Here is a 71058-nt window from a genome sequence, read left to right as displayed (position 1 = left end):
CGCTCAAAATGGCCAGAAAAAGAGAACTTTCATCTGAAACTCGACAGTCTATTCTTGTTCTTAGAAATGAAGGCTATTCCATGTGAGAAATTGCTAAGAAATTGAAGATTTCCTACACCGGTGTGTACTACTCCCTTCAGAGGACAGCACAAACAGGCTCTAACCAGAGTAGAAAAAGAAGTGGGAGGCCGCGTTGCACAACTGAGCAAGAAGATAAGTACATTAGAGTCTCTAGTTTGAGAAACAGACGCCTCACAGGTCCCCAACTGGCATCTTCATTAAATAGTACCCGCAAAACACCAGTGTCAACATCTACAGTGAAGAGGCGGCTGCGGGATTCTGGGCTTCAGGGCAGAGTGGCAAAGAAAAAGCCATATCTGAGACTGACCAATAAAAGAAAAAGATTAAGATGGGCAAAAGAACACAGACATTGGACAGAGGAAGACTGGAAAAAAGTGTTGTGGACGGATGAATCCAAGTTTGAGGTGTTTGGATCACAAAGAAGAACGTTTGTGAGACGCAGAACAAATGAAAAGATGCTGGAAGAATGCCTGACGCCATCTGTTAAGCATGGTGGAGGTAATGTGATGGTCTGGGGTTGCTTTGGTGCTGGTAAGGTGGGAGATTTGTACAGGGTAAAAGGGATTCTGAATAAGGAAGGCTATCACTCCATTTTGCAACGCCATGCTATACCCAGTGGACAGCGCTTGATTGGAGCCAATTTCATCCTACAACAGGACAATGACCCTAAACACACCTCCAAATTGTGCAAGAACTATTTAGAGCAGAAGCAGGCAGCTGGTATTCTATCGGTAATGGAGTGGCCAGCGCAGTCACCAGATCTGAACCCCATTGAGCTGTTGTGGGAGCAGCTTGACCGTATGGTACGCAAGAAGTGCCCATCCAACCAATCCAACTTGTGGGAGCTGCTTCTGGAAGCGTGGGGTGCAATTTCTCCAGATTACCTCAACAAATTAACAGCTAGAATGCCAAAGGTCTGCAATGCTGTAATTGCTGCAGATGGAGGATTCTTTGACGAAAGCAAAGTTTGATGTAAAAAAAATCTTATTTCAAATACAAATCATTATTTCTAACCTTGTCAATGTCTTGACTCTATTTTCTATTCATTTCACAACATATGGTGGTGAATAAGTGTGACTTTTCATGGAAAACACAAAATTGTTTGGGTGATCCCAAACTTTTGAACGGTAGTGTGTCAGTAAACGTTGTATCCAGATTAACTGATTCAACCTTCTGGCGTGTAGTTTTTGTCAGACATTGCATTGTGCATTTCAACCAAGCAACTCCACTTTGGTCTCATCTGCCCAGAGGAATGTTTCAGGAGTCTTGTGGTTCATTCAGGTGCAAGTTTGCAAACCAAAACAACACTGCAATGTCCTTTGGGTTTTATACGGACCTGTCTTTTGCTAATCCCAGAGTAATGATAGCTTTAACTATGTTGAGAGAAGCAGGTAGATCCCCGAATGTATTTAGTGATTTAGTTTTCTTAAGCATTGCACATACAGATGTTGGGTTGACACCCACCACTGGGTAGATGATGTAAATGATCTCTGTGGAGTAATGGATTTCGTATCGGTATAGAACTGTTTCTGAGCAATTTCTTCTGAGATCATCACAGATCCCTTGTCCTTTGCATGCTGACAACACAAGTCTGAATGCTCTAGACCAAAATGTCAAAGTTCCCACTTTAATATCACGGTAGCAAAGTTTGTAAAATGAAATTGGACGCAGCAAGGTTTCACCAGTTCCCCTATGTGATGTTCAATATTACGGGAATACACCTTTAAGGACACAGGGAATTATGGGATAGAAAACAGAGCAGCCACGGGGAGCGGGAAGGTAGACGAGAGTCAGTCGGAGTATGTGCACGTTATGCATGGAGCGAAATAAACATGCCGACATTCCACGGCTAATTCAGAAACGGTGTTATCATCTGAGAGTGAAAAGTAGGTCATTACAATGGCAACGAGGATGGGATGTTCAGTATTAGGGGAATACACCTTTAAGGACACAGGGAATTATGGGATAGAAAACAGAGCAGCCACGGGGAGCGGGAAGGTAGACGAGAGTCAGTCGGATTATGTGCACGTTATGCATAGAGCGAAATAAACATGCCGAAGTTCCACGGCTAATTCAGAAACGGTGTTATCATCTGTGAGTGAAAAGTAGGTCATTACACCCTACATGTTGGTTTATTTTTGGTTGACCCAGTAATGACAAAGGGAAACTTAATGTGCTGAGTGATACATCTACCCTAGGGACTTTGGGGAAACGGGGTGCACTTTGCCATTACGATCCAGTCTGTGGTGAGAAAAGTATGATGTTACTCCACATGAGTTTGTCCATAAGATTAATGACCTTAAAAAGAGGTCTTAGTTTTACTCTTGCAGCCATACCCATTTGTACTCCGTTATTATGTCAACTGTCAGTGTTTCACTTAATGACAAAACACAGGATGGACGCCTTTTCAAGTTTCAAATCAACAGTCGCTAATGTATTTATTTGTCACCGAGTAAGATTGGCAAGTAACTGGTCCAAGTTGTAGATAGTGCCTTAACAATTATATAACAATTACTTTATAAAAAAGGAAAACCAAAATATGCTAGGTCATGTGAAGACGACAAAGAATTATGATAAGTTAACGTTGCTTTAATCTATTTACAAAAAAAAAAAAATACAAAAAGGCATAAAAAGTCCTTGGTGTTATTTACAATTGTACACAGAGGGAGAGGACTCTTCCTGCTGTAAGAAAAAACAGAGAGGAGAGAATACCATCAGTATATGTCGGGCACTTCATCACTTCAGTGCATCTTACCAATTGTATTAACAGGTTTGCACAAACACTGCGACTCAACCTTACTTTTTACAGATTAAGTATTCAATAGGACCTATTATAGTATCCACACAATGTGTCAAGAACAAAAAAAAGAAGACATACCACTATTCCCTGAAGATCATTCAAAATATATGAAATGGATTTGGTTGCAAAATTATAAAAACTTGGGTAGCACTTTATTTTAGGCGGTAATTTCTTAAGATATAAGGTTGAAATTACCTTGTAATTTTCTATTAATAAGGTGGTAGTTTTTACAGGTAATTTTACAACTAACCCTAACCCTAATCCAAATTACAAGGTAATTTCAACCTTATTTCTAAGAAATTACGTGATAATTACCAACTTATTACTAGGAAATTATTAGGGAATTTCTGACCCCCTAAAATAAAGTGTAACCAAAACTTGTAGTTATTCCCAAACAAATGTATTTGTAGCACCAGCTTATCCAGCTTTCTCACCTATAAACGATTGAACAGCGTGTTTTGAATGTCCTCATACACCTGGGTGTAGATCTCCTCTTTAGACTTCAAACCGTCCAGATACTCTGCAACAAAAATCAGTGATCAAAATGTGTTTCTTGGAATTGCAACTTCAAACTAAACAGAATTATTAACAGAATCACTTGGGGGGCACACAATAAATTATAATAATACATTTTATTTGTGGGCGCCTTTCTCAAACTCAAGGGCACCTCACAGAACAGTTAAAAAACAAGTAGCACTGTATCAGACAGCATAAAATCAAAACTAAGCAGGGTAGACAATAAAAAAAATGATACTGATTGACTTTGTGGCAAAACATGGAACTGAACTCAGAGGAATGTGGTTACCAAAAACACAAATGGGTATACAATTTTGAAACTTACTGATATTCAGACAGCTATCCTCCATTTGTTTTCGGTGCTTCAGGTACATGGGCCACACATGACCATCAAACAGGCCAGGAGGGTCTGGGACAGTGTACTGTCTTGTACTACACACAAAAATGGTGCCCAGTTAGAAAATTTGTGTATAATGATCATAACTTACTGCACTGTGCCCTTGCCCACCACTTATTGTGAGGAAATCAGTAATACAACCAACAATCAAGGTCTTGGGGCACATCCCATTGCCAGGAATTGGTGGAAAAGAAACAACAACACACAAACATACATACACAAGAACTGTGAAATAATAAAAATAAAAAAAAGCATTTGAATGCATTTATATGGGCTTTCTCACCTTCTCCTCCTCTTGCACTCCTCATATGGAATGGAGATGTAATAGCAATTGCTATATACATCCATCAGAGGCCTAGAGGGAGAATACAAAGGAAAAAAGTCAGGAACAAGGTCATCAGTTCTACATCAACTCTGCTGGCTCCCCCAACTATAGTCAGGTTAGTTACATAAGCCGGTATTGCTGTACAGCTTGCGTGGCACTGAGCCCCACTGTGCAGATAGTATACAAGTCAATCAGCAGCTCAGTTCAAGTACGCCATTGAGAGCCTCTTTCAACTGAAACCCTTATCTCTCATAGCAGGACCTGCCCAGCACTGCCTGCTACAGCTGTACAGGGGAAAATCTATGTGCATGTATTAATAGAAAGTACATAAGACTAACACGTGACACTTAATGTACGCCACGCCTCCATGTTTGTTGTCATGTGTTTCTCAGAAAGTGGCTCCAATTGAGACAGCCTGTTCCTCTTCCCATGACTACGTACACAAATAAGTAAAAAAAAAAAAAAAGAAGAAAAAAAAAAAAAGAGAAGGTAATAGCCCATGACAAAATGCCATCCCTTTGAAGAAAAGTGGAGCATCTTGATGGCAGTTTCTTTTTTGTTCATCAATTTTATATCACAATGTACAGCAGAAAAGTAGTAACACCCTTTGAGGGCAGTGATGTAGTTGGTAGGTGTAAGGTATCAGTTTTTAATTCGGCAAGGGTTATATGTTTTGCCTTGAGTTCTCGATCAAGAAACTAAACTAGATCACTTATTGCAGTCCACTGTGAAATGACCTCAATATAGACCAACTGAAATAAATGTCTCTTGAATAAAATAAATCTAGAAGTCTAGCCTTTATAACAGTCAGTGATTGGTCAAGCCAAATGATTCCATTAAGATATTCTGTCCAGTTGAGATCCTCATAAATTCACCCAAAATCTTGCTGATGAGCTGGTATACATCCTTTTTAACACCATCCATTAACAGTTCTGGGGATCTATACTCCATGTTTATCAACCCAAATCAGTTTTACTCATCTGACCCAACTTCATCTAGTCCTATGATTAAGGAATGAAGCCAATTTACGGGTAATTGTAGAGCAGGAAGCCCTCGACGATCAGGATGTGGATCTGCTCATCAGCTTCACGCACATTTGTGACGGGAGAAACACCATGGGAACGAGCAAACTTCACCGGGTTCTCAATCCAGCCCTTGATCGTGTTTGTCATGGCCTCCATATCCAGAGCTGTAATCACTGATAGAAAAAGGTAGGATGATGGAGAAAGAGGGATAAAGAAAGAAAAGCAACAGAGAAGTAAGGGTGAATTAACTTAGCAGGTAGGTACACAATCTGATTATAAGGGGTTGTACTTCATATGGTATTTGAAGTTACTGGGACTTTAAAAATGATAACAAACTCTGTGGTGATAATATAATTAAAAAATTAATGCAATCCCAAGAGGATTTTGGTCTTATATTCTAAAGTAGCTGTATAGAAATAATGGGAGCAATGCATTATGGGAGTCTCCTACAGGGAAGTCGAGGTCTTACCATCCCACTGCCTAAAGCCGTCCTCCCCAACTTCTATCTGATCGGGTTTCTGAAATAACAGCCACCAATAAAACATTGCTGCAACCTTACAGCGATCTGAACACTTGCAGATCCCATTCACATGCTACAATGACGAGCCAAATACATGCAGTCAGCTACAAGGAAAGGGCACGTATGAAGGACAGCATGCAGATTATGGAACTGTACAGCCACTATTACCAAAACAAACAGGAAGTTAACTATGCTTTCAAATAAGAAGAAGCAAATAGCGGGGGTGGATATTGATTGAATATTGATAATTCCTGGCGGAATTAATGCCGTTAATTGATTTTACAGGAGTGGTAAGCCAAAGACCATCCTTGAAAAACACTTGTCAACTACTGCACTATTAGAGACGTTCAAGCCGTGTTGTTGCAGAAACGATAGAAAAGAGGAAAGAGTATATCCACTTGAAAACACAAGTGCTGTTAAGAGCTGAGGGCTTGGTAAAGAAATGAACGTGCACCGAGGTCAAGCCTATTGCAAACTGGAAAAACATGCATGGCAAGACTTAGAAACGGAGCCTGGGAGTAACACTGGGCATGAAATATCCTATCTACCAAATGGAGGCAAAACAAATAACCATATTGCCAACTTGCTAAACCTTACCTTGAAAAAGTCATCTTGGTGCACAACACAACAGTTAGGCAATGCCTTGATCAGCTTGTTTGTTAAAGTGGTTTTACCACCATTAGTAACCCTGGAAGAAGAAAAAAAAGAAGAAACGATTAAAATTGACAAAAAGCAGACCATTTTTTATCAGCGTACCAGCTGCTGTAAGGCTCATTATTGCATTGTCATGTTTTGATTCAGAACTTAAATAACAAGATTGACTGACTTGTATTTAAAAAAGAAAAGGTCAAATAGGACATTTTTGTTTTTATCGGGTTAAACAAAGAAATACGACATGACCAAGTCATTTCGAGGGAATCGTACTTAGTACAGTTTCAAAAACAAATCTCCCTCCTATTTTGCTCCTACGTACCGCGCTGAAATTTCAAATATCCCGCCCGAACACAACCCCCCCCCCGCCGCTAGCACGAGTCAGCCAGACTCACTGTATACATGACCCCTCGCCAAAGTCAGCGTTAATTAAAGTGAGACACACTTTATAACGAAAACGTCTGTACAACTTTAATTTCAACAAAAGACATAATGTCATCTACCGCGCGTGTTGTTTGTGTTTATTGTAAGCCAAGGCGTCGGGGACGTCATCGACCCGTTTCCGTCATTTTCCTCCGATATCAACAGATGCTCAGCGGGGAAACCATTAGACTAGAGAGAAGCTTGTAAATGTGTCCCGAAACCTGCCCAGCAACGAGGAATCTGTATGTTTCTACTTACCCGCCGATTCCTATGATGTACTTCATTGCAGCCTCTTCTTGCGAGCGCTTCTCAACGTCAGCCGGAGAAAGAGCAAAATAAAACTTGTCTCTTCTTGTCGATAAAAGCGTAAATTAAAAAAATCCAGAATAAAAACGCGACGAAAGGGAAAGTAATCTAATTTGTGATATTGGGCTATACAAGTAAAACTTCCTTGACTTAAGACGCGTGCGTCGCTGTCGGGGACCTGCGACCGCCGCTGTTTATATTCCGAGCGCCGGCTCGAGTGACGTCACGCGTATACGTAGTGCACCTCGTGGTCAACGCTGTCGGCTCGTGCCGTGTGACGCGACGTCTTATTTTATTTGAATTGTAAAGCTGCCGAGTACATTTAAGTTCAGCTTCATTCCGACCACTTTTATGACTGATCACGTCCTCGATGCAGCAAGGATGGACGTTTAAAAAAACAAAACAAAAACACGTTGCCTCCCAAGGAACGTCTCCGTTCCACTTTACCGCAGTTCAGGATAAATAACGTCCATGTGGTCCTTAAACATAAACTGTGATCTGCTCTGCATTTACTAAAATGTGCTTCTTGACTATGAGACGCATACAAGCTCACTGTTAGACAGATCCTGCAGAGATATCTTTGAATTGTCAACCGACTCAAGTCAGTTAGTCACAATTGTAAATCAAATTCAACAAACTTCCCTCTCGCCTTCTGAGCAAACACTGATTCAAATCAATACATGGATAAAGATCAATAATAATACATATAAAATAGATATGAAATAATATATAGAGAAATAAGAATAAACGGATCGAGCCTTTTAACCTATACAGCCATCCCTACACTGCATCCTACGACGAGGCTGCATAGCTCCGGCTGAATAACAAGCACATGGTTAAATTTTCCGTGGGCTCTCTTTAGGCTTTGCTGTGCTAGATAAAAGGTATTAAAGGTGTAAGGGCGTTGTTGGGGTTAGTAAGCCATACATTTAACTCAAGGGAATTAATTGAAGGGACACACTTTAATCAGGACAGCTGTTAGCTCTTCTCCCAGTGTATACTTACTTTAGCACATGTAGCAAATTCGGGGGACAACGTAACCACAGGAACTGCCGCGGCCGGGAAGCGAACCTGTATCGCCCGCACCGCAGGAGACATCGCTAACCGCCAGACTAAAGGGTCAGACGCGCCAACTAGCGGCCAGCGTGTCTACTTATCCATGCACGTTACACTACCCCCCTCCTTCGGGAAGCGCGTGCCCGCGCTTAAGCATATCAGCTCTTTCACGCCTCAGGGCGCATACGCTTCCGATGGCCTTACGGTCGCCCCGTCCCACTTCTGACACCAATGTAGCGAATTCGGGGGACAACGCAACCACAGGAACTGCCGCGGCCGGGAAGCGAACCCGTATCGCCCGCACCGCAGGACACATCGCTAACCGCCAGACTAAAGGGTCAGACCCGCCAGCCAGCGGCCAGCGTGTCTACTTATCCGTGCACGTTACACACAGAAAGCATGGCCTTGATTATTCTTGCAGGGAAATTACACCGCATGAAAGAAGAAGGGACTTCCACAGACAGGTTGTGCATTTATTATGAATGTGCATTTATTGCACGTTGCTATCATCTTTACTTTTATGTAAAGTTCATTACAGTTACTTGTGAATAAGATGTACAAAACTTCATCCCATTTGCTGTCCGGTATTGCTATCTCCCTCTTCCTCCTTCCCTCCCTCCATTCAGCTATCCGGCCCTTACTCATTCTCTTCCTTTATTTTTCTGTGTGGCTTAAATATTTGTTTTTGCTAAGAAGTGAGACTGGGAGACATTGTGTGTATGTCTGTGTCAGTGTATATATATGAGAAGCCCACATGGCCTCTCATATGTGTGTGCGTGAGTGTGTGTGTGTGTGTGTGTGTGTGTGACTTGAGGACCCTGTCACAGCTGATGTAATGGTCAGGGGTTTTCTGACAGGGTTATCGGGTGAGAGTGGAAGGGGGGCTCATGTGACCAAGGTTTAATATAGTTGTAGAGGCATCATAGTGACGGTATTAATAGACCTACTTTGATCCATGGTAAAGTAAAAATATTCATTGGGAGACTAAAATCTCAATAGCGGTGACCTCAGACTTATGCCATTGAACAGAAATACTATAAATTATGTGAACAACAAGGAAGTGCCTTATGAATAAAACACCGATATTGAAAGATTGCCGGTTGGAACAATTTATTAAGTCATATTTACAAGGCAGAAACTACCTCCACAAGCATAAGAACGTCTGAACTATATATATAATAGATAATCTCTCTCATTTGAAATGAGTGAAACATTTTTTTTTCTTTCCTGAAAAGAAGCTACATATAATGGTGGACAAATGGCAAACCGGGTGTTTGCATTGTTAGCAGTGGATTAACAATATAGATTTTGTGCTTTAATATTCTAAATGAAAATACATACTGTCAAAAGATGATTAAGGATGTACCACACCACTCATATGCCTGGAACCTTGTTTACAATGTTGGTTTGACTTAATATAATGTTGAGAATGATTTGGTAGAGAAGCCTTTGTCTACATTAGCAGAGAATTGGAAGGCCGTTCCTCGTGATGTTTTGTTTTGTTGTCTGTTTGTCATTTGGTTCGAAACAGGCCGATGAACTCTCTTCACCTGGGATGAAGATCTCCTCAGCTCCCTATTGAAGGCTAAGGCCCTGTACTGTCCGGTCCTGCCACTGTTCCCCCAGCTGGGGTAGATGCATGAGAGCTTAGGTTTGACCCACTACGGTGAAAAAACACGGAAACTCATGGAGAGAGGAAATGCTCAACCATTTATAAACATCCCTGCTGTACACATGAAGACAAGATGAGACGAGGAGAGTTAAAAGTGAATTGGCACTTCAAAAAACATGACTGCAGTCATGTATGTTATATCACAGATGCATATGCATAGCAATGCCTTACCAACAGCTACCTAAAGATGCATGAGATTAGTCATACTGACTGAGAATTAAGGACAGTGTGGGACATTTAAAGAGTGCAAATGATCTCCAAAACGTAAACAGATCTGGTTCTACGCTTAACCCTGTTTAGGGTCTTGTGATAACCAAATGCAATAGTGCAAAACAATACAAACATTAATCAGGCAATATGATTATGTAATTCTTTACAAAAATAAAAACTCTAGCCACCCTACCGCCCTCCTGCTACCATGCACTGAACAAGTATTCATTAGATAAAGAAGATTTTGGGTCAAATTAATTGATCCCCGGGAATTACCCAATCCATAATTCATGAGATCTGAAAGATTCTGAGAACTTAACATCTTCTGTCTGTACCCCAAAAAAAATGAAGCGTAGCTCAAAAACACCAGAGAACTTTTCCTCATGAAAATGCACAAAGCCTTTGAAATCACGAGATAAGAACAACACTAAGCTACATTAACCTTATCTAACTAAAACGTAATTGATAATTAAGAGAACGTTCTCTCCTTAGTGGCAATCTCATCCCCAATTACGGTCCACGGTCAAATTATGTATTCACAACGGTTTTCAAACTGATGCCAGATGTTATCCAGGCCACAAGGTTCGAGAGACTGTGCTCCCTCATTCCAGCGACAAGAAGATGGAGACATGTTATTATTATACAAGGTTCAGTATGGACGGCTGAGCGAGGACAGCATTCAGACCAAAATACTACAGAGCGGATGTGATCTGCGAGGACGACACCAAATGATCCCAGGATCAGCAGATGTAAGTAGAAACGCACACAGCAACAATCAAAAGTAGTTCAAGATCTTGGCACAGCTCTAGGGGGGGGACCTCGAAAAGCAGACAATACAGCAGTTTTGAGGCAAAAATGAAGATGAAGGCATCCAATGTTTGGCAAACGCATTCTTATCATTTACATGTGGGACTTATGCAGTAAAGCATCATGGGTATATTTTGCTGGAGGTGAGGGGGTACATCAAGACCGATATCCAATATCCACATAAGATGCTTCTGGCCCTCAGTGGCAGATCTCTCTCTACTAACTTAAACATTCATGTCATTAATTAGACATTGCACATCTCTAATTATGCCAAGCACGGATCTTAACATACAGCAGTTTATATTCGAAACCTTGTCTTTATATCTCACGTTTGCTTTCTGTGTGGCGTTTCATTCAGCAGTCAAGGAAACTCTTGGAGCCTTATCACGAGATGAAGTAATATTCTGAGGTAAGTCAATCCACAGGACCTTACATGAAGAAGTGTGATGAGTCCATGAATCTGCGACATCGTCCTTGACAGGGAGGTTTTTCTTGTGAATTAGTAGAGGGTGACAGTCGCAGCAGCGCCTTCCTTTAGCGTGCCCTCAGTTGGAAACTTAAAACCCCCTCGGGTAAGATGAGGGCTGCTGACGGGGGCTGGAGTTGGAGCATTCATTTGGATCGACGGATGACAGCTCTTGAACCTTGAACAACCTAATTGATAAAATTAGGAAGCACACTTAGATGTATTGGTCCTTTGCTCCTCTCATACACTGCAACAAGAGATCAAAATGTTAGTGGATGATAGCCCTCTGGAAAATACTTTGGAATATGATTAAACCGTCTCGGTTCCCATGTTTTCACGCATGGTGGCGTTAATTCGCCTTAAGATAATTAAATGATCCCCTTAGGTGTAAAATAGCTTTCTTGAAAAGAAGTGTCACCCCAAATTAGTACAAACTATTCAATTAATTTCTTTAATGACTTATTTTAAGAGAAATGCATGAAGAAACAAGTTTATTGCTTGTAGTTACACCATTCCCAGTAAATTCAAATTGTGAATTCCAAGAAGTGTGCATGTCCTTGACATTTTCTATTTGATCCACCAAGAAGATGGAGCAAATTGGTCAGATAAACAAATGGCTTTTTCGGTCGCCTGACTTGTGCGTAGCTCTCCATGCATGCTGCAAGCCACTGAATTGGGGTCATGATGGTAAAATGTAAGCTTCGGTAGCATTATCAGTGAATTATAATCGTTTGAAAAAATTTAAAGGAGAGCCAAGAGATTGGGGAATTTTTCTTTATCTGTTTGTACAGTAATTGAGAAGATTCCTATTTAAATGCTTCAATGCAGGCCTGATGATGTTTGTTCCTTTAACACATTTCACAATGCTCTCAGCCTCAAGAGAAGATAATTAGAGAGAGGTAAGGTCATGTGGTATCCCCTAATTAGTACAAAACTATTAAATGTATGGTGGTACTAATAGTTTCGGCAAAGTTGAAGCGATCCAAACCATAGAGCAGACAGCAAATTCCCGACCACCAAACAAACTAAACCAATAGCTGAATCTGGAAAAAGCTATGGTTTTTGTAGTACAATTTTGCTCTTCTTTAAACAAACAGTGACCTGCCTTGTTCTTCTGTATTTGGTAAAGACATATACCCCCTTGTAACGTCTCCTTTTTCCCAGGTAAGTCCTACCTGACACTAACCATAAAGATGAGCAACGACAAAAGAACTCTATCCATCCATCCATTATCCAAGCCGCTTATCCCAAGTGGGGTCGTGGGATGCTGGAGCCTATCCCAGCAGTCATTGGGCGGCAGGCGGGGAGACACCATGGACAGGCCGCCAGTCCATCACAGGGCCCACACACACACACACAGACATTCACACCTAGGGGCAATTTAGTAAGGCCGATTCACCTGACCTACATGTCTTTGGCCTGTGGGAGGAAAACAGAACGCCTGGAGGAAACCCACGCAGACACGGGAGAACATGCAAACTCCACACAGAGAATGACCTGGGACAACCCCCAAGATTGGACTACTCTGGGATTCAAACCCAGGACCTTCTTGTTGTGAGGCGACTGCACTAACCACTACACCACTGTGCCACCCACAGAAGCGCTCATAATTTGGATATTTCTGCATTCTATTTATTGTCCCAAATTACAGTGGTGATAGAAAGTATGAAAAAGGAAATTTGTTTGCACGTAAATCCTCAGGATTGGAGCTTTAATGACAAACAGTGAGTTAAAACCAACTGCCTCCCTTGTTGAACTCAAACGCTATGCTCCCCGAGTTCAACGTTTTCAAAAATATGCACATTTGACTGTGAATCTAACTGATCCGTCAGAAAGATATATCAGATTTGTCAGTTACAATGCCAATTAACATGCTTCACTCAATGACCTCTTAAACCTGACTGATGGGGCAGGCACAGGTCAGTGTGGTCATGACGTAAAAAAAATCTGACTTCAGTATCAATACCAGCCCATGGATTCAATAACAATACCAAAGCACTCTGGTATTGGAAAATATTCAAGGCTGTTGATGCAGTCTTGATCGGGTCACAAAAAGTCTGAGGAATAATGTAGATAACCCAGAAGAGGTGGAAAACTGGAATCCGATAGCTTTTTAGCGTGTTTTGCCATTTAACCTGTCATCACAACGGGTGCACGTGGAGTCTCATGGCCTCATAAGAACATTTTGACTTTGGTCACAACCACGTCATGGTTGACGGTACAAAACAAGACCAAAATAACCTATTGCACTATAATTACACTATTTTACTTTGTTTTATAATTTTGTTGTCAACCAGAATGCCACGAATAACAATATCAAAGAGGAACAAATTGAAAGACGGAAAAAAAAATTGTTTCAGATTGGATATATTTTGCTGACGTACAACTTCCTTGTCTGTCAGGATCTGAGCATGACCTTCTAGTACAGAATAATGCATGGCAAACGTGAGAGTAACTAAATGTTTTAAAAGGATTATCATTAATGGAATGATGTTTCGCATATTGACAATAGTCTAATGACGTCGAACATAACGAACGTTTGGCCGCTGTTCCCACATTTGAAAAATCGCTTGTATAGTATTTGTAACCTTTCAGAGACACTGGGATCCCTTTTTGGTAACAGTAGCCAGTACAGCACTAATGTAGATGCATGAACACACACACACACACACACACACACACACACACACACACGGATTGATCAAAGTCTGATCCTTGGAGAGTTAAACAGGTGTGCATTATATAACACAGTTTTTAAATGGTGGATACCGTAATAAAGCACAGGTTGTAGTACTTTTACTTTACTAAAATACATCCAGTTTAAAAAAAAAACCCAAAATATTTATGTTAACCTTTCAATTCATCTATTTATTACACTGCAGCATACTTATAATTCCTTGTTACTTTGAAAGTTAAACAAACTGGTGCACAAAACAAGGCGATTAGTCAATAAATTAAGGGACTTTTGATTGGTAGTGTAAAATATTGAACCCAATTGGACTAAAACTCATAGTCTTTAAACTAGAAAGGGTAGATTAAATATCAAACTTGGAAAGTTTCACTGAAATTTGAGCATATATTAGAACACACGTTACCGGTTGAATTTGAGTCAGTGACTTTAACGCTCCACCGCAACGGAACAGAATATGAAACGCCGTCCCAGGAGCCACCTTGTGGCTGTTATAGGAAGTACAACAACAATATGGACACGTTACCTTACCTTTTTTTTTACAATCCTTGATCTGCAAACATTGACTTTGGCCTAGAAAGAAGAAAAGATTGTGTTGAGAGCCTTTAAAAATATTGACTCATGTATTTGCCTCAGGTCTCTATTTGTTATAACTTAATATATCACATGTGCCAGAAGACATGGAGGCCGGCGCAATTAGTACCTCTCTGTCTTATTTGGCTCCCGTGGATTTGACTGCTGCTGCTGCTGCTCCTGCTGTCTCTGTTCCTGTTCCATTCTACACACACACACACGCACACACACACACGTTAGAAGTATAGCCCTTGGGGTGAATTAAAATGCACTCATTGCAGACAGCTGGGCAGATGTCCATTTGGTGTAGGAGCCCAACACAGTCTAATAATGGCAGTGTATACACATGGAGTTATTGTGCTATGGTTAATTTTTCCTTGTGTGAGTAGCATGTATGAGGGGATAATGCTATGAAAGAAGATGCGAAATGACTGACGTATATTACCTCGCTTTCTGGGCTTTAATCCTCTCCTCATCAAATCTGAAAATGAATAACACCGTTATATATATCCTCATCCAAGAAACAGTATCCTGTTATGCATGGCTTGTTAAAGAAAAAGAATGCAGATCATGCTTTGAAATATTCAACGTCATCAAATTACTATTTCAAAATGTCTGCTATTCAAATTTGATCCACTATCATATTTGAATGAAAAACTCACATGACAATCCTCTATTTTGTTTGTCTTGCGGCAAGACTAATTTTTCTACCACAAATTGACGTTAATTCCTAGTTCCCGAGGATTAAATGTTTCCGGGAGAGTTGAGAGATTGCTGGAATCAGTCGGTTCTAAGTAGTTCTGATGCACCTGTAGTAGATACTTACTGCACCACACACTCAGGCACCTGTACGTGCTCCATGGGGACAATCTCTGCAAGCTCATCCAAACTGTGGACGTACTGGATCTTATTCATGAACTTCACACTGCAGAGACAAACAGGCCAATAACAACCAACAGTGTCAACGCATTTGAGGTCAGACGAATGCTGTTTCTACTGGTACATACATCTGAAAAACTGTATGACAAAATGCTCTATACCTGTCTTGGAAAAGAAGTAATAAACCTGAATTATTAGAGTCCTCTGGTCACAGTTATCTCATTTCTTACTACCTTGCTGCTCTCAGGATCCAGGTTATAAAAGTGTTTCTTTCGCATTTAGATAACTTTTTTTAAATTTAATTTTGTGCTGTCACATGTTTTGCAATGGAAATGGTGTTTTCTTTTAAACGAAAGTGTTTATTCCCTGTGGTTAAGTCCCGATAACCACTTTTTGTATCCGAATGTCCAAAGGATGAAAAGGAAGTGTTTTTGAGATTTGAGCCATGCTAACCCTTAACTAAAATTGTATACTTTAAGTATATTTTTGAAGCATACCTAAGAATAAAATGTTTACTAAGCTTGGGGGAACTAAATATCTACTTATAAGTACATAAAGTACACAAATATTTATTTATTAAGTCATTTTAAAGTACAACTATCAGCCTTTGCTATTGTTACTACCTTTTGCAAAAGTATAAAGTATTCAAAAAGTTACAAATTACAAGTAATATTTAAGTACTCTATTCTCAGGTTAACCTTTTCCAAGTGCGACAAAAGTAAAATAAAAGTACACTATTTATGTTTAGTTTAAAGGAGGTACATTGAAAGTGCACTGAATTAAACTTGTTTTTCTAAGGTAAGGTTTGCACTTGGCGGTATGGCGGGCAGGTGGGCTGGCGTGACTTGTGGGAGGTGGGGGCACCTGCTGAACATGCTTGCCCTGGGGCTCTATGGTTTGTTAATCCGGCCCTGTTTTGTGTGTGTGTGTGTGTGTGTGTGTGTGTGTGTGTGTGTGAGACCTGATAAAGGGTCTGGAAATGGCCAGTACGGTGCGTATAAACCAAGTAGGATGGGCGATGATCAGGGACTTCAGGTTCTTCCTCAACCTGCAATCACGACATGCACAAAGAGGACATTCAATCAACACAGGGTTTGGGTGGTGCCAGAAAAGTGCAAGTCATTAAAGTGATAATGTTAATATATGGTCATAAGCACATGTTTAAGTGTCCTTAGTGAAAGACATTGAAAAATGTGGTATTGCTTTTTTTTGATCCACATACCATGGTTCAAACGGAGCCTTTCCTTTAATAGAGAAAACAGCAGCAAATGTAATCAGTGACTCATCTTCGCTCTCCTATCCACTGACAGCTGCTGACAAAGTCCATTTCCCCTCACTTTTCATTTATCAGGAACTCAATTAATATTACTGTCATGCACGTATTTAATGCAGGCTGTATCAACCATCACATTAACCACACTGGCTGGTATTCAGAAGGTATAAGTAGCTAGGATGTTATAATTCATTGTTGCACTTATAAGGAAACAGATTTAGTGGTCTGTTCAAGTGTTTTAAGACAAACACTGTTGAAGTATTTTAGTTTTGTCTTGATATACGTATATATATAGTATATATATATATATATATAAAATCTAGTGAGTCAAGTAAATTCTTTATGAGACAGTACAAGCCTGTTTCATGCTACTGCTTATGGCATGAAACAAGCTTGTACTGTCTCATAAAGAATTTACCTGACTCACTGGATTATTTTGCTCCTTATCTGTATTGGACAGCAGCCGGGGAGACACCCTAGACAGGCCGCCAGCCCATCACACAGGGCCCCCACACACACACACACATTCATACCTAGGGACAATTTAGTAATGTCAATTCACCTGACCTATACATGTCTTTGGACTGTGGGAGGAAACCGGAGCACCTGGAGGAAACCCACGCAGACATGAGGAGAACATGTGTGACCATTGAACTTGACCCAAATCACTGCTGTACAGTTGGGTCCATATACATGGGTTCACCCCCACCTTCTGTCAATCATCTGGTAGCACTTCTTGAGCCAGCTGATCCCAGGCATCTTACTGCGAGGTGTGGCTCCGTTCATGTAGATGATCAGATAGTCCTCGGCCACTAGCATCTCCAGGCTGCTCACCACATACCTGCAGGAGATGGAAAGTCAAGACTTTGTCATTTTGACCTCAAAGTTTGCAGTTCCATATCTGCGCACCTGCATACATAAAGTCATCGAAAAGACAGCTGCAAAAGAATTGAGAGGATGGAAAAAGCATATTAAAGGTCACCTTATCTTGAAAAACCCTGTTGGTTATTTATCCGTTGATGACAAGTGTTGGATAATCTATGACCAAACCTGGGACTAGCCCACCGTCCATCAGACAGAAGGTAAGGAGCCAGCTCTCAGCATACTCACAGGAAGAGGTTCTCCATGATGTAGTGGTAGTCTGGGCAGCTGCTGTCAGGCAGGTAACAAGCGGAGAAAACGATGATGGCATTTAGGCCCTCGCCATAGTATCCTGCCATGAGAGAGACATGTTGATGTTAGAGATGGATAAAAAGCTCATGTCTCAGGTCAAGTGAAGCTAATCTGTTTGTAACACACTGCTTGATAACCTAGAGGCATGTTCCTTTTTCACCGTTGTTGGTCTTCTGAGCTCTCTACTTATCCTAGTGATTTTAAAAATGACGATAGCACGGTAAAATCATGATAACAATACCGGGGAAATGTCCGATTAGAATCCTAATAATGCACCTGCATTATAGATTTAAAGTAGGTTCTTTCTTTGCGTAGCATTTACAATCAATAAATATGTACTACGCCTAGGAGGGTTCCTGTCTCTTTTGATTTATCTGTTTCTGAGTGGACTGACACCTACCTCCATGCGTGATGACCCGGAGGTAGGGTCGGATGACCTGCATGTCGATACGGTGCTCCTGTTCACCAATGATCACTGTCCTCCAGAGACGTCCATTACCACCCGTCCCATCCTCCTCCACCTCTCCTGAGCCATTGCTGGGCCCCGCTTTGGCTGAGGCTACCGGCGTGTCGTCTGGACAGACACACAGTTTGTTGTAGTTTTAATTCTGTGTGAAAATACACTTTTTGCACATTGCACTTTGTTGCTTTCTGAGAATATAGAAATTGCCAAAGCATCCGAGCTAAGGTGTAAGTATGTGTGTTAGTGTGTGTGTGCTCCTCTGCGCGTGTGTTGGTTTGTGAGCCAGAGGAATTCATGCTTGGGATACCAGCTTTCCAAACTGTGATAAGAGATGGATTATTTCAAAGGGTTACAGGTTAGGGCTAAGATCTGCATAAGGGGTGATGGCTAGGGTGTGAGGAGCCCAGGGGAGATCGTCTCCTTGTGGAAAGACAGGAGCTCCCCCGAAAACGTGATTCGAGAAATTTTTGGGGTCTCTAAAATATTAATTACCAAACTTTTTGCAACGAATTTGCTTTGTGTAATCTAAATTGTTTTCGGTAGCAATAAGTTAAGTTGCACAAGCAAAACTTGAGTTGAAAGCTGAAATCCACAACTTTTCTTTATTAATAAGTCTATCTCATTCATTTGAAATGTGACAATGATGTGGCGATTCTGTTGGACAATCAATATTACAGTAGAACAATGTTCCATCATAGTTAAACGAGGACACAAGCGACAAACAGACCTGACAAGCAGCCACTGTTGCTCATGTGCCAACAGCTCAGCAGAAAATGGTTCCCACCCATGTAAAAGTTGCATCCTTGAACCAAAGCTAATTCAGACAGTCTAATGGATTACAAATGTCATCAAAATATATCATATAACTGTTCTGCAGTAATATCGATTGTGTGTCCAACAAAAGTAAGGCCATATCGGCATCATGTTTCAAACCTTTTTCCGGCTGGAGTTGTTTCCAACACGCATGTGTTTGCCACTGCATCAATGTTTGATCTACCTGGCCAGAAAATGTCATTAGCATTACATGGAGACCGAAGAGTGTCTTCAACCAACATTGGTGGGGGCATGTAAGCGGTCCGCAGGGGCTCCCCTGGAAGCTGAGGCTTTTTGCATTCACGAGAGACTTCTGACCGCAATTTCATATTCTAATATCTTATAATCTTTCTTATAATCACGTTGTTACAAGCCTAGGCCTCACCCGCGACCCTGCCTCCCCTCCTCTGCCTGAACAGATTCAAATACCTGAACAAATACCTGGCAGGATTGCTTCTGTCACCTGATAAAATAACACATTAATGCATGCATGCCATATGACGAGTGAGACAACATGTGCCTATTCAAAGCTCTCATTTCAAACACACATTGATGAACCATTGTTATACAGTACATCATCAGCCCAACATTTGTCACAATACTGAATCTCACTACTAACCTATCAGCCAGTCATTATTTGACCTCACCTGTGACCCTGCATCTCCACCTGCCTCTCCTCCTGTCTGAGCTACTACACGGTCAACGGTCAGGTTGCTTCTGTCACCTGACAAAATAACACATTGTTGCATGCCATATAAACAGTGAGGAAAACCATTGATAGCTGAGTTGAGTATCATTATTACCATTCTTTTTGACGCCACACGTTAGCAACTGAGAAAATATTCTGTGACTCACACTGACTTGTTGTAAAGTAGCTCCTAATGTCTACCTTTTTTTTTGCCTGCCATCCTGAGCTAAGCATATCACCAAATTAGCCGAACTGCCAAACACACACACACACACACACACACACACAAACACACACACACACACACGTTAATGCAACCTCTAAAAGTCTGATATCAAAATACGTCTAGCTACCCAGGTATAACGAACGCCGAATCTGTGACCGCTTATTGTTAAAGATGCACATGTTAGCCTACTAAATAAACAAACGTATGGCGGAACATATGAACTGTTAGTAAGGACGGCGTCTTTCTCACTTATCTAGTAGTTGACGGAGCTTGGCGCGTCTTACAACTAGATGTTAGCTACAGCCTATCACACGTTAGCAAGAAACGGCAAAGCCAATCAAGTTAGCGATATTGGGTTAGAGGGCGGGGCTTGTAGGAGAGCGCAAGAGCTGTTAAACGTTTGTGTACCAAATACATTGACTAGACGCCGACGGACAACAGCGGTTATATTTGAATTTATTTAATCAAAATTATTGCCAGGGACTATTCAGTAGTTACTAAATATTGGCAGGGACCAAATTCGACGCCCTTGTGTCCAACCATGGCAATGACGCCGGTTAGTATTATGTATCCTGTCTCTGTGGTCTGGTTGGATGAAATGATCTATTTATGATTTATTAATAAAGAAAATAAGAGAAACGTTGTGGATATCAGCTTTAATGGGGTTGATCCATCATCCATTCACTATAAAGATCAGCTGTGCTATTCCTACAATCACCAACAAAATGTGGTGGTGCATTAGCAAACTATTCATATGCAAATAATTTATTTATTCTTGTAAATCTAATCTTGTTGTTTCGTTTAGTGTGTGTGTTATAGGCGGTTTTAATGCTGCACGGTCTTTGCATTTGACATAACAGGGAAATTGTTACACTCAACTGCATTCGGCCATGTTGAATCATAGGTGATGCTCATTTAGATATTTGTCTCTAAGGCACAGATCTGCACATATACAACAAGTACACACAAGCTTGCGTCATGGATGTTTTATTACCACTTACTCATTGTAAGTTCTCTCTGAGACAAACACCCCAATGCAAAAAGAGATAGTATAGTATAGTTCACACATGGCTCATGACATCTGGGCACACATAGACACTTAGCATTTGTGTCTATGCCGTAAGTTCTCCCACACATGAGAAGGGTAGTTGTGTGGCTACTCGCATCCAGTTTAAGACTCTGGTGCTAGCCTACAGGGCAGTGAAAGGAACAGCCCCTTCCTATCTCCAGGCCATGGTCAAGCCCTACACCCCCGCCCGACAACTTCGCTCTGCTGCCTCGGGACGCCTGGTTGCCCCGTCACTCAGAGGCCCTTGCTGCCGATCGACCCGGTCCCAGCTCTTTTTTGTCCTGGCCCCACAGTGGTGGAATGACCTCCCCACTGATGTCAGGACAGCGGAGTCGCTGCCCATCTTTCAGCGCAGGTTGAAAACTCACCTCTTCAAGAACTGCTACCCTGTCACTTGCTTTTAGCACTTATTGTATTCACTCATAAATAAAAAACATCTTTCTTGCGCTTTTACTTTAGCACTGGTTTTGCTCTTAGATGCTTGTTTAGAGAGAAGATGCACTTATGACCTCTGATGACTTGCAGTTCTCCTGATTTCCTTCGTTAAATGCACTTATTGTAAGTCACTTTGGATAAAAGCGTCAGCTAAATGACTGTAATGTAATGTAATGTAATATGTCCATGTGTTTCTGACTCCTTACCCTCCCACTCCAGGTCATTGCCATTGGTGACGAACTCCAGTGAGTCGGTCTCATCTGGCGTATCGATGTCATCCACATTAATGTCCAGGTCGTCTGGTGTATCCAAGAAGTCGTCTGACAGTAAAGAGCCCTCGCTTTGGTCCAACGAAAGGTTCATCTCTGGGGCAATCAGCGTACGCCGCTTATTGTGGGCAGATGAACCACCTCCATCCTCCTTCAGGGTGTCAGGGGTTACTAGGGCAGGACAAGAGAGGCAGATGGAGGACATCACACCGCATGGCTTTTATTGGTATTTTACAGAACAGCAGAAGGGATAGATGTCACACAACTAATAACCGATAGCTACTTTTACTATGTAGTCACTGTACTGTCATATAACCTACTGTCATACACTGTATATTCTGCACTTTTTGTCCATGTTGTCTATGCATTCTGCACATGCAGATTTACACTTTTTCCATCATATATTGCATATTTTGTCACTTTGCTCTTATTATACTGCACATTTTGCACATGTTGCCCATACATTTTGCACTTATATTACATACTTTTTGTTCATATTATCTTGTGTATATGGTACTTTCTTCTGGGAGAACATTTTATTCTTCACTATACCACCTTTATTTTTTCCATTTCTGTAAATGCTGACTCTCTCATGGCTGCTTTGACAACTTTAATATCCCCTTGGGGAGGAATAAAAGTTTAAAGTATCTCATCTCATCTCAATCTCATCTTCATCTCACCTTTATCGCATCTCACCTTTATTGCATCTCATCTCATCTCATCTCATCTCATCTCATCTCATCTCATCTCATCTCCAGGAATAAGCAAAAAGAGTTGTAATGCATCAGTAAATATAATAGTCCAGTTCTCTGGTTGTACGTACAGGCTCTGTCGTCGGTGAGACCACAGGAGGATTCCATGTCTCCGTACTCTGGTAGTGGTCTGCAGGGAGAATAATGCTGGTTAACTTGAGTGTAAAGCCCACTGTTTGTGAGCAATCTTTGTGATAACGTGTCAGAAACTGTGTCCACTAGAGTAACTCTTCATGGCCCATTTGCCACTTCAAACCTAGTCAATCACTAGATGATGGGGAGGTCTTCAGGTTCAGCATTACAATGGTAAGACTGTACTCTACACCAGCTTGAGGGGTCCCCAACATTACACTCATAATTAGTAGATTGACTCGGCCTGAGACTGCTCTTTTTCCAAGGCAGTATTCTCCGGTCATACATTTGAACTATCTGGCCTCACGTTAAATTGCCTAATTGTCATTAGGCTGGTGTTCAATGGATCCATGCCCATGCCCCCCCCCCCCCCATCAGTAGGGGCATGGGTGCTGTCACTGATCTGGCTCATCACAAACAGGAGCAAGCAGAGGAGAGCAAAGATGGTGATTAACTTCTCTCTCAGGAGTAATGAGGATTATAGGGCTGAAAGGCAAAGAAGCAGAGAGGGAAAGGAGGAGAGAGTAGAGACAGAGGAGGAAAGGGGATCATGTAGAATTGGGGAGAGAGTGAAGGAGAGCGAGTGCGGGGATAGAGACAAGTAGTCTTCACTCTTGCTGTGTGTTACAGCACAGAGGCAGGCAGCAAGGCTGCTTTGCTTCCCCTTGCACTGTTATGTACCACTGACAGAAGTACAAGAAAGGATATTAACATTAAAATTAACTAGGCTGTACTGTGTGCATGTGTGTATGTGTGCGTATGTGCAAACGCATGCATGTGTGTTGGTTCTTTGAGTGTGTGTGCATGCGTGCGTGCAGGCATTCACATTTTGGCTGAAGTGCTTTTACATGTGTAAGTTTGGTTTTCCTGTGTATCAGAAACATCCAGAAGCACTATGACACTAACAGAAAACAGGGATGTGATTGTAAATAGTAACATCTGCAAAAAAGACAGACAGACCAACAGACCGACTGCCATGGTGCAGTGTTATTCAGCAATGAGCCTCTTTATACATATCTCCATACACTGCAACCCATTTATCCCCCTCCTCTCTCTCTCTCTTGCTCTCTCTCTGAATCTGCAGACGTACATTGTGAGATCAGTCAGCCCCTCCTGAGTCACCAATGACACTGGCAACAGCCTGTGGCAACGATACCAGCATGCATCCTGCAGCATCGATGAACAATTTAGCCCTATTCCCCCAAGACCCATACAGTAATTACCATTGCGAGGTTTCTTTTGTTGGGAATGAAGCCACTTTCCCTGTCCAATACAGCCACAGTCATACAATAAAAAAGGGATTTCTGTGATCATTTCTTTTATCTGTCATCTAAATGGCTACGTCATCTCCTCCAGTGGCAGCGACCGACATCGCCAATATCTAAATCTCATCAGAGGATGGCTGGTGGTGCTTACCTTATGGAAAGAGGAGAGGGCTGGCTCTGTCAGAGAGGATTCAGCTGAGCGAATGCACTTCACACGTTTCTTATAACCAGTGCCCTTGTTCATTACCATTTCCTCTCAGTCAGGAATAAGGCAGAACATCACTCAGAAGCTAATAGTCCCTATGATGCTGGCTTCTCCTCCTCCTCCACCTCCCCTAAGCCTGAGCTGCCTCCATTTTCCTGGCGATTCTGTGTTGTTGACTGTTGGCTGCTGTTGCGTCACATGACGTGGCTGGAGACCATTTATGGAGAGAGCTGCACCTGCTCCTTGGCTTCCTGCCTCCCCATCCGAGGGAGGGAGGGAGGGGTCTCACTGCTACTCCTCTCTTGTTTTATTTGAGCCTGGCGGTCTTTTTATGTCTCACCCATAAATCATCTTCCACTCTTTCTGCATCTTTTCCAGAATAGCCCTCAATTCTTGTTAAGAATTACTTCTCTGTCTCTCCCCCTCCTTCTCTCTCTCTCTCTCTCTCTCTCTCTCTCTCTCTCTCTCTCTCTCTCTCTCTCTCTCTCTCTCTCTCTCTCTCTCTCTCTATTGCTCTCTTTATTGCTCTCTCTTTCTCTCTATCGCTCTCATATTGGAAAACCTTAGACCCGCTGCCTCATTTGCTTGCTTATTGTGCTGAATGAGGATTGAATTGTTTCATCTTGATGAATGATGAGGGGCCACCAGATAATATGTCCATATTGAGAAGATTACCATGCCACCATGTTCAACAGTCATTTTCATTTACCCTTGCTGTATATTGTTCTGCAACCTGTCATTGCCACATAACAATTAAGCTTACCGCCACATGCTCCATTTAATAAGTAACCAATGCAATAAATATATAAATAAATAACATTGCAATAGCACGTTATCAATTTAGATACACTAGTAAAAGCCCAACTTTACCTGTCTAGGCTTTCATACTGAGAAAAGATCTGCTCATTTTGCTGAAGTGAGTAATGAGTATTATAATGGGGTTTGCAAAAGGGACTCTGGGAAAGCAGCGGTAGAAACAGGCAGTGACTGTACCGCTTCAGCATCAACTCTCTCACATGGAAAGAGAGGCATGGACTGGCACGGCAAGGAAAAATAACCATGTTGGAAGACACTTTATTGTAACTGTACATATACATACATACAATGAAATTCATTCCCTGCATTTAGCCCATCCTCTATACACACACTAGGAGCGGTGGGCAGCTGTGGTGCAGCGCCCGGGGACCAACTCCAGTTCTTTTTGTCCATTGCCTTGTCCAGGGGCACAGACAGGAGTATTAACCCTAACATGCATGTCTTTTTGATGGTGGGAGGAAACCGGAGCACCCGGAGGAAACCCACACAGACACAGGGAGAAAAATGCAAACTCCACACAGAGAGGACCTGGGTCGGCCTGGGGTTCGAATCCAGGACTTTCTTGCTGTGAGACAACAGTGCTAACCACTGGGCCACTGTGCCCAGATTATGTATTCATAACCATGCATTTGTTATTAATTAATTAATTCGTTCGTTCATTCATTCATTCATTCATTCATTCATTCACCCATTCATTCACTCACTCAGGTTAGCGCGATACACAGACTATTTATCTAGTGTAATCGATATTACACTTATTTGTACACTTATACATGCATTATATGTTGATTGTGCTGCAAATGTGTCCATTTGTATTTGTATTTTGACTATTTATATATATATATATATATATTATTTTTTTTTACAAATTTTGAACCACTGGGGAGTTGCACTTAATTTGCATTTGTATTTTGACTGTTTGGGTGTGTGTGTGTGTGTGTGTGTGTGTGTGTGTATATATATATATATATATATATATATATATATATATATATATATACACATATATATTGCGTTTTTTCCCGAAATTTCCCGAAACCGTCAATGGTGTTGAGTGCTCAACTAATGAGGAGCAGAATATCAACACAGATACAGGAAAAAAAGATTTTAATGCATAGTAATACAGGCCTGTTTCGTGCGCACTCATTAGCAGCTGATGAGTGCGAGACGCACGAAACAGGCTTGTACTACTATGCATTAAAATCTTTTTTCCAGTATCCGTGTTGATATATATATATATATATATATATATATATATATATATATATATATATATTATTTTGTACCACTGGGGAGTTGTAATTAATTTCATTGTACAGCTGTGCAATGACAAATAAAGGCATTCATTCATTCATTCATTCATATTCATAAGCACTTTGGATGTCTAGATAAAGCACATAGATGTAATCCATTATTATTATTATTATTATTGCTAATAACTACTAGGATAACTGTAGCTGTGTTGCTGCATTACAACATAATGTTGAATTAGCATATAATAAAGTTGAAGCCAAAAATGAAAATAAAATACTGGTTCTTTAAGATCTACTCAGCAAAACCTAGAAATCGTGTTGTGGAAGCAATGCATAAATCAAATGTATAATTAATGAAAAAGAATAAAAAAACACTCTTAGAACAAAATCTTTTTTATGCCCACTTGCACTGAATACACACACACAGCCAGAAGAGATTCCACAAGCACACATACCTCTTGCTCCCACAAAATAGTTAAAGAAAAGCGTTATGAAGATGAGGAACACATCAACAGACTATGTTGATATATGACCGTGCTATTTGATCTGCAGACAGGAACAAGGACAGAGATGGATGGATGATGAACAGATGAACACCATCAGAAAGACATGCATGTTAGGGTTATTACTACCGTCTGTGCCCCCTGACCGAGGCATGGCAAGACAAACTGGAGTTGGTCCCCGGGCGCTGCACAGCGGCTGCCCGCTGCTCCTAGCTACACAGCTAGGATGAGTTGAATGCAGAGGAAGAATTTCACCTTGGATAAAGTAGTGGGGGGGAAAAACCCCAAACAAACAAAGATGATGAACAGACGCAAATAAGAAAATCCCACCTGGGAAAGTCTTCGTCCTGCCACTCATCTTTCACTTCCATGTTGTCCATTCGTAGAGTCGCCTCTCTGGTGCCCATCCCAGGGAGGGAAGCGCAGGGGCCTGGAGGGGCACAACGAAAAGCTGTATTTATCAATGATGTCCATTTACATTGTCCAACCAGTCCAAGTATGCGCTAAACAGACAGTCAGTTGCACGGCTCCTCCATAATGACACGAAAGAGGCGGGAACATGCGAATAAACCTATATGGGAAATTCAATGTTATGCAAGCTTTTTTCTCTCTCTCAATTAACTCACCTTCATGCATCACAGTTTGGGGTCTGAGTGTAGGTCACATGGCTCTTATCCCCCTCCCCATAGTGCCCCATGTGAGAGTCATGTGATGGACCCCAGGCAGGTCCCTTTCCCCTGGCCTCAGCCTCCCTCAGAGTCAACCACTCTTGCTTTGCTGGGTGGAATTAAACAGGCCGGCGAGGGAGGAGATTTCAAACCTAATCCCCCTTTTGCTTTCATCCTGCTGCGTTAAATTGGCCACCGACTCTTTGATCAGTAATCAGACTTATTCTCTATGTCACCATTACTGTTCACACCGCTACTGCCTGGTTTGATGCCCGGAGTGATCAATTCAGTGATTACAGGTGGCAGGGGGGATATGTCATAATACAGTTTCATATTAGCAGTGTAGTGAGAGACATCATATTTTTTGTGCCCGGTGGCTAAACTACACTGTAAAAAAAACACAATATGAGAATTCCTTATTCTTTGTTCCAATTTTAGGAAGGAAGTAATTTTTACAAGATGACAGAACAGCTGGCTGTAATTCACTGACAGCGTCCCTGGGATGTGCAGAAAATGGCAGCACAAGGCAACACTCCCCATCCTTGCACTGAATCCATCAGAACCCAGCCTGGAGAAACAGACGTATGCCCGTAACACAGCAGCACAGGTACGTTTTGCCCGGTGCCCCTGTGGTTCACCGTATGTGAATAGCACCGAGATTATTTAAGAGGAGCTGAATTCCCTTTGTAGCTTTCCACTCATGTGTAAGAATCAGCAAAGCTCGACCGGGTTTCATTCAGCGGCAGAGGATTCCCAGGTCTGGGCTGCAGGTTATATTTAGATAGAAACCGACGTTCTGCGGGAGGGTGTCCACGGTAAGTGCTTGTGTGTTATTGTGACTAAGGAGACAATCAGCATCTCTGGGGATTAATGGCTATAAACAGATAGTGACCAGAAATACAGCTATCAAAACATGGGAATCTAAACTGAAACAGTTCTGCAGACAGATCCCGTTTGATCAGAACCTCTCTGTGCAGTGAGATGAGGATGTTTTTGCACTGCATGGGACTGTGTATATTTCATGCATCTCTATGAAATATTTGCAAATTATAGGAGTGGTTTTGGGCAGGGATGCTGATATGCTGGAGTATAAACCAGGATAATACAAAAATCATGCATCAGAGTAACAAAATAACGTCAGCAGCAGGTCTTCCATTACACATAAGCCTGCAAATATGAACAGACCTTATTTGAGACAAGGCTAACCAGTCTAGCAAAATCTGACATTGCATGATTTATCCAAATGACCCACTGTTGCATCAACTTCACCCATTTACACACACACATATGTGTGTGAGAGAGTGTGTGGTACCCGGCAAACCAAGTGAGGATTGGAAAAAAAACAGCTTATGTTATAATTAACAATTTATCAATAAAGATGAATTTAGTATTTTTGACACAATGAAAATATGATACTTAAAGTTTAAAAAATGCTATATGGTATAATTCTGTTGGGAAGCAAATGATGGTTTCGAGTATCGATCTCATGTGGTTTGACTCACGAGCAGATTACCATCACGGTACAAAATGGCCCACAACCAGTCCTTGCCATCCTACCATACATAGAAGACATGACAGAGAAAGGATGCTGCAAGGTGCCCGACAGACTTGCGAGCTCAAGGCCAGTAGAATGTGTCTGCCATGTGTAATGGGCAGAATAGAAGTACAAGGGTGCCTAGTCAGTGACCATACTCACATGAGTAGTGAGGGGATCCCTTGAAAATCTCTCGTTTGCCTGTGCCTGTTTGTCCGCCCTCCTCGGTCACGGAAGCAAAGACTTGAGGGTTGAAAACTGTATTCCTCCACACCAGAAGCAATGCATGGGTCAAGTCAAATCTCCCACGCTCTCTCCCCGTCCCTCCGTGTGTGTCTCTCTCTCTTTCCCATGCACACACACAGACAGACTCATACAGTGTCTTCAATGTCAGCCGCTAGCCAGCAGCAGGTGTCTCAAGACAGGGAGCACCTCTGTGCTGCCTCCCCCTCCTCCTCTCCTTCGCCTCTCACCACCTTTGTTTGGGGAAGGAAAGAGTGAAAGATTGGCCGTGAAGGGCGAGCCGACAGGCTGCCTCTTGGATTAGACTTCCACCCTACCAAGACACAAAATTCCTTCAATTAGAATACATCTGCTCTGGCATCATGAGCTCTCTCACCCCCCACCCTCCGTATCCCTTCTCTCTCACACTTCTTGTGGCTTCAAATGCCCTTGGAATCTATATTTTTTCTCTCTCCTCATTCTTTCTTCTATGTATTTCTCCCGTGTTCAAATACTTCCATTCCATTAAATAAATAATTTCAAGCAGGTCATGTGATTTCACTCCTGGTGGTTGCAGATTTTTTATCCCTCAAGTGTCCTGTAGAAAAATCGAGAAAGTCCCCATGTGTCTTTACTCCAATAGATAATCCTGCTGTTGTCAATGGTCTTCTATGTGGCCACTGTTCCCTGGCAACAGCATCTCTCCCTTTCCATCCGTTGGTTCTCTCTCCCTCTTTTACCTCACCCGTCTTTTTCAGTCTTTACCCCCCCCATCTGACTTGCCTTTCTCTCTCTCTCTCTCTCTCTCTCTCTCTCTCTCTCTCTCTCTCTCTCTCTCTCTCTCTCTCTCTCTCTCTCTCTCTCTCTCTCTCTCTCTCTCTCTCTCACACACACACACACACACACCTATTAATTATTTACTCAGTCCCTCACTTCAGTTCCAACCCACCCAATCATATCACACTCATCCAGTTTTCGCCACACGTTATGCTCCACCCTATACCCCCCTTTGTTTCCTATCTCTTCTGTTCTCTGCCCAGCTGCAGAAAGGACTCCCCATCCAGCGTAGCTTCAGCTCCATGAGGCTAGTAGCTGGGGCTGGTGAACACTGTGCCCGCAACACCGCCAACAGCAGCAGTAGCAGCACGACACATTACACAGGCAACCGCCTTTAGTCTGCTAACATACATTTACTCAAGCATCATGTGCTCATTTAGATGCCCATGTGTTTTGCTGTGACGTTCACCTGTCTCAAAACATCAATTTCCCTTTCTTTGCGGATCGTTTGTTCTCTGTCGCATCTCAGTTCAGCACAGTCGTTGCGCTGCCGCTCAAGTGCTGAGGCAAGTCAAGGTCAAACAGTCGCCTCTGAATCAGCCAACTGGAAATCAGCTGCGGTTTGCAGAGATATTTACGCGTGCAACAGTCCAAACATTCGCAAATAAAACAAAAGATCTCCATCGAGGGGGTTTTCTTTTTGTTTTTGGTCCGTTTCGTTTTGGGGACACAGCACGTCGGCACCTCAGGAGTTAACGGCGGAGCGAAAGTGATTGACGCGCACACGTGACGTTTGGCTTATTACCGCCCTCTCCGCCGTGCTGTACAGGAGACGCCAAGATGGCTGCAAGCAATTATTACGGCTTCACACATGGTGCCGGTCCGCAATACAGGTAAATTAATTCAGCTGGTGTAGGGGTTCGTATCCGGCGTGCCGTTCGCATTCGCAATTGGCGCTCTTCGGCGCGACGGACCACAGATTAGTTCGCCAGTCCGGCTGTCCGGCTCGTCCTGTTAGCCGTAGCTTGGTTAACCCATGTTAGCTCTGCAGGGCCAGCGCCGGTCGACGGTGCTGACATTATTAAAGTGAGCCCCTTAAAACACGGACGCGTTCAGTTCACACACTCACTTTGCGGTGTTTCAACACGTTTGAGGGATGGAAACTGGAAAACGCCAAGAGGTCTAGTTTACGGATCGTAAGAGACAACACGTATGCCATTGCTTATAGAGAGCGAGGGAATGAGCCGCTCGGAAAAACACAAATAGTCCAAATGACTGCGATGCTCCAGGCACTTCAGACGGTAAAGAGGACCGAAGAGGTCATGGAGAATTGAAACGCTTTGAATGTAATGTAGATCCAAGGTCTTCGCAAAGGACTACGGGTCAACGGTTTGATATGAAAGTAAACGCATAATATAGTTGACGTTATAGGGACCTGTGTGTTCGTGCGTGTGCGCGTTTCTGAGACCGCTGTTTCTGTCACTCGTGATATTTTGGATCGGCGTTCACAATTAAAGACAACTAGCCTATTCGTTAAGACTCGGCGTTTTGTCATTTGGCACCCAAACAATTGAAAACGCCAACCGATCAAATCAGACGCAACAAACCGGAGCGAAACTGAACTGAGGTCAGCCCCGCGACTCGGAAACCGTTAATGTGCTTTTAAAGCCACATGCAACCGCAGACAGTTTCTCACGGTGCAGATTTTAACATCAGTCAGCAAACAGCCAAATGACCATATGGCCAGTGAGTTTGTCAAGTCGTTATTGGACGTCTTTGCGGGTAACACCTGACAGTAGTTGTGCTTTCCTTGGCTTGTTCAGTGGGGAAAGTTTTCAACAGAAAAGGTTTACTTGTTAATTGTTTACTTGTTTTGAATGCGAACCACGCCATATTGACACAGGCTGAACCTACAATGGATGAAAATGCCTCCCGAGTCAGGCTGTTGTCAAATTCTGTTTTCTGTTTCTATACATGGCAGCGGCTTTCACATATGACACAATGAAATGATCAGCGATAGACTAGATCTGCTTGTCTCCCTTGTTTGCCTCCTTTATAAATACAATTCAGCTGTGACGAATCTTCCCGTATGTTTTCTTGTGTGCTTTCAGTTGTGCTACTGCTCAGTATCACTACTGCATCCACTATTGGTAGTATTTGAATTTTAACGTCGCTTGCACATGTGTTGCGTACACACGCCAGATGTTTTTGTCTTTTGATATCATCTCTCTCCTGTCCTTGTCCATGTCAACCCTACAGTTTTGTGTTTCTGCACAACGATGCTGACAGCATCACTTAACAGATGATGAAACAGTGACTGTTTTCTGACTGCATTTCCTAGAATGATAATGATCTGGACCCTGTGTGTTTATGTTTGGCATTGTTGTGTATTCTGTTGGAAATGAGAGCTCTGTCAGTAAGAAGGTCAGGTGTAGTCTGGTGGGGAGGGGGTATTCTTAATGTCTCTGCCCAAGATAACATTTTGGGTATTGTGCTGCACTCTGTCAGCTCTTTTGGAGATTTCTTACTATTGAAATATCATCTTGAGCCTCTAAGATATCAGCAATTTGATAACATTGCTTCATCTGTGTCAGCTTAAATAGTATTGTAGCGAATTCGGGGGACAACGCAACCACAGGAACTGCCGCGGCCGGGAAGCGAACCGGTATCGCCCGCACCGCAGGAGGCATCGCTAACCGCTCGACTAAAGGGTCAGACCCGCGAGCCAGCGTGTCTTCTTATCCATGCACGTTACACTACCCCCCCTCCTTCGGGAAGCGCGTGCCCGCGCTTAAGCATATCAGCTCCTTCGCGCCTCAGGGCGCATACGCTTCCGATGGCCTTACGGTCGCTCCATCCCACTTCTGACACCAATGTAGCGAATTCGGGGGACAACGCAACCACAGGAACTGCCGCGGCCGGGAAGCGAACCCGTATCGCCCGCACCACAGGAGGCATCGCTAACCGCTCGACTAAAGGGTCAGATCCGCGAGCCAGCGGCCAGCGTGTCTTCTTATCCATGCACGTTACACTATTAAAAAAAAAGCCATAAGTGGTTCCTGACTTCAATGAAACATACTTTAATTTATGTCTTAATTTTAAATAATGACAAACATACTCTTGTTCATTCAGCGGCCTATGTTCAAAGAATATAAACAATATGTATGAACCTGCTATCACTAATACGGCCAACTTTCGAGCTTCATGTGACTCATTTCGATTTTTCTCTTTCAAGAAAATAATAAAATCTCCCTTTCCCACTTCCCTTTATTTCCTTTTGCCACTGCCCCCCTCAGTACCCAGCCTCCCCCTACCTATTCCCACCCCTCCACAGCCAGCTACAGCGTTCAGCAGGCTCCAGCCGTGGCTCATGCAGTAACGGCGTCCTACTCTCCAGCCTCAGTCCAGGCTGCCCGACCTGTTGCCTCTGCCCCTTACCCTGCCTACCAGAGCCACCAAGCACCCCCAGACTATGGCTATAGGCAGCCGGACCCCCCTGCACCTCCCCAACCCACCACCACCCCACAGACGTACCAGGTATACTCTGACACGGTCAGTCTCATTTCACTTCCCCTATAAATGTGTTTCTTTTTAGTTTCTCATCGCATGCTAATGTTTGATGTTATGTAAAAGTTTTGTTGTTTGTTTCTTAAAGGGCTTGGGGGTTTTTAGGTCATAATACTGCTGCTTCATTATTGCATGTGATGTCTGTTTTGAAATTTGCACATTTATGCAATGATTGAACAAATGGAGCTGTTGATCCCCGCTGCAGTTTTTTTTTTTTTTTGCTACCTATTGCATTCTGACATCACTGTATGATGGCTCCATCATGAATAGATATCCTGCATAAATAAAGGAACCTCTTGTGACTCAAATTCTAACAGGACAGTTACACTTATGGGCGACCGCCAACAGTGACTACCTATGACAATAAACCGCAGTACTATCAGACCAGTATAGCCCCAGCCCAGAGGACACCCACAGAGAATTACTACCAGACAGGTTAGTACATCTACTCTCAAGGTCTGTCTAAATGGTCAGTCATTGGTCTCTGTTTTGGTTCCGATGACAATTTAGAACTCAGAATAGTTACACACACACACACACACACACACACACACACACACACACACACACATATCAATTTTCCTGCTGAGGATTTGCCAGTGATTAGTCACTACAGGTTTGGTATTATTTGCCTTGCCGTTTTTGATGGATAATGATATTCTAAAAGAATGTGTCTGGCGCTCAGAAGCTAGTGTAATGAGGATCAGATAACCCACTTGCTCTGCCAATAGCTGTCTGACCGGCAATCCCCAAGGATCGTAGAAGAGTCAAATCTCTCCCTCCTCCCCCTCAATTGCCCTTCCTCTGGCCCCTATGCCCTCCTTCTCTTCCTCCTCTCTTTTCTGTTACAGTTGGTGTGAAGAGCGGCTACAGTGCAGTCCCCTCGACTGTGTACAACCAGCCCCCTCCTCCTCAAAGGCAGGTAACAGCCCTGAAACCTCTTGCCCCCTCCTGCTCTGTGTCTACAAGCTACAACATTTATCCAGTATCCACCAGTGTCCAGCAGCCTCCCACGCCCATTTCTTCCTACACCCCAGGCTCCACCTTCAGCTCCACAGCGTCAGCCACCTACTCGGGTAAGAGAGGGAAAGTGCTGGAAATTTTTTTTCAAACCGGTTTTGGCCAGCAGTAATAATACCATTCTTCTATAGGTCATATAGCAATAAAAAAAAGTCATAGATAGATGTCAGCAGTAAGTTTTTTTTTTTTTTTCCCCTAGTACATGGGATGTGACTTGGCTCTCCTTTGTACTTTATTATAAGTTGGGTGAACACCTATGTAGAAACCTGACTTTGGTGTCCAAGAATATATATATAGATAGATATGGGGCTGACAAATTGGTGACCGTCCCCCAGCAAATGTTAAAGACCTTGAACAAAGAGTAGTCCAAATCAGAGTAGTCAATTTAATTGACATAATGTCAGACTACTCAAAAGGCTTTTATCATTGAGTAGTCAGTCTCACCGGACGTAGGACCACCAGCATAAGCTTCTCATTGGTGCTGAAGATTTGTCAGTATTTTACTTCCTTACACTTTCTTTGCATTGTCGTTTTCATAGGACACTGGTGACTATAGCTCAGTTTAAGGCTGGACCTCTGTGATTCTGATTCGTCAAAGGAATAAAAACACCCAGAACCTTTTTCACCGGTCTGGGTTCCGCCAGACCTTTCTCCTGCGCTGATACGGTGCTAAAACAAAGTGTGGAGATAGGTCTGGCTATGTGAGACAACCGTTCGAGTGACCAGCTCTGGTGTACATAACACACCACTAAACTGCTAACAAAAGGTTCATGCTAAGAGTTCATCACATTTCTGACACCTGTCAAATCCCTCCTCGGGGAGCCCGAGGATTATATATGACTTGGGCTTTGCCTTTGTCCTCCTAGATCCCTTTTTCTAGACTGCTCACATCGATCCTCATGAAATTGGAAGTGTGCCTAGTGTGTTGTTAACCTGTCTGTTTTTACAGTGTGCTCACACTTGACCCTGAACTACAGTGCTATTGTTTCGCCCATGAAGCTTTCTCTATTCACCCTCTTTGCTTTTTGTTCCTCCTTTCTCTTCCCCACCCCCCTTCACTCTTTGTTATCCTCTCTTCTCAGGTATCAGCTATTCCAGTTATGATTCAAGTGGCTACACCTCCACCTCCACCCCCTCCTCCTACTACCAGCCAGCCCAACAAACAATCTCCCAACCCCAGCCTCCACCCCAGCAACCCCAGCCCCCGATCCAGCCTCCCCCCAAGCAGCTGACCAGCTCCTCCTGGAGCAATGCTGGCAGCAACATGGTGACAACCCCAGCTAGCAATGCCTACAAAAAGCCCATATTTCACCAGAACAAGCTGCAGAAGCCCAAAGGACCTCCTAAGCAGCCCCAGCTGCATTACTGTGACATCTGCAAGATCAGCTGTGCTGGCCCCCAAGTACGGGTTTAATCAAAGTCGATCATATTTTGTAAATGCTTTTATCAAAATTGGGTTTTCACAAGCTTTTTAAGAGCCACAAAGGGTGCAAAAAAATATAAACAAACCTATCATAACATTAAGATAAAAAAAATCAGAGGCACAGAGTATGTGTAGGTGCATGTGTAGGCCAAAATCTGGCAACTAGTAGCTGGGTGATTGACATCCTGTGGTAATAGTGAGTATCTAAAATTATTATATTGGTCTGGAAATTTCAGTACAGCATTCGTTCTAACCTTGGCAATGCATTTATATTCTACATTTTTGGATTTAGGTTTATCCTCTACAATAAGTGATATGTTGATGGTGGCTGCACCTTCCTAACCGCTTTTGTTTTACCATCTTAGACGTACCGGGAGCACCTGGAAGGCCAGAAGCATAAGAAAAAAGAGGCGGCCCTGAAGTCTGGTGGACAGACAGGGGCCAGCAATGGCCCACGAGGGGTACAGACCCAGTTACGCTGTGAGCTTTGTGATGTCTCCTGCACAGGGGTAGATGCCTATGCCGCCCATATCCGTGGGTCCAAGCACCAGAAGGTTGGCACAAGTGGTTCTTGTCTTTCTGCTCAAGTTACTTAAGTCACTTGCTCTGTCTGAGTAGTCTAAAATGGGAACAGGAGGCATCTGTATAAAATATTCTGCCAATGTGTTGAAAGCAGGCTATTAGTTTGGTGTACCCATGCTATGTTCACTCACAGCTGCCAAGTCTCGAAATGATACCTCCCTCAGGGGTCTGGAATTGGATTAAGTGTCAATATCATGACATGTTTGTATTTCCCTCTCAACTCTCTTTGTGAATCTTGCAAAGGTGGTTAAACTCCATACCAAGTTGGGCAAACCCATACCTTCAACTGAGCCCGTCTTGGTGAACTCTGCTCCAGTGTATACGACCTCGACAGCTGGAAAGCCTTCCACGGCGGCCTCTGCTTCATCGGCCTCCACCAACTCCTCAGCAGCGTCTGCGGCTGCACCAACAGTCCCTGTCGCAGCACCCAAACCATCGGTTGTAATCACCACCACCGCCAAAACAACAGTGCCAGTTAAGAGGCCAGCTGCTCCCAAAATAACAGTCATTTGTAAGTTATGTGGTTATTATTTTGGCTCCCTTTGTGTCATTTGAATATTGAAATTCAGGCATTATTTTTTAAATTGCTCAAATTCTGCCCTTCGAAGGGCCAATATTAGATTGTTCCTCATTATTATTCCATTCACCATTACAGCTCATGTAGATAAATTAAAAGCCCTCATTGAAATCAAATTTAGCTAGGCTAGGGGCCTTTTTTTTCTTCTCTGGACCCTATAACCAATGGATTTGAAATACTGTAGAGATTAACCTGAGTTAAAGGTTGATGAAACCCCCAGTTTCATTCCCTCTCCACCCACTGCACTATTTAAAAAAAAATGCAGTGAAATGGGCATGGAGAATAACGGTGGAGGAGGGATGGGGTGGGCTCGAGCAAAAATTGTCTCACTCTTCGTAAAACTTGGGGAAACGACTCTTAAAAAGAAAAAAAAAAGCCCAGATATTAATTAATACCTCTAAAAAACATGTTTGTGTTTCTGACCCCTTTAATAAGCTCATTGCTAAAAGGTTTTGGAAATGAACATTTCTGACATCTCTCCTGCCTCAGCCAATAAGCCAGCCAGCACTTCAGCCACAGCAGCAGTAGCAACAACAGCCAAGGCAGACGAGCCGAAGCAGCAGACTATGACAATGCACAAGATGGAGCCTCAGAATGAGAATGAGGATGAGGATGGTGACAGAGCAGGTGGCCAAGGAGATGTTCAACCAGTGGGACATGACTATGTGGAGGAGGTAGGCTCGAGTCATGATAATAAGGATTTTATTGATCATGATGAGGGACGCCATTTAATTATGCCATTAATTTATTAAACCTCTTTGCCATCGTCACATAACGTCTTTCAGCAGAAGATAATTTTTATAGTCCCCCCCCCCCCTTTTTAACATGTAATTTGAGTTGAAATGGTCTCCCAGCTCAGTTTTTGAGGGGAATTATCTGTCGCTCCCCAGGTCCGTAATGATGATGGTAAAGTGATTCGCTTCCACTGTAAACTCTGTGAATGCAGCTTCAACGACCCTAATGCTAAAGACATGCACCTGAAAGGAAGACGGCACAGGCTACAATACAAGGTAAAAGAGGTGTTTCCTTTGGTAAGACGTCATCAGAGATGGATACTAAACCAGCATCTCAACTAAATCTGAGATTGCATGTTCACTGAGGAGGCGTACTCAATCATATTAAATGGCTTGGTGATTTATGTGTATGGGCGCGCAATAAGAAAAAGTTTTAACAGTAATGTGGACCTCTGTAAGACATTTTATTTAGAATATGGGCGCAGACCTTTTTTATCTTCTGATATATACTGATTTTCATAATATCCCCCCCAGACATTATCTCCGCACCTTTGCAAATATTACAATACACAATAGTTAATCCTGAAAATATTACGATACACATTTTCTCATACTTGCTCATAAATTCTGTAATCTGAATTTGAATTGAAATCTTGCGCGATAATGCGTTTAGTCTCTCTTGGCCACAAGATGGCAGACTTGCTAAAGATAGGACATTGGCCATACAATCAATCAAGTTGCATTTTATATAGCGCTTTTCTAGCTGCAGCATACAATGAATTGCTCTTTTTGGTAATTCACTTAAATGATTCTCTTCTGTAAATACTAAATTGTTGGTGCTATCTGTTTTTTGTCCTCATAAGTTACAGCAATTTTTAATTTTCTATAAATGTGACATATATCACCTTATGATTATCGGACACGTTTGCGTGGGTGTTTCTTGTATGTTCCACACCTCTTTGTTAGTATCTGGCGGGGAATGTAGAATGTCCTTCATATTGCTCCTCCCGAATGTTGCTTCTCTTTGTAGAAGAAAGTGAACCCAGAGCTCCCTGTGGAGATCAAGCCCAGTAACCGCGCAAGGAAGCTTCAGGAGGGCAAGCTGAGGAAGCAGAAGCAGAAAGCTGTGCTTAAGAGGCAGAGAGATGATGAGCAACGCTGGCACATGGAGATGAGGTCAAAACTGTCTAAATTACAACATCTTTCCATCAACCTTTAAGGTTCTAATTCCCCCTCTCACTAATCCCCCCCCCTCTCGCACCACAGGAACGAGCTCTGGGCTAAAAAGCCTTTTTTTCTATTTGCAGAAATGGGTCAACACAAGTCATATGACCTGAGTCCAAAACCCTGGTCAGACCAGAGTTTTATGCAGGACCGATGCTGCTTGGCTTTAGTATGAACATAATGAAAAATTAGTAGCCTAAATTCTGCACTCGGACGTGATTAATTGACAACTGGCTGTCAGAAAATTCTCTCGCCCCGCCCATCAGCACCGTTCAAATCCAAACTTAGAGATTTTTCACAGAAGGTTTTTTTTTGTCTGTGCAATCAGTACTGATGAATAATGTAGTCAATTGAAGCAATAAAGTCCTCACTGTGTACTATATTGACAGAGAAATCGGTGCTGTCCTACTCAGTCTTTCCCACATTGCGCTTTCTGTATTGTCATCCATCAAATCATCTGCGCTAGTGTTGTGGGACATCATTTCCACCTTTGGAAACGTAGCTCAGTCGAGACAATGAGGATGTGTTTTTTTGAACAGCGTGTTTCACTGCTAATGCAGAAACGATCGGGAACAACTGCAGGTGATTTTCATGTGCTATCCCTGTAGATGGAGATAAGATTGAAAATTGGTAAATTATCCCTTCAAGTCAGGATCATATAATACCACACACAGCTGGCTTAGTATTTCCATAGCTGATCTGAGTGGATGTGGATCTCTGTGTAGTTGTTATCCACTCTACAACGCTAGACCAGCATTTTCAAATTATTGCACCTTGAAAAGTGTTTTTGTAAAGATACAATTTTGGTGGCCAAAGACACCAGCTTGGTGTGGATGGAAGGCCAAAACTAAGAAAGAGACTCGGCTTCAAATTTATGTTAGTGTGGACACGATGTTCGAGGAACCTCATTGGTTTATGAACAGTTTTGCGCTAGTATGATAATGTAAACGTCAGTCAGTACATACCATCTATCTATGAGCTAGCATGTTGTTGGGTTGACTTTTCACAAAGTGACTGAATAAAGAAAAGAAATCCTAAGAAGTCAAGGATTGCCTGACCAAATACTGGGTTGTCCGCCATGTTGAATCTCCACTGTAAACAAAACCATTGAGATGGTTTGAATGGGGAGTCAAAGAGGCCATCTATGTGAAGAGGGAATGACCATCCCTGAACCGAGGGGGGGCTAAGAGTACATCCGTCGCCATCTTGCAATGCTGTGACTGCAAAAACTCCCAAATCCTCTGAATAGTACACTTGGCCATTGAAACTAGTTAATGCTCACAGCAATTTGCATATGAAACTGATCGTTGGTTTTGTTCGTTATGCAACTGTATTGTTTATAAGGGTGGGGATTTTTTATTTATTTACCCCCCCCCCCCTTTTCTCCCCAGTTGTGCAGACTACCACGTGCCTCCTCTGATGCATGTGGAGTCAGTAGCCAGCCGCTTCTTTTCAGCTGACAGTGAGGAGTTTGGCCAGGGGGACATAGCGCGTGGGAGGATCACACTATTCCCTCCCACTTCCCTGTCTCACTTGGATGAGTGATGAAACTTTTCTCCCACTTAATGTTGTGTCCAGATGAGCTGATTCCCCTTTTTGGGACATTGAAATGGTCGTGTCAAAACACAACTATCCAGTTCAGCTGTGATGTGTATGGAAATGAAGTCCAGCGGACCTGAATCTTGGTTAAACACCGACGAAACGGTTTACCACTGTCCAGTATGAACAGTTAGGTGCAGGTTGATTCCATGTTCAGCAACGCATGTCATATGAAGGTTTTGTGTGTGAAAGAGGTTTGATGACTTTGCTGTGCCTCACATAGCTGATCTTTTACATACATTCACTCCCCAAGCGCTCTCTCCGCTCCCGAGGATGGGGTTAGTCTCACCATTTGGTTTTGTTTTTTTTTGGAACCCCCCCCCCCCATTATACCTGGCTAATTACCCCACTGTCCGAGCCATCCCGGTCGCTGCTCCACCCCCTCTGCCGATCCGGGGAGGCTGCAGACTATCACATGACTCCTCCGATATATGTGGAGTCGCGAGCCGCTTCTTTTCACCTGACAGTGAAGCCTTTCGCCAGGGGGACATAGCGCGTGGGAGGATCACTCTATTTCCCCCAGTCCCCCCCAAACAGGCGCCCCGACCGACCAGAGGAGAGGCTAGTGCAGTGACCAGGACACATACCCACATTTGGCTTCCCACCCGCAGACAAGGCCAATTGTTTTGGTAGGGACGCCCGACCAAGCTGGAGGTAACATGGGGATTTGAACCGGTGATCCCCGTGTTGGTAGGCAATGGAATAGACCGCTATGCTTCCTGGACGCCCATTCTCATCATTTAAAGAAACTGTCTTAGTTTTGGTGATGGGGCTTTTTCTGTTACTGCTTCTATACCGTGGAATGAGCTTCTTCTCCCATGAGAACAGCGACTGTTTTTTTTTTTTATTATTATTTTTTAAGTGACACTAAAAATTCACTTGTTTAACTTCTTATTTCTGGTGTTCTTTCATCTATAGCGTTTTAATGTGTCCTTTAGTTTATTTTTAATTTTTTTTATTTTGTTGCTTTATGCCTCCTGTTGTCAGATTCTTTTGTTAACCCTCCTTTCTTTCTGATGTTGTACAACTGTACTTTTACCCTGGAAGGGGTCCTTGAGTTCTGGAAAATTTCCCATCTTTGGTATTCCTGCTTTGCAGTTCTGCCAAGTGGGCATCCGTGATTGGCTTAGGTTGCATAGATTCCATTTCGGGACACGGGAGATTACTATCTAAGAGAGCCCTTACTGTCCCATGAACTCAGACACAGCTGTTAACACTGTACTCGTCCCTTATACATGAATGAAGATTTGATTTATCCAATGGTACGTGAGAATACATATTCCAAGGCGAGTGATTTATGTAGAAACTGCTGTTGTGTACATTGCATCTACTTTTGATTCATGTTTTTTTTTTCTTTTTTTTCTCTTCATTTTATTTTATTTCTTTTTTCACTCGTGTTAATCAATGTATTCACGACTGCCAGTCCTGTCTCCTCCAGACGTTATGAGGAGGACATGTACTGGAGGAGAATGGAGGAGGAACAGATGTACTGGGGGGAGCAGAGGCGCAGGATGGCCCCTCCCCCACTCATGAGCCGCCCTGGCATGCCTGTACCCCCTCTATTGGTGAGTGTCACTGTTGCGGTAATGTTGTTTTTACCCCAGGACTGTTTGGAGTGTAATAATTCCTTTTTTGGATCCCCCCCCTTTTTTCTCCCCATTGTGTAACCCCTTAACCTGGTTAAGTATAAGAGTAGTACCTTTCCTAGATGGCCTTTCGTGGCATCCTAGACTGGTCTCCATACACTCCAGCATCATGTGAAGTGCAAAATATAGCCTCTCCATGATGAATGACCGTTGGTGCTTGGAGAAGAGCCACATCCTCCTTGCAGTAATTCTGTTAACGTTGTCAGGAGACAACAGAGCAGAACACAGCGGATCTAGAGGAGTAAATCTCGATAATAAATCCTGCTATTCCCATGGGTAGCAGTAGTCCTAGGTGCATTCATTGACAGACTGATATTATGGACCAGGGAATATCGTTGCTTTGCAGATGATCAATGCATCTTGACAATGGAAAGGCCTAAAATCTCCAGTTAGCGGAAAACCATAGAACTGCATGTGGAGTAGTGCCCCATGCTTTAAACATGCGCACCCGAAACCCTATGAGGCGTCCTGACGGACGACCTAGGTGAGGCAGTGAGGTTTTCTCCCCAGGAGTGTAATAATTCTTAAAGGGAAACGCTATATCTGTGGTGACGTGTAGACCGTAGTTGAGATTAGTCCCTGTCCCAGAATAGTTATGCAAGTGCGTGGGAGAGGGACTTGATTCTGCAGTGTGGTTTTGTCATGTGTCAAACCCACTGCCCCGCTCATTGCTGTCTCCCTCCACTGCGTATTACATAACCAATCTATTTTTTTTTAAAGGACTAGTTTTGAGTGTAATACATAGTTTTGGACCACACCTAGAGCACCTGGGTTCAAGCCCCCATTGTCAGCTAGTGGGTGTCAGGTGTTCTTGAGCAAGAAACTGAATCCCTACTCCACACCAGAGCATTATTCCATAGTCGACCCTGCTCTCCAACACAATTGAAGAAGGGGGCAAAATCAGAGACCTTCACCACATGGAAGAATAAAGTATTTCGTCATTGTTCGTTTTGTTGTTGATTTTTTTTGTTATACCTACCTATTTTTCGTCTGCTCCCTTCAGACGTGTGTGCGTCGACCAGACTCCCCAGACGACCGCCACATCATGGCCAAGCACTCCACCATTTACCCAGTGGAGGATGAGCTGCAGGCCGTCCAGAAGATTGTCTCTCACTCGGAGAGAGCTCTGAAACTGGTGTCAGACTCCTTGCTAGAAAAAGAGACACCAGCTGCTGATGCTTCTACTACCGAGGGTAGTGAGGAGAAAAGGTAAGAAAGAAGACAAAGTAGTGAGAAGAGGGGATAGATTGTGTGGATTGGGCCCAGTTCTTGACAAAAAGCAAACTCAAGTAAAAATGTAAAAATGTACTCAATATATACATCAAAGTGCCAGTGAGCCTTTTTACCAAGCTGAGCCATTCTGATCCCCCTGCCTCCTGACCCAGTGCTAAAACCACCACCCAATTCCCACAATCAATCATTCACGCCATCTCAATAACAGCTGTCTGCTGCGGCCTTCAGCTTTTTTGACCTTTAAACTTGGAAACCTTTCTCACCCTGACAGTACTGAGGCTCCAGGGCGGCTATTAAAAGGGGTGATGAGAGTGGGCATCCTGGCTAAAGGCCTGCTCCTCCACGGGGACAGGAACGTTGAGCTAATCCTGCTGACTGCAAAGAAACCCACTATGTCCCTACTGAAGAACATTGCCAAGCAACTGCCCAAGGAACTCGCGGTAAGAAAATTCATCAGTTGACTTAGCTTACAGTTGAATGACTCAGATCAAGCAGTCTTTAGTTGAGAGACTGTTAATGCAGGCAATGGTTTTTTTGAGGGGGGGGGATTCCTTGTGATGAAAGAGGAGTCTTAAAAAGATTTTTTTTTGTGGTTTTTTTTTTTTGAGGAGTGGATGGTAGAATTTGGTATGCTGTCATGGGTGCTTTGGTAAGCATGTGGTATCTACTGGATATGCGGTAATTTAGAACAGAGACAAACATAACATGAAAAAAAATCCCAAACAAGCCAAACCTAAGAAAAGAAAAAAAAAACAGGAAAAGCTGATGTCGGTTACTCATTGTATATGTTTATTTAGATGTGACATTGGTAGATCCAGTAAGTCATCAAAAAGAGGAATTCTCCACTCTCGCATGACAAACCACAGCACTTGGCTTGTGATTCATTTCATAAGAAACTGAGACTGGTAGATTTTAATTGATGTACTCCATGGACTGGAAAACAAGGTTTCACTGTTAGTATGTTTTTTGTTTAGATGTGGTATGAAAACTGCTTTATCAATTGAATATCATGATGTAAGAATGGGGTACAGTCATTATTATTGATACAGCCTCTTTTGGCAACCTAGACAAAAGTTTCCATAAAATATCCTTTTGTGCCTCACTTACCATGTGAACATCAAGCCCCTGGCATTTAAGAGGAATTCCTCTGAGTCTCAAAAGTGACGTAATTTTTTCCTCTGCACTAGAACAGTTCCATTTATATTGGGTGAACATTGTGACCGCTAGCCCCCACAGCCAGAAATAAGGCATTCATTTGTCCTGTTCCTTTAATCGGCAATGTTCACTGGTACGCCGTTTCTCTGGAGAACAAATAAAATTGGAACTAATGACTGACTCAGAATACCAAAGGCCGGTGTCTTTGGGTGCTGGCAGCGCTATTATAGTTCAAATATTATTGCAATCCACAAAGCCAGTGCTATTCCTTGTTAAGTTGGCGATAGTTTCATCTTGATGAAGTTACCTGTCACATGTCTTCATTCTGTTGTTCCTAGCTTTGGGAGAGAGTCATCCATGTTCACAAATGATCGAACTGTTCTAGGTCACAGGAATAACGGGTGGGATTTATCTTTTTCTTTTTTTTCCTTTTTTTTTTTTTTTACATGAACTGACTGTGACTATATTCCTGTTTAAGGCCTATCTATTACAGAGGCAGGAGAGAGAGTGAGGATGATGAAGAGCGAGGCTTGTGATGTGTTGTAATTCCTTACTCTTTCTCCCTCCTGCTTTAGCTGTAAAGTGTGTTTCATCAAAGGTGCGTTTAACTGATCTTTAGATGCACTGCCTGGTTATGACACCTGAATCCTACAGAGTGAGACTGGGGCATTTTTTTTCTTCTTTTTTTTTAGCTTTCCCGCCTTTATTGTCGCATTTTTTTCCTTTCAGTTTTACCGTTTTTACAAGAAAATATAGCTTGTCCCCAAATCCTGAGAAACACTGTTCTCTGTGTAGCTTACCCATGTTGAATATGGGGACGTAAGATCTAAAAAGAGAGGAAACAATTTCTTAGCTGGGGTTGAAAACGTTTCACATATACCCCATCCCTCTGTCAAACTAGGCTCTTTTTTTTGTCAGTTTTTTTCTAAACCCCCCCCCCCCAAAGAAAGCTCCAACACCCCCCATACCCCCCCCTCTCCTCTGTAGTGAGTAATCCCGAGTGTCCTTTTAACCGGCAGACATTTTCTGAAGATCAGTATGAGGTGCAGGCTCACCCTGAGGAGGCCAACATCGTGATATTTTCAAGCAAGGAGCCCAAAATGCAGGTGACGATTTCTCTCACCTCGCCGCTGATGAGGGAGGACCCTGCCGCTGAGAAGGACAAGCAGGCAGGAGGAAAATCGGCTGAGAAAGGTTAGAGAAGCCAAAGCTTTCAGTGCCAGACAACCAGAGGTTAGCGCCGTGTGTACTACACCGTCCCAACCCTCCTACTGCCCCTGCCTCACCTAGAAGCAGCCTAGATGTGTTTTCATTTTATTCTACTTATTCGTTTGTTTTAGGCTGAAAAGCTCCCAAACAACATGAAATGAAAAATGGGACTTTTTAATCAAGTCCATACATCTTGGTTCCAATAGAAATACTGTGTGTATTTCTTTTCTTTAACCCTCCTCCCCTTTTTAAAAAGGTGCCTAAAAAAAAAAAATATATATATATATATAATGGCTCACCCATTTCATCTGCCCACATTTTTCCATTTTCCCCCATTGTTTGCAGTAATGTCAGTCCCCAGGCGCTTTTTAATTTCTTTTCTCAAACATTTGACTCTAAAGCCGGCTCTCCGACCTTTCTGTGCCAGCAGGGTGTGTGTTTCTCTGAACACACGCTCATACAAACCCTCGGGTAAAACTAAAAGCAAATGGACAGAGATGACTAGAAATGTTCAGATAATGCCCAGGGATGAGAATGCACCTAACTTAATCCATGCAGAAATATAAGTAGCTCTGAGATTTGATGCAAGTTCTGCTTGTCTTTACTGCAAGCTCCTTTTGTCACCAGTGAACGGCGGGGGATCCGAGGTCCAACGACTTCCAGATCCCCCACCTCTCTCTCTCATCCCTGAAACATCAGATGGCATTATTATTGTTGCTAAGGTGTTGGAGTGTCATTCTATACCCTTCTATACACAATGGTCACTGAGATAATGTCAAAATGAGATTAGTAACTGCATTAACTACACACACACACACACACACACACACTCTAACTTTCAAGATCACTGTTTTACGAACACTCCTTCACCAACTGCGAAAAGTTGTCGGCATTCTAGTGTATTTTATTTTCTCATTTTGGAAAACATGGTAGAATTGTTTTCAGTGATTTTTTTTTTGTTGTTTTGTTTGTTTTTTTGTTTTTTTTCCCCTCCTGTTTTTGTTTGGGTTTGTTGATCAGTGCCCCACCCCCTGTATCAGCAGACCTAGGCAATGAATGGCTATTCTTAAGTCCACACCAGTATACAGTACCATCAAGAAAAGCAAAATAAAGAACACAAAGTTGCTCATGTTTATTAAGATTTTCACTGTGAAGAAAGCTGGAGACTGTCTTGTTCACCAAGATCACAGAACGATTCCTAAATTAAGACTCTGGTCTTTTAGACACATTATAAATGTGGGCTTTTAATTCCAAGTGGTATGATGGTGTGGACTTCAAAAAGTTGGTTTATTTTGTATTTCCCCTGTAACAAAACTTAACAGCCTCTGCTCTTGCCACAGTTGGAGGAAGCATGGGAAGCCCCCTTGGCTTGTCTTGTGAAATAATAAATCATGGCAGTTCTTAACTGCAGTCGATGGAGTGGGAAAATGCCATTTGTCATTTTGAGGTGACAAATGTCACTTGAATTGGTCCTCAGTCATGAAAACAAACAAATGTTCATGATTCTTTATGGGTTATTTCATTAACTGAAAGGCATTTTTTTAAGCAACGTAGCTTTGCATACGGGTAATTCATAAGGCTCAAAGAGAAGGTAATTCTTGGCTTTGTCACGTTCGAACAAATTTGACCTTAGTGAAAATGAATCAAATGTTATTTTATAATGTCACCTGGGATAATTAGTGCAGGGTACCCTCTTAATGCTTTTATACCAACCAAGGATGAGTTAACTCAAAACATAAGGCCATCGGTCTTATCTCAGACTGGAGCTTGTATTTATAGTACGAGGAAAATGCACTTGCCCTGTGATGGCCTGTCCAGGGTGTCTCCCTGCCTGCCGCCCAATGACTGCTGGTATAGGTTCCAGCATACCCGTGACCCTGAGAGCAGGATAAGCGGTTTGGATAATGGATGGATGGAAAATGCACTTAAGTCAAAATGTATCTGGATACAGTCTCTTAACATGGTCAATTTCACATCGACACTACACAGTAGATCAAAGATGTTAATAAGTCACTTTTCACCAGTTTTGCGATGGATCAGATAAATCCTTTCTTGCATTCAGAACAATCTGGCTCCGTTATTCCAAGATCCATATCATTGCTATTATTCAGTCCCAGGTGTTAAAATAGTCCTCATACATTTACATTGACTTATCTGATCTTCACTTAATCACTTTCCTCTCAAACCAGCCAAGCAAAGCTTTTTTATTGTATTTTATTTTTTCTAAGATTTGCACAATAATTTTGCAAGGCAAATAAATGCCAGAAATGTTGTAGTTAATCTCATCCCTGGTCAGTGAAAATTCAACAAGGGAAAGCCAGCCTTTAAACGACTACTGTGCATTGCAGTGATCAACTGGCTGTTGTGTTAATTTAGCAGTAAGCAAGAACTCTAAGTAAACACTGTTTATACCAGGTATGGCTGAGGAGGACCCTCCTGATGTCCTGAACAAAAAGAAATGCCTTGAATACCTCGCAGCTCTCCGACACGCCAAATGGTTCAAGGTAAAGGCGTTAGACCATCCACCTAGATTCACTGTCCTCTACCCGACAGTTTATTATTATGGCGCTATGTCTCCTGAAGAATTTGTCAACAAAATGCTTCCGAAGCAAATTGTCTTTTTTATTAACGGAGGAAATCGTTTGTTTACATCAGTGCTGAAATTGACTTCAGTTGTCTGGCTATGTGAAAATACAAGGAACAAGTAATCTTTAACATGACCTTTAACATTGATGACACATTACAGAAACATAGCTTTGTTGAGATTTACAATGTCAGAAATTCAGTGTGGCTACAATAAGTGACTTTGCTTATGGATTTTGCATCCCTTGCTTTTGCGTACCTGTAGGCTCGTGCCAATGGGCTGCAGTCTTGTGTGATCATCATTAGGGTCCTGAGAGATCTATGCCAACGTGTGCCAACTTGGGGCAAGATGCCAGGATGGGTAAGGGGGTGGGGTGTGGGATGCTTGGCCCTTTCTTGGGCTGAGTCTTTTTCTTTTTCATCCATCGATTGTCCTCTGTGTAGGCTGTATTTTATTTTATGATATAAAATAATACCGTATCAGCTGCTCCTTCTCTCAAACCGTGTATGGTCTTGAAGAGCCAAGTTTAATCAAAATGTTGTTTTCAAGCATGTCTAGCTCACATTGTATCTGAGGTAGCACGTACACATCTGAGATAAGGAGTTTGACGCAAAACATTTAAAGAGAAAAGGAAACCACAAAAGGAGATGTATTACTTTTCTCAATTTCCTAAAAGGAGATGTATTACTTTTCTCAACTTCCTGTGTGCTTCTCCCTCCAGGCCATGGAGCTGCTGGTAGAGAAGGTAATCAGCAGTGCTACAGGCCCGCTCAGCCCAGGCGAAGCCATGCGCAGGGTGCTGGAGTGTATCTCCACAGGCATACTCCTATCAGGTCAGACAAACACTACAATACCATTTATACAAGTGAATTATATGGTGTTGTACTCTAAATTCCTCTACTGACAAGTCCAGTTAAGTTCATCCTATTGCCGAACAGCATTGTGGTACACGTGTTTTATGCTGAGTGATATAAAACCAGTGTTGAGTTTAGCTCAGCTTTCTTGGGTTGTCTTCCAAAATTGTGTCTTCTTGCCATCTACACTACCAGCATCATTCATGCACAATTAAAGAGGGATAGTTTTCGATGAGATTAAATTGAGACTTTAATGATCTCCATAGGGAAATTGGGTCACTTTGGAGGCAAATGAAAGGGGGGGGGGTGGATCGGCTTATGCTAAGAAAAGAGCGAAATGGAGAGTTTTAAAACACTTTAGTAACTCTTGTAATAGTTATTTCCACTGTCAATAATTCAGGACCTCTCCTGTGTCACTCTTATAGTCCCATTAATTTCTGTGCCCCACCCGCTGCAGATGGACCTGGTTTGCATGACCCCTGTGAGAAAGAGCCAATAGATGCGTTGGAGAGCATGACTGGACAAGCCAGAGAAGACATTACAGCAAGTGCACAGGTACATTCCTACAGTGCCCATGTATTGAGTTTACTGTCGATATCAGTGTGATTTCAATCTTTGTGGGAAACTTTGGTTTATTGAAGATGCTTGAAATTCCACTGACTCAGTTTTTCTTTTTTCCCATTGCTTCTGGTTTCCAGCACGCTTTGCGGCTTCTTGCATTCCGTCAGATCCACAAGGTTCTGGGCATGGATTCTCTACCAGCATCCAAGGCTGGCGCCCGCAACCGCAAACGTCGACGGGAAATCAATGAGGCGGGCGAAGGGGAGGGGGAGGGTAAAAAAGACAAGAAGGAGGAAGAGGAGGAGGAGGAGGATGAGGAGGAGGAGGCAGAGGCTTGACCTCTGCCTCAGAGTGATGTCTTTGCTAGTGTAGAGACTGGTAGAATGTCCCATCTTTAAAAAAAATTTTTTTATCTTGAGAAATAATCTTAACACAGGTATACAAATATGAATATTACTGACTCGTTGTGTGTCTGCCCTCGAATGGAGAGGATCGAATGTTGGAGGGAGGTGGCTGAAAGCTGGGGGGGATCTGTACTGTAATTCTTTCTCCGTTATTTACTGCGGATGTACTTAGTGTGCTTGAGATTGGCTACAAGTTTTTGTCAAAAGAGGTTTGGATGGAGCGAATAATTTCATCATTCCATTTCTAGGACAGTGTTTCTCAATCTTTTTTGAGTTAGGGACCCCCCCCAGAATAATCAGGCTGACACCCCCCCCCCCCCCCAAAATAGCACTGGGACATTTAGCTTTAATTAGTGTTTTTAGATTTATTGAAATAACAGCACCTCATGTGCACACACACTTTGACTCTGACAAACACACTCAGAACTATTCTAAGGCAAATTATATCACTGATACAGGTGATGTAATGTATAAACCATTCCCCAGTCTAAAAGATATTTTATTTTTTTCTCCACAGCCATCTGGTAACACTCCAGGTGGAGAACCAATGTTCTGGGAAACTTGCACAATATAGCTACTGACCACCCCTCCCCTCCCTTCATGTTCATTTACACCAGCTGTACCAGCTGCTATTACCTTGTTGCTTATTTCGATGATTTGGAAGCAGTCTGGTAACGAATCCTCAAATACAATTTAATCATCTGTACTTCTAGCTTTATGTTCGGCTTGTCTCTTTAGAGAAGAGCTTGAATCCCTACTGCTGCCCTGGCCAGTTTTGTCATTTGACTTCTCAGCAGCAGTCGCTATAGCATCGCAGTGTATGTGTCATAGTTCACAAGAGACGTTTCCTGGTTTAAGGAAAAGGAGCACAGGTGCGTAGTCACTTTGAAACTGCTTTCCAATGTAAGAGACGATTCACAATGTAAAGGATTTTCAAACTGTTGATGCTCAATGAGCCTAAAATACAGATTCATATTCAGACTAATGGAGACATGCTGTTGGTTGGGGTGGGGAAACTGGGTGCACCAGAACAGTCTTTCCTTGACCTTTCATGCCCTCTTCCTCCTCTCGTGAGTCCTTTTCTCGACCTGTGTTGAGTTCTGATGGTCTTCTTTGTTTGTTTATTATTATTATTATTCAGAACAGTTTAAAAAGTGGAACATCGAAGACAAAAACTTTTAACCCCCCCCCCCGAAATCCCCATCCTATCCTACCCTGGAAAACGACACAATGATATAAAATTGTCTTTCAAACAAGGTCATGTATTGAGACCTGCAAAGATATTTCTGTCCCGTGCAAGATCCAGTCGCACTTGGAAAATATAAAAGATTTTTGTGGAGATGATACCCTGAAATTTTATGTCTCTCGAGAGGAGTCTTATGTTGCACAGTCGAGCATGCTGAGGGAATGGAGCACTTAACGACAATGTTACTATATGCAGCCGTAATTTCATCATTTGGACATACCTAGCAATCGTTTTCTTTTGTGGTATGGTTTGCAGAGAAGATGATTTTGGACAGAAAAACGTATGACTGAAAATCTACTGTCCCAATCAAGGGGTTGCTGGGCTTTGACTTTATTCCTTGTGCCTGCAATGTGATGTCATTTCGATTTCATAAGACTGAAGGTTCTGTTTAAGGGGAACATTTGAGTCGCTACTGTCATACAACATTTTACGATCTCAACAAAGATGTTGGTTGGATGGAAAGAGAATTGCACAGCCCCTTGGTTGAAAGGTTTTATGTGAGAAAGTGCATTTTTTTTGTTTTTTAGTTTGATTTCATTTATTAAGAAACATAATAGACGTTTGTTTTCGTTTTGAGGCCGTTGCAATCAGTTTTGTATCGTTAAACCAAGTGTGAACGTTGCTGTCCCATTATTTGAATGTCTTTGTAGTGCTGCCTACACTTACGGGGAAATAAATACTTTTAAACCAAATGTGTTTTCGAAGCTCTGCTGATTTATAAAATTACAAATTGGACCAGTCAGTCCAGGGTGTCTCCCCGCCTGCCGTCCAGTGACTGCTGGGATAGGCTCCAGCATTCCCGCCACCCTGAGTAAGGATAAGCGGTTTGGACAATGAATGAATAACCAAAATTTATACCGTCAGGTGATTAAAAGGGTCGTTTACAGTGAGCGGTTCCTCCTCTCAACCGCCGTGTTATTGTTCCCACATCATAATTATGATCTTCAGCACCGTCATTGCAGCTGACCTATGACGTTGTTGTGGTGTGCCTTTGCGACATTGGGAAATAAGACTGGGAAATTACCAAAGCTAACCTAACCTGACCCTGACCTTAACCTAAAACTTAGCTTACCCTAACCTTAACAGATAGCCAACCTCAACCTAACATTTAGTTTACCCTAAATTTAACCCACAACCATCTTTCACTCCCGAGTCGCAAAGGCGCGACAGTGCAACAACGTGATTGGTCAGTTGCAATGATGGTCCTGGCCTAACGTTCATTATGATGTCATGGGAACAATACCAACACGGCGGTATCAGACGAACCCCTCGTTGCATATAAGGTGCTTGTTGAAGAGTTCACACACACAAAACCCCTCATGAACACGTCAGACCACAGCGGAGGCGACTTGGTGGTGTATAGTTCATCCTTAAACGATGACAAATAGCTGTGAACAACACCCGCAAGAGGAAATATTTGTTGGTCATAGTTCCCTTTTTGTTCATAACAAACACAAAACGTCACAGGGGATTCTGCTGCTGCATCCGGGGCGGGTGGACAGCGACTTAACACCGCTGTAAGCCGCGGAACGAAGAAACGGCTGTTGCATATTAACGGTTACAGTTTTACCGGAAATTCGCGGTGGGCAAAACAAAGAAAAAAAGGGGGGGGGCAACTAACCTGCATCTGCAACGATGTGGCTGTACACCGTCATTAAGCGGCCGGCCACTTGAGCCTCAGGTAATGGACACAGAGATGCATGAGTGACTGGGGCTGTGGGGAGAGAGACAGACATATTGAGACTGGGACTGTGGGGAGAAGCATTGCGTCCACCGTTCTGCGTTCACCATCCTCGGTAGCCCGTCGTCTCACTGACTGCGAGCTGCGTTGTACTGACGGTACACTACCAAGAAGGTCACCCGGACAGAAACGTGTGTTCCTCTCGTAGGCGTCGACTTGAGCTTGCCAGCATCCCTACCGGCCAAGCCCGCTGAAGATGGCAATGGTAAGAGAGCCACCAATCAACAACTTTCTTATCATCCATCCATCCATTATCCAAACCATATTATTTATTTGCTTGTTTGTTTATTTATTTATTGGCATGGATGATTTATTTCCCCCCTCGATGAGAAACTCTTGTGTTAAATGTCTGAGATACTAATTTCAAATTGGTGTCATTCTTCACTTGAAAATGGCCCTAATGATTATGAGTCCTCTTCCTGCTGTAGAAGAGCTGGCCTGCTGGTACTCAGTGTGTAGCAAGGGGGGACCACAGGAAGCCCAAGTCTGGTGAGCTGGCCTACCGAAAAGGAGACATCCTCACCATTCTGGAAACAGGCACGGTACTGTCACTCACAATAACGATTTCAAGAAGAAGAAGAAGAAGCTATGTAGTTGTGTGTGTGTGTGTGTGTGTGTGTGTGTGTGTGTGTGTGTGTGTGTGTGTGTGTGTGTGTGTGCGTGTGTGCCTACCTTGCAAGACCTAGACCTCCCACCATCTTTTAAAGAAATCCTACATGCAGTCAAGACCCTGAAAAACAACAAAACCCCTGGACCTGATAATATTCCAGCTGAAATCCTCAAGGAAGGAGGCTACCTCTGTACGAGGACACTGTATCTCTATATCCTTGAGGTGTGGAGTCGCGAGTGTGTCCCCCAACAGTGGAAAGATGCCAACATTGTGGCCATTTATAAAAACAAAGGAGACAAATCCATCTGCTCCAACAGTAGGGGTATTTCACTGCTGGCCATTGCAGGAAAGGTTCTAGCCAAGATCATGCTCCGCAGACTAACACTCGCAGTAGCCGAACAGGTCATACCAGAGTCACAATGCGGCTTCCGAAAGGATAGAGGGACCGTTGACATGATCTTTGTGACACGCCAGCTCCAGGAGAAATGTAGAGAACAGCACAAGGATCTATACATAGCATTCATAGACCTCTCAAAGGCATTTGATACAGTTAACCGGGCCCTGCTGTGGCAAGTCCTGAAGAAATTTGGATGTCCACCCAAGTTTCTTACCATTCTTGGACAGTTTCACTCAGGAATGATGGCCCGAGTGGTAGTGGGGAACCGCAGTTCTGAGCCCTTTGGTGTGCAGACTGGAGTCAGACAAGGCTGTGTGCTAGCCCTAGTCCTGTTCAATAGCTTCTTAGTCTCTGTTACAACACTGTTACGAAAGAGGCTGGAGAAGCAGGCTGGAGTGACCATTGACTTCAGGCTCGATGGAAACCTATTCAACATCAGGAGGTTTCAGGCAACCACCAAGTTGACCTCTGAGACCATTATTGAGCTACAGTATGCCGACGATTGTGCCCTGGTAGCTCACACACCAGAAGCTCTACAAAACACTCTGTCGGCAGTTGTAACTGCATACAGGAGAATGGGACTGATTATTAACACCCAAAAGACAGAGGTAATCTGTCAGTTGACTGCCGGCCTCCCAAACCACCCAACAACCTTCACAGCAGAAGGGCAACAACTGGCTACTGTTCCTGCCTTCAAATATCTGGGAAGTATGCTATCCGACACCTGCAAAATAGACGACGAGATTCAGCACCGCCTCAAACAAGCCTCAACATCTTTTGGCCGTCTAAGGAGAAGGGTTTTCCAAAACAGCAACCTCAATCTCCACACTAAAGTGCTTGTTTACAGAGCAGTGTGCATCTCCACACTACTCTATGGATGTGAGGCATGGACCATCTACAGCCACCATCTCAGAAGCCTGGAGGCCTTCCATGTAAAATGTCTCCAGAGGATCCTCGGCATTACTTGGGAGGACAGAGTGCCACACACAGAGGTGTTGGAGCGGGCAGGCAGCTGCAGCGTGGAGTCTACCCTAAAACACCATCAACTCAGGTGGCTTGGGCATGTTATCCGCATGCCCAGTGAACGACTCCCACGAAAAGTCCTCTACAGCCAACTACGCCTTGGCCAACGCACTGCTGGTGGGCAGAAGAAGCGGTTCAAAGACCAAATGAAGACCACACTAAAAAGATGTCAGATCAACCCCTCTTCTTTGGAGGAACTTGCTTTCTGCCGCACAACCTGGCGCTCTCACATCTCAGAGGGAGTAAAGTACATGGAAAACCAGCGCACACAACACCGTTTAGCAAAGCGTGCGAAGAGGCATGCTCGCAAAGCTACCCCTACCCCCTCCAGCACCACTTTTACATGCCCGGTCTGCAACCGCAACTGTGCATCCAGGATCGGACTATTCAGCCACCAAAGGACCCACAAATAGAAGAAGATGGTCATCATCGGGCACGATGGACAATCAGCAAGCAATCAAGTGTGTGTATGTGTGTGTGTGTGTGTGTGTGTGTGTGTGTGTGTGTGTGTGTACGCACAGACAAGAAAAAATCGTCTGGGTTCTGAATGATTGGCTTCATTGGCAACACTTTGAATTATAGGCCGTTGATGATGTAGAAATAGAACCCAGCCACTGAGGATGCACAAGCCAGTGCATCCTTAGTGCCGGTCCCAAGCCCGGACAAATGGGGAGGGTTGCGTCAGGAAGGGCATCCGGCGTAAAATCTTTGCCAAATCAAATATGCGGATCATAAATAAGACTTACATACCGGATCGGTCGAGGCCCGGGTTACCAACGACCGCCACCGGTACTGTTAACCAGCAGGGTGTCGGTGGAAACTAGGCTACTGTTGGGCGAAGGAGAAGGAGAGGGGGAAAGCATGTCCAGAGGCAGCTAGAGAGGAGGAAGGGTAGGCATGTGGAGTTGAGAGTTGGAACTTTGAATGTTGGCACTATGACTGGTAAAGGGAGAGAGCTGGCTGACATGATGGAAAGAAGAAAGGTAGGCATACTGTGTGTGCAAGAGACCAGGTGGAAGGGGAGTAAGGCCAGGAGTATCGGAGGTGGGTTCAAACTCTTCTACCATGGTGTGAATGGGAGGAGAAATGGGGTAGGGGTAATTCTGAAGGAAGAGTATGTCAAGAGCGTGCTGGAGGTGAAGAGAGTGTCAGACAGAGTGATGAGTATGAAGCTGGAAATTGAAGGTTTATTGCTGAATGTTATCAGCGCATATGCCCCGCAAGTTGGGTGTGAGATGGATGAAAAAGAAGAATTCTGGAATGAGTTGGACGACATGGTGGAGAGGGTACCCAAGGAGGAGAGAGTGGTGATTGGAGCGGACTTCAATGGACATGTTGGTGAAGGGAACAGAGGTGATGAGGAGGTGATGGGAAGGTATGGAGTCAAGAAGAGAAATGTGGAAGGACAGATGGTGGTCGATTTTGCGAAAAGGATGGAAATGGCTGTGGTGAATACATATTTCAAGAAGAGGGAGGAACACAGGGTGACGTACAAGAGTGGAGGAAAGTGCACACAGGTGGACTATATCTTATGTAGAAGGCGCCATCTAAAAGGGATTGGAGACTGCAAGGTGGTGACAGGGGAGAGCGTAGCTAGGCAGCATCGGATGGTGGTCTGTAGGATGACTTTGGAGACCAAGAAGAGGAAGCGAGTGAAGACACAGCCGAAGATCAAATGGTGGAAGTTGAAGAAGAAAGACTGTTGTGTGGAGTTCAGGCAGGAGTTAAGACAGGCACTGGGTGGTAGTGAAGAGTTGCCAGATGGCTGGAAAACCACTGCAGAAATAGTTAGGGAGACAGCTAGGAAGGTACTTGGTGTGTCATCAGGACAGAGGAAGGAAGACAAGGAGACTTGGTGGTGGAATGAGGAAGTACAGCAAATTATACAGAGGAAAAGGTTGGCAAAGAAGAAGTGGGATAGTCAGAGAGATGAAGAAAGTAGACAGGAGTACAAGGAGATGCAGCGTAAAGCAAAGAGAGAGGTGGCAAAGGCAAAGGAAAAGGCGTATGGTGAGTTGTATGACAGATTAGACACTAAGGAAGGAGAAAAGGACTTGTACCGATTGGCTAGACAGAGGGACCAAGCTGCAAAGGATGTGCAGCAAGTTAGGGCGATCAAGGATAGAGATGGAAATGTGCTGACAAGTGAGGAGAGTGTGCTAAGAAGGTGGAAGGAATACTTTGAGGGGCTGATGAATGAAGAAAATGAGAGCGAGAGAAGGTTGGATGATGTAGGGATAGTGAATCCGGAAGTTCAGCGGATTAGCAAGGAGGAAGTGAGGGCAGCTATGAAGAGGATGAAGAATGGAAAGGCAGTTGGTCCTGATGACATACCTGTGGAGGCATGGAGATGTTTAGGAGAGATGGCAGTGGAGTTTTTAACTAGATTGTTTAACACAATCCTGGAAAGTGAGAGGATGCCTGAGGAGTGGAGAAGAAGCATACTGGTACCGATTTTCAAGAACAAGGGCGATGTGCAGAACTGTAACAACTACAGAGGTATAAAGTTGATCAGCCACAGCATGAAGATTTGGGAAAGAGTAATAGAAGCTAGGTTAAGAGGAGAGGTGACGATCAGCGAGCAGCAGTATGGTTTCATGCCACGAAAGAGCACCACAGATGCGATGTTTGCTTTGAGAATGTTGATTGAGAAGTATAGAGAAGGCCAGAAAGAGTTGCATTGTGTCTTTGTAGATTTAGAGAAAGCTTATGACAGAGTGCCGAGAGAGGAGGTGTGGTATTGTATGAGGAAGTCAGGAGTTGCAGAGAAGTATGTAGGAGTGGTGCAGGCTACGTATGAGGGAAGTGTGACAATGGTGAGGTGTGCGGTTGGAATGACAGATGGGTTCAAGGTGGAGGTGGGATTACATCAAGGATCGGCTCTTAGCCCTTTCTTGTTTGCAATGGTGATGGACAGGTTGACGGACAAGATCAGGCAGGAGTCTCCATGGACGATGATGTTCGCGGATGACATTGTGATCTGTAGCGAGAGTAGGGTGCTGGTTGAGGAGAGCCTGGAGAGGTGGAGGTATGCGCTGGAGAGAAGAGGAATGAAAGTCAGTAGGAGCAAGACGGAATACCTATGCGTGAATGAGAGAGGACAGTGGAATGGTCAGGATGCAAGGAGTGGAGGTGACAAAGGCATTTGAGTTCAAATACTTGGGGTCAACTGTCCAAAGTAACGGGGAGTGCAGTAGAGAGGTGAAAAAGAGAGTGCAGGCAGGTTGGAGTGGGTGGAGAAGTGTGTCAGGAGTGATTTGCGACAGAAGGGTATCAGCAAGAGTTAAAGGGAAAGTTTACAAGATGGTTGTGAGACCAGCTATGTTATATGGTTTGGAGACAGTGGCACTGATGAAAAGACAGGAGGCGGAGCTGGAGGTGGCAGAGTTGAAGATGCTAAGATTTTCACTGGGAGTAACGAAGAAGGACAGGATTAGGAATGATTATATTAGAGGGACCGCTCAGGTTGGACGGTTTGGGGACAAAGCAAGAGAGGCAAGATTGAGATGGCTTGGACATGTGTGGAGGAGAGATGCCGAGTATATTGGGAGAAGGATGCTGAATATGGAGCTGCCAGGGAAGAGGAGAAGAGGAAGGCCAAAGAGGAGGTTTATGGATGTGGTGAGGGAAGACATGCAGGTGGCTGGTGTGACAGAGGAAGACGCAGAAGACAGGAAGAAATGGAAACGGATGATCCGCTGTGGCGACCCCTAACGGGAGCAGCCGAAAGTAGTAGTAGTAGTAGTAGATGATGTAGAAATAGGCGTAATCGAGTGATACGGGTAAAATAGATGAAGTTGTGACGATGAGTGATTGTTAGCGAGTAATGTAGAGCCTCAGCTCTAGTTTACTTTGTTATTATAATGTAGTATTAAATATAATTTACAGTATATTCAAATGCATGGAACAAATTAAGAAATCATATTTGCACCAAGCGCAAATATTTTGAATCATTTGTCTTGTGGAGATAAGTAATTAGCCGTTAAACTTGAATGTAGATGGCAAGACATTCAATGGCTAAAAAAATTCCAGCTAATTTAAAAGATATCCATTTTATCAGATACTTACGTAGCCTGCTGAATAAGCTTTGCCACCACTGTATAATGTATAACCACGCTTTGGCCTCCACGTTTTAGGGTAAGGGTCATTACAAGGCAAGACACAACACCACTGAAGAAGAAGGACTAATAACCTCCTGCAATGTACGAGAGAGAGAGGCCATCCGCATTGACCCCAATCTCAGCCTCATGCCGTATGTATCCTCAGGTTGGATTTTTCATACCAATCCTCTGCTAGCTGGCAGTAAAGCTAGAAGAGACTGTCTGCCTTGTACCAGTAACGCAGTATATATGTACCCTTGTAAACATATCTGCCCTTAGCCTTCATTTTTGTGTCACTCCTACGTATCAGTCACTCATTTGCATGTACAGGTGTATACGGTGATGGTAATTTGTCTTTTTTTTATTTTTATTTTTTACTATAGTTAGATGATAGTACAACATCTCAGTTGATTTGGTGATAGATGACTTTTAAAACCAGTCTTGTGCCCAAACTGAACATGTGTTGAACAGTCTTCTGTATGAATAACTCAATTACAAATTATGTGTGTGTGTGTGTGTGTGTGTAAGGTGCATCTATCATTTTGGCATGTTATTAACTAATCCTATTTAAATACTATATATTTGGGATTTCCACATTGATCCTTTATATCATTTAATATAGTTTTGTAATGACAAGACATACAGCTAGCTTGCAGTTCACCATGTGTCCGTTTACTGAATGCACAACAGTGTACTTTTTTTGGGTGGCTTTGAGTACTTTTGCACATTTTTGCAAAGTGGTTCTTTTTTTGATCAGCTTTGCATGTTTGACCATAAGGTGGGCATTTTCTTTGTTTGTGTTTGTAACCACATCTGTTGCAGTCTACATCCATTTTTTCGTTCATCTTGAGTTTTTGCTTTACTCTGGTCATATCTTCTCTTATCTTTCCCTGCATTTCTTTTGTGCACTTCAGCTTCTTCATTGAGCACTTTCAGCTGGTTAAAGGAGATTTCACTGGTGCGACTGACTTCTACGGCTCTGCTCAACAACCTAGCTCTCAGCTGATCGTCTCTTATGCCGCGCACTATTCTGTCCCTCACTAAGGAATCATGCAACTCACCGAATTCGCGGTCTTTGGCCTTGTTCTTGAGATCAGTGACGTAGGCGTCAGTGCTTTCTGTTTGACCCTGTGCCCTTGTGAAAAATAGTACGTGGCGAATGTAAGGTAGGTTTTTTCTTGGCTCACAATACTGTTGAAACTTTGTCCTTAGTGCAGCTGTTTTTCCTCTTTCAGCTTGCCTAAAAGTAAAAGTATAGTAGACCTTGATAGCCTCCTCTTCCACGACATGCAGGAACGTTGCAGAACGTTGCTGTACCTTTTCATCTTTTTCTGCGATACCACTCGCGACCAAGAACAAGTCGAATTTCTGGATCCAACCTTTCCAATTCGCAGCCAGATTCCCCTCTAGACTAAGACTCGACGGTGGCTGTAACTGCCATTCCAAGTTTCTTCTGACACCAGTGTCTAGTTTGAATGTCACATCTTTGTTGTTTATCTTCAGCTACTCAATCCATTTTTCTTTGTCACTATCCATCTCTTTTTTGACTACAGCCTTAATCTGTTTCAGTTTTTCAGTCATTTCTACCTCTACTTGCCTATGAACATGCTGTCATTTTCTTCATCTTTTTCAACTATGTGAACAAGATGAAGAAAATGACAGCATGGGTAAGACACTAAACTGCAACCACAGGCTGTAGAGGGGTAGCACCTTACCTCAGCAAGGGCCCTTTGGCTAAGGACGACGTCCCTAGTGATAGATCTGGTCCTCCTGCATGCCTGTATGGTACTTCCCATGGTGCCCAGTCCAGCCAACACTTTGAGATGGGAGAAGGGAACTCTGATTTCAAATCCACCTGCTGCCTTTTAGGTCGATGCCTCTTTAGGCAAAAGCTAGGAGACGGTAACTCTGAATTCAAATCCCCGGGCACAGTCTACCCAGCTGTCAGTACCCGGAAAGGGTAAACCATGGCGGCTCCGCTCAGTCAACTCGGCAGCAGTTCTGGCAACAAGCAACAGGCTTCTTCTGTGGCCGTCTCAGCTACACTGTGCCACCGAACAACAGAAAATCTTGCCAAGGGACACTACAGAGCACCAAATAGTGTCGTCATCTAGGGTGCAGCCTCAAATTTGAATATGGAGATAGTGAATCATTATACTATCTTTGTATTAACTTGTGTTTTACTCATTTTGGGTGAAGGCGTGTATACCTTTTTGCTTTCTGTCATGAACAGTGTTAATCAACAAATATGGGGACAATTTCAGTTGTTACTTTTTTCTAAAATGATAGATTTCCTCTCTTACATGTAGTGTAGTTAGGCTAATGATCAATGTGGAAATCCCAAGTATATAGTATTTAAACAGAATTAGTTAATAACATGCCAAAATGATAGATGTACCTTACACACACACACACACACACATACACACACATATTAAAATGTACACATAAATCTTTTTTTATGATCGCCAGCTGGTTCCATGGGAAGATCTCGGGCCCAGAGGCAGTGTATAAGTTACGGCCGGTGGAGAATGGCCTGTTCCTTGTTCGGGAGTCAATTCGCCACCCTGGTGACTATGTCTTGTGTGTCAGCTTCTCCGGAGAGGTCATCCACTACCGGGTGATGTATCGAAACAACAAGCTGACCATTGACAACATACAGTTCTTCTACAACCTTATTGACATGATAGAGGTGAGAGGCCGGAGTTAAGTTGAGTTTCACATACAAATGATGACACACTGTAAGAAGGGAAATATGACACAAACTATGTTGATCACACACATACTTTTATATTATTCTAGGTATACCTCATTAATGCCTGTGGGGAAATTCATCTTCTGCCATGCTAGCTGTGTAGCTAGGAACAGTGCGCAGCTGGAGTGCAGCGCCCGGGGGCCAACTCCAGTTCCTCTTTCCCATTGCCTTGGTCAGGGGCACAGACAGGAGTATTAACCCTAACATACATGTCTTTGATGGTGGGAGGAAACCCATGCAGACATGGGGAGAACATGCAAACTCCACACAGAAAGGACCTGGGATGGCCTAGGGTTCGAACCCAGGACCTTCTTGATGTGAGGCAACAGTGCCAACCCCTGGGCCACCGTGCTTTACATGGTCCAGTTAATACTGCAGCAAATAACTGTACTTACATATACATTTTAGATTTATTTGATAGACTGACCTGCACTCTGATCATCTAAGGCAGAGCCCAGTTTTGTTTTGTTTTTTGTTTTTTTGTCTTGTCTGATTGTTTGTCAGCGTGCAGAAGAAAAATGTTCTCTAAATACCCATTTCAGTTTTTCTCTAAATTTCCACATTTTCACTTCAACCATGCTATTTATTCTCAGACCTCACACAAGTCTTGGTAGGGATTACCCTGAAAATGGCCCCCTTAGTTTTAGATATAAACCCACTTTCTAAATTGCCTACCCATGTTAAACTATACTTAGCACAAAAAGTAAGGAAATTTGTGTTTGGTAGATTATTTCTTTGTTATAACAATGCTTCGTGGCAATAAATCTTATACCGTTGGAAAGCCTGTTTATTTCTCTTTTAAATGGGGCCACATTTGTAAGGAACATGCATTTGTGGGATGAGCAGCAGAGCTGAGTATGTGGGTTGCACCCATGAAAAATTTGCCAAATCTTCTCTGCCAATACCAAACAGCTTATTTTGCTGTTGCTGTTGACTCTTGTTTTGAGCTTCTGGTACCCCAGATGCTGACTATCAGGTGCCTGATATAAGATTTATTGCCAACAAGCATTGTTACAACAAAGAAATAATCTACCAAACACAAATTTCCTTACTTTTTGTGTTACGTTTATATGTAGCGTGTGTGCCTGGATGAATAAGAGAAGGGTGAACTTGTGAACATACGTCTTTTTTTATAGTTTATCTTCATATAGGCTCTGGGTGTTGGAAAAACATTTGGTCCTTTGAGTTCAGGGATAGCTCCATAGAGATGGTCAGTTAAGTCCTTATCAGCAAACCACAGATGGCGTTGGTCCCTCACTGACTCATCCTCAGTAGCACTTGTGTGAGAGGAAACAGAAGATGAGTGTTCCCATAGCATATTTATTTAAGGCAGCCTGGCTGTTTTGCTGGCAGACTGATGTCAAGCGTTGACGTTTCGCTGTGGCTGAGCATCCACCCTTTGACGTCACAAATTCACTTCCTTTTTTTGCGGTGCATCAGGATTCAGTCAAAGGGTTAAACATCTGATTACAAACGCAGAGAATAGTTGCATGCATTTTGTGAAATAATACTAATTATAACTTTATTTATATAGCACTTTTCAAAAACAAGTTACAAAGTGATTTACAATGACATAAAAACAAGAGAACTTATTACCAGATAAGAAATAGAAGTAGAATTGAAACTGTAATAGTGACAAATGACAAGGTGTGAGTTGCTAATACACAGTAAAAACAAGTAAAGTAAAAACGGAAGAACAGCAGAGTCAAGTGAAAGCAATTCTGAAAAAGTGTGTTTTTGAAAGCGATTTAAAAGGGGGCGTCCAGGTGGTGTGGTGGTTTATTCCATTGCCTACCAACACGGGGCTTGCTGGTTCGAATCCCCTTGTTACCTCCGGCTTGGTCGGGTATCTCTACAGATACAGTTGGCCGTGTCTGCTGGTGGGAAGCCGGATGTGGGTATGTGTCCTGGTTGCTGCACTAACGCCTCCTGTGGTCGGTCAGGGCTCCTGTTTGGGGGGGAGGGGGAACTGTGGGGGATGTGTGATCCTCCCACACGCTATGTCCCCCTGGCAAAACTCCTCACTGTCAGGTGAAAAGAAGCAGCTGGCAACTCAACATGTATCGGAGGAGGTGTGTGGTAGTCTGCAGCCCTCCCCGGATCAGCAGAGGAGGTGGAGCAGCGACTGGGACGGCTCGGAAGAGTGGGCTAATTGGCCGGGTGCAATTGGGGAGCAAAAAAAAAGAGCGAGAGAGATTTAAAAGAAAAAACAGAGGTAGCATGCCTGCTCTCCTCCGGCAGGTCGTTTCACAGTCATGGGGACCTGACTCCAAAGACCCTCTCTCTGGTTTTCAGCCTTGACCTGGGAATTGCTAACAGACCTCTGCCGCAGAATCTCCTGCTACATTCAGGCTCGTAAGGGGTTAGTAAGTCGGTGATATAATTTGGGGCCAACCCCAAATGTACTTTAAAAGTAATCGTTTAAATTTTAAAGTCAATCTAAAATGCACAGGATGTAGAGATGCTAAAATAGGTGTTATGTGGACACTTCTATTGGATTTTGTAAGAAATCTTGCTGCAGCATTTTGAACTAGTTGAAGTTTGGAGATTTTATATTGCGTGAGACAGGAATACAGTGAGTTAAAGTAGTCTAAACGGGATGTAATGAAAGCGTGGATGACAGTTTCTAGATTCATCCCTTCTTAATATGGTGGCTTGAGTTACAACTGACTTCACTTTTAAAGAGAAACACCAGATCGACTTTCACCTCACTGGTTTGTCGTCTTTGACAAAACCACAGTGTTACGTACTTTGTGACCTTTGGTTACGGTGGGTGAGGACTGTGTGTTTCTGGCTTCACAGCTACAGTGATAGAAATGACTCTGCTTTGAGTAAAATAGTTGCCTCGTCCCTTCAGTCTACACTGTCTTGTTGCTATTTTTCAGTTCTACTCAAAGAATAAAGGTTCTATCGCCACTACCCTCGTGAAGCCCAAGGAGAAAGAGGGAACCAAGTCAGCCAAGTTGGCGTTGTCTAAAAGTAAGTTTGATCTTAAGATATGAGACCATGCACTGTGTCTGTAAAACGGCAAAATAATAATGATTAATTATTAATTATAATGATAATAACAACAGGTGACATGGTGGCGCAGTGGTTAGCGTGGTTGCCTCACAGCAAGAAGGTCCTGGGTTTGAGCCCCGGGGTTGTCCAAACTTGGGGGTCGTCCCGGGTCGTCCTCTGTGTGGAGTTTGCATGTTCCCCCCGTGTCTGTGTGGGTTTCCTCCAGGTGCTCTGGTTTCCTCCCACAGTCCAAAGACATGTAGGTCAGGTGAATCGGCCATACTAAATTGTCCCTAGGTGTGTGTGTGTATGTGTGTGTGTGTGTGTGTATATGTGTGTGTGTGTGTGTGTGTGTGTGTGTGTGTGTGTGTGTGTGTGTGTGTGTGTGTGTGTGTGTGTGTGTGTGTGTGTGTGTGTGTGTGTGTGTGTGTATGTGTCAGCCCTGTGATGGTTTGGCGGCTTGTCCAGGGTGTCTCCCTGCCTGCTGCCCAATGACCGCTGGGATAGGCTCCAGCAGCCCTGCAACCCTGAGAGCAGGATAAGCAGTTTGGATAATGAATGAAAATGATAATAACAATAATAATAACAGCAACACATTTTATTTATTGAGTACATTTCAAGGTACTCAAAGATGCTTTACATGAGTTAAATAAACATAAAAGCAACACACCTAAAACATATATCACACAACATTAATCACACATTAAGACTATTCTAAAAAGGTGAGTTTTGATTAATGATTTAATCTGGACAGTTCAGTGCAGTTTCTGATGTGTTTTGGGAGGTAATTCCAGAGGAAGGGGGAAGCTATGGAGAAGGCTGTTGCCCCAGGTCCGGTGCTTGGTCCTGTGTGATGGAGACAGGAGGTTGGCATCGGAGGGGCGAAGGCTGTGGGAAGGAGTATGTTAGTGGAGCAGGTCAGTGAGGTAGGAGGGGGCTTGGTTTTGGAGGGCTTTGTGAGTGAGGAGAAGGACTTTGAATTGGATCTGTTGTAGGACAGGGGTGATGTGATCATGGGAGTGGGAGTGGGTGAGCAGGCGGGCAGCAGAGTTCTGGATGTGCTGGAGTTTGTTTAGGACTTTGGATGATGAGCCGTAGAGAATACTGTTGCGGTAGTCAATTCTGGATGTGATGAAGGCATGGATAAAAGTTTCAGCAGCAGAGAAGGAGAGTGATGGGTGGAGACGAGCTATGTTTTTTATAGGCCGGAAAAAAAGCTGGTTCTGATGATTTGATTGATGTGGTGTTCACGTTAATAGATAAAAGAAAAAGTTATTCCGAGGTTGCGGATGTGTGGGGAGGGAGACAGAGTGGAGTTATCAATGGTGAAGCAAAAGTTGTCAGTGGTTTTGGTAAGGGATTTGGGACCGATGATGATCATTTCAGTTTAAATACTTGGGGTCAGCTGTCCAAAGTAATGGGGAGTGCAGAAGAAAGGTGAAGAAGAGAGTGCAGGCAGGGTGGAGTGGGTGGAGAAGAGTGTCAGCAGTGATTTGCGACTGAAGGGTATCAGCAAGAGTTAAAGGGAAGGTTTACAAGACGGTTGTGAGACCAGCTATGTTATATGGTTTGGAGACAGTGGCACTGATGAAAAGACAGGAGGCGGAGCTGGAGGTGGCAGAGTTGAAGATGCTAAGATTTTCATTGGGAGTGACAAAGAAGGACAGGATTAGGAACGATTATATTAGAGGGGCCGCTCAAGTTGGACTGTTTGGAGAAAAAGCAAGAGAGGCAAGATTGGGATGGCTTGAACATGTGCGGAGGAGAGATGCTGGGTATATTGTGAGAAGGATGCTGAATATGGAGCTGCCAGGGAAGAGGAAAAGAGGAAGACCAAAGAGGAGGTTTATGGATGTGATGAGAGAGGACATACAGGTGGCTGGTGTGACAGAGGAAAATGCAAAGGACAGGAAGAAATGGAAACGGATGATCCGCTGTGGCGACCCCTAATGGGAGCAGCTGAAAGTAGTAGTAGTAGTTTGAGGAAGTTGGCTTGCATCCATGATTTGATTTCAGTGAGACAGATGAGCTTCGAATTTAGAGGCAACAGCATTTTCTAGTATTTTTGACAGGGGAGACTGGAGATGGGCTGGAAATTGCTCATGATATCAGGATGAGTCCAGGTTTTTTGAGGATGGGGGTGACAGAAGCCAGTTTAAGTGTATGGGGGATTGAACCAGAGCTGAAGGAGGAGTTCATGATTTCTGTGATGGTTGAGGAGATAGCTGGAAGACAAGATTGGGTGGATCCAGGAGAAAAGAGGAACTTCTCATACCTACCATAAGGTTGGACAGTTCCATTGGGGACACGGGGGAGAACCTTGACAGGGGCTGAGTGGTAAAGGGGGGGGGCGAGTGGGGAGGTGGAGAAGGTGGGGGAAGTGGTCAGGTTGCTGTAGATGGTGTCAATTTTAGTTTGGAAAAATGAAAGGAAAGAGTTGCACGTGTTAACTGTGAAGGAATTGAAGGTATTGCCACTGGGTTTGAGAAGTTTGTTTATTGTGGAAAGGAGAGCCTTGGGGTTGGTGGAGCCAGAGTGTATGAGGTGTGAATAGTAGATGGACCAGGCATCTCTTTTCATACAGACTAAAAAACAAAAAGCATCGCTCACAATGTCGGGATGACCCTGGGTTATTAGTCGAGATGGGTTCGCCACGGAAGAGTTAGATGATGTTCTTTGGAATCACTTCTTTATGTTGACTTCTCTTAGCTGTAAAAATTGCTCAGGAACATATTACTTAAATAGATCAAATATTATTGGGTGGCTCATGTTTTGACTGCTCAATCAAATGAGCCCCACAATAGGGCATCCGGGTAGCGTAGCGATCTATTCTGTTGAATATCAACACAGGGATCGCCAGTTTGAATCCCCGTGGTACCTCCAGCTTGATCGGAGGTAACACAATTGGCTGTGTCTGCAGGTGGGGAGCCGGATGTGGGTGTGTGTCCTAGTCGCTGCACTAGTGCCTCCTCTGGTTGGTCGGGGTGCCTGTTCGGGGGGGTGGGGGGGGACTGGGAGAATAGTGTGATCCTCCCATGTGCTACGTCCCCCTGGTGAAACTCTTCACTGTCAGGTGAAAAGAAGCAGCTGGTGACGTCACATGTATCAGAGAAGGCATGTGGTAGTCTGCAGCCCTTCCAGGGTCGGCAGAGGGGGTATAGCAGCGATCGGGATGGCTTGGAAAATAGGGTAATTAGCCAAGTACAATTAGGGAGAAGGGGGGGGGCAAAAAAAGAGCCCAACAATAAAAGGGGGGGGGGTCATTAGAAAAAACACACACGGTTGTGCACAAGTGTACCACATCATCATTATTTGATAGTTGATTTTTCTGTTGCAGCGGGCTGGCTGCTGGACATCCAGAGGCTCACCCTGGGGGAAAGTATTGGAGAAGGGGAGTTTGGTGGTGAGTCTTTAAAAAGGTCATCCTTTCTTCTCATTATCACTATCCTGTAATTCAACCAGGCAACATCTGGATGCACTTCCTGCTCTCCTGCAGGGTACCAGGATCTAATATTGATTTCACATTACCATTTGACACAATAAAATGGAAATATTTTTTTGTAAACTCACGGTACACACTGTAAAAATCAAAAAGTACTTACTAAGACCCCGATTCCTTTGTAGTCTTTGTGATATTGTTGCCTTTAGAATAAATTATGCCATTTTTATACACCCTGCTTTTTTTTTTCTCTCCCCCCAGCGGTATATGAGGGAGAGTATATGGGCCAGAGGGTGGCAGTAAAAAACATCAAATGTGATGTAACAACACAAGCCTTCCTGCAGGAGACCACAGTCATGACGTGAGTCTGAAGGATGTTCACTATGGTCAAGCTTTTTTTTTTCTTCATATTTTTGTCCAGTTATAACAAATATGATCCCAATCTTATCATTTCCTTCATATGAATGTACATTTCAACTCATTACAAGATATGTGATGATCATTTTAGTTGTCAGAGTTCTCACTATATCATTTGTCAGAAATACTGTATCTGTTTATCACACCTTTCAGTCCTCACAGCCATGTTGTGTTTTAACGGGACGTTCTTTTCCCCAGGGAGCTCCAGCATAAGAATCTGGTTCGGTTATTGGGGGTCATCCTTCACAACGGTCTTCACATCGTCACAGAGTTAATGATTAAGGTACTATAGATGTGCATCCTGTAATGCTGGTTTCCAGTAGGTGTTGCCATTCTGTTGCATGAGTTCAGGTTTACCTTGAGATTTCACTCTAATCTAAGGAACTCAATCAGTTGCAAATTGTGAAATGTAATGCAGAAGGAATATGTATGTATTTTAATGAGCTGATGATCAAATTTACTCCTTCAAGTTAATAAAATGTGTGAAAGGACCAGGCGCATTGGCTTTGTGTGAGGAAGTGAGATGATATGGGTTTCTGTAACATTTTCAGTGGTGTTGGTTTCCCTTTGAGTTACACTGTGTTGCACTGTACCCCAATAACCGTATTATGTCTCTTCACATGAAACTGATAAGTCATCTTCAATGACTTAATTTTTGTCATGTGTGTGTGTGTGTTTGACTGTTGTGCAGGGCAACTTGGTTAATTTTCTCAGGACAAGAGGCCGTTCAGTTATCAACACTGCCCAGCTGTTACGCTTTGCACTGTAAGTTCAAATGACAATAACAACCTCAAAACATTTCAGACTGTTCTGTATCTATATAACCAGAATAAGGGTGTGCAAAACTATACAGCAAGATTGCAGACAGTTAACAAGAGACAAATGCAGGATCACCAAGCAACAAGTGCGAATGTCTCCAAGAATTGTATGTGTGCGCACGTGTGTGTCTATTTTTCAATTTGAATGTGTGCGTTCAACTGCGTGTGCGCACTCACTATCATTCAAACTACATGTGCACACTCCTGTCTGCATGTCTTCTAATTGACGTGTGTGTGTGGGCAGAGATGTGTGTGAAGGGATGGAGTATCTGGACTCTAAGAGACTGGTCCATAGAGACCTGGCCGCTCGTAACATCCTGGTCTCTGATGAGGGCGTGGCCAAGGTCAGTGACTTTGGCCTGACCAAGGTAGACTCCAAGGCCTCAGACAATGCCAAACTACCAGTCAAATGGACTGCCCCTGAAGCACTCCAGAAAGAGGTCAGTTAGAATATACTGCTTTACTACCATAGACTTCCTGTCATCGTCTCTCTCTGTTTCTCTCTCTCTCTCTCTCTGTTCTCTCTCTCTCTCTCTCTCTCTCTCTCTCTCTCTCTCTCTCTCTCTCTCTCTCTCTCTCTCTCTCTCTCTCTCTCTCTCTCTCTCTGTCTCTCTCTCTCTCTGTCTCTCTGTAGTTCTGTCTCCATAGTACAGCTATAGCTCTGTTGTGCTACCACATCCTTTCTCAGAATGTTTCTGCAGATTTAACAGATAGTTTAATCAGAGGCTGAGTCTGCTGACGTCTTGAACTTTTTGTTTTACATAATACATGGTTGTACGTTGGTAAATGGAAGTAGAATAGTCTTTTTGGAGCAAACAAAGTCAAAAAAACAGAACAAGCAACACACTGCTGAATTCACAGAGAACTGATACACAGCTTTTTAACCAAAAACACCACAAAATGTACATAACCAACAGCAATTTGATGGCTAAGTATTACTGCTGTTTTGTTTTGTGTTTGTGGTCATCACACAGAAGTTCTCCACAAGGTCTGATGTTTGGAGCTATGGTGTTTTGCTGTGGGAGATCTTCTCCTATGGTCGACAGCCCTACCCCAAGATGGTGAGTAAGACCAGTAGCTTAGCTTAGCTTAGTGTGTGTGTGTGTGTGTGTGTGTAATCCCCCCCCCTTTTTTTCTCCCCCAATTGTACCTGGCCAATCACCCTGCTCTCCGAGCCATCCTGGTCACTGCTCCACCCCCTCTGCTGA

At 43.3% G+C, this 71058-nt stretch overlaps 4 protein-coding genes across 6 annotated transcripts in view; 2 read left to right on the top strand and 2 right to left on the bottom strand.

The window, feature by feature from the left end:
• Nucleotides 1-2631: 2631 nt before the first annotated feature.
• Nucleotides 2632-7212, bottom strand: mibp (muscle-specific beta 1 integrin binding protein). Of its 2 annotated transcripts, XM_056276380.1 has the most exons (8): nt 6997-7212; nt 6262-6352; nt 5614-5662; nt 5149-5317; nt 4078-4149; nt 3723-3829; nt 3316-3401; nt 2632-2763 (listed from the first exon to the last, which is right to left on the bottom strand). In XM_056276380.1, the coding sequence occupies exons 1-7, from the start codon at nt 7020-7022 to the stop codon at nt 3316-3318; spliced, it is 600 nt and encodes a 199-aa protein (XP_056132355.1). In that variant the 5' UTR covers nt 7023-7212; the 3' UTR covers nt 2632-2763. The 2 variants fall into 2 exon arrangements, with proteins under 2 accessions (XP_056132355.1, XP_056132356.1); XM_056276381.1 differs by lacking the exon at nt 5614-5662 and having other exon boundaries at nt 6997-7041.
• Nucleotides 7213-14483: 7271 nt separating this feature from the next.
• On the bottom strand, nt 14484-27138 carry atcaya (ATCAY kinesin light chain interacting caytaxin a). The gene is made up of 11 exons (XM_056277477.1): nt 27062-27138; nt 22629-22687; nt 21743-21976; nt 18243-18416; nt 17780-17882; nt 17379-17510; nt 16358-16444; nt 15344-15442; nt 14963-14998; nt 14648-14722; nt 14484-14517 (listed from the first exon to the last, which is right to left on the bottom strand). Exons 1-11 carry the CDS (start codon nt 27136-27138, stop codon nt 14484-14486), a joined length of 1110 nt encoding a protein of 369 aa, XP_056133452.1.
• Nucleotides 27139-30756: 3618 nt separating this feature from the next.
• Nucleotides 30757-52237, top strand: zfr2 (zinc finger RNA binding protein 2). Of its 2 annotated transcripts, none has more exons than XM_056276040.1 (19): nt 30757-30825; nt 33229-33469; nt 33817-33934; nt 34351-34575; nt 35602-35921; nt 36308-36496; nt 36768-37035; nt 37591-37775; nt 37992-38111; nt 38866-39011; nt 42082-42223; nt 43308-43513; nt 43809-43977; nt 45712-45886; nt 48317-48405; nt 48750-48845; nt 49207-49318; nt 49797-49894; nt 50038-52237. In XM_056276040.1, the coding sequence occupies exons 1-19, from the start codon at nt 30773-30775 to the stop codon at nt 50236-50238; spliced, it is 3153 nt and encodes a 1050-aa protein (XP_056132015.1). In that variant the 5' UTR covers nt 30757-30772; the 3' UTR covers nt 50239-52237. The 2 variants fall into 2 exon arrangements, with proteins under 2 accessions (XP_056132015.1, XP_056132014.1); XM_056276039.1 differs by having other exon boundaries at nt 33229-33484; nt 42097-42223.
• Nucleotides 52238-53253: 1016 nt separating this feature from the next.
• Nucleotides 53254-71058, top strand: part of matk (megakaryocyte-associated tyrosine kinase) — a 25828-nt gene continuing 8023 nt past the window's right edge. Inside the window, exons 1-11 of the mRNA XM_056276396.1 lie at nt 53254-53496; nt 53720-53833; nt 59458-59573; nt 61894-62113; nt 65062-65155; nt 68514-68579; nt 68877-68976; nt 69231-69315; nt 69724-69797; nt 70095-70290; nt 70825-70911. Of these exons, the coding sequence (XP_056132371.1) occupies nt 53488-53496; nt 53720-53833; nt 59458-59573; nt 61894-62113; nt 65062-65155; nt 68514-68579; nt 68877-68976; nt 69231-69315; nt 69724-69797; nt 70095-70290; nt 70825-70911 (1161 nt within the window). The 5' untranslated portion in view covers nt 53254-53487. The remainder of the gene's footprint in view (nt 53497-53719; nt 53834-59457; nt 59574-61893; nt 62114-65061; nt 65156-68513; nt 68580-68876; nt 68977-69230; nt 69316-69723; nt 69798-70094; nt 70291-70824; nt 70912-71058) is intronic.

Source organism: Lampris incognitus, chromosome 3 (assembly GCF_029633865.1).
Source record: "Lampris incognitus isolate fLamInc1 chromosome 3, fLamInc1.hap2, whole genome shotgun sequence".
Classification (NCBI taxonomy): Eukaryota; Metazoa; Chordata; class Actinopteri; order Lampriformes; family Lampridae; genus Lampris; species Lampris incognitus.
Note: the sequence above shows the minus strand (reverse complement) of the source record. Positions and strands in the feature narration are given on the sequence as shown.

Bases quoted from the DNA above. Each gene is read 5' to 3' on its own strand.
- mibp (XM_056276380.1), bottom strand. From the start codon at position 7,022: ATGAAGTACATCATAGGAATCGGCGG. The intron at 6,353-6,996 runs GTAAGTAGAAAC...TTCTTCTTCCAG, and splicing joins TACATCATAGGAATCGGCGG to GGTTACTAATGGTGGTAAAA. The intron at 5,318-5,613 runs GTAAGACCTCGA...TTTTTCTATCAG, and splicing joins CGGCTTTAGGCAGTGGGATG to TGATTACAGCTCTGGATATG.
- atcaya (XM_056277477.1), bottom strand. From the start codon at position 27,138: ATGGGCACCAGAGAGGCGACTCTACGAATGGACAACATGGAAGTGAAA. The intron at 21,977-22,628 runs GTACGTACAACC...GTCCTGCCCTAG, and splicing joins TCTCACCGACGACAGAGCCT to TAACCCCTGACACCCTGAAG. The intron at 16,445-17,378 runs GTGGGGGTGAAC...TCGTGATTGCAG, and splicing joins TACCAGATGATTGACAGAAG to GTTGAGGAAGAACCTGAAGT.
- zfr2 (XM_056276040.1), top strand. From the start codon at position 30,773: ATGGCTGCAAGCAATTATTACGGCTTCACACATGGTGCCGGTCCGCAA. The intron at 36,497-36,767 runs GTTGGCACAAGT...AATCTTGCAAAG, and splicing joins GTGGGTCCAAGCACCAGAAG to GTGGTTAAACTCCATACCAA. The intron at 37,036-37,590 runs GTAAGTTATGTG...CTCCTGCCTCAG, and splicing joins TCCCAAAATAACAGTCATTT to CCAATAAGCCAGCCAGCACT.